Here is a 71,488-nt window from a genome sequence, read left to right as displayed (position 1 = left end):
CAGAGCCGCACTCCACATAGAGAATAATGGAGCCTCCAGCACCGACCTCCACCCGCAGAGCCGCACTCCACATAGAGAATAATGGAGCCTCCATCACCGACCTCCACCCGCACTCCACATAGAGAATAATGGAGCCTCCAGCACCGACCTCCACCCGCAGAGCCACACTTCACATAGAGAATAATGGAGCCCCCAGCACCTACCTCCACCCGCAGAGCCGCACTCCACATAGAGAATAATGGGGCCTCCAGCACTGACCTCCACCTGCAGAGCCGCACTCCACATAGAGAATAATGGGGCCTCCAGCACCGACCTCCACCCGCAGAGCCGCACTCCACATAGAGAATAATGGAGCCTCCAGCACCGACCTCCACCCGCAGAGCCGCACTCTACATAGAGAATAATGGAGCCTCCAGCACCGACCTCCACCCGCACTCCACATAGAGAATAATGGAGCCTCCAGCACCGACCTCCACCCGCAGAGCCACACTCCACATAGAGAATAATGGAGCCTCCAGCACCGACCTCCACCCGCACTCCACATAGAGAATAATGGAGCCTCCAGCACCGACCTCCACCCGCAGAGCCACACTCCACATAGAGAATAATGGAGCCTCCAGCACCTACCTCCACCCGCAGAGCCGCACTCCACATAGAGAATAATGGGGCCTCCAGCACTGACCTCCACCTGCAGAGCCGCACTCCACATAGAGAATAATGGAGCCTCCAGCACCGACCTCCACCCGCAGAGCCCCACTCCACATAGAGAATAATGGAGCCTCCAGCACCGACCTCCACCCGCAGAGCCGCACTCCACATAGAGAATAATGGGGCCTCCAGCACCGACCTCCACCCGCAGAGCCGCACTCTACATAGAGAATAATGGAGCCTCCAGCACCTACCTCCACCCGCAGAGCCGCACTCCACATAGAGAATAATGGAGCCTCCAGCACCGACCTCCACCCGCAGAGCCCCACTCCACATAGAGAATAATGGAGCCTCCAGCACCGACCTCCACCCGCAGAGCCGCACTCCACATAGAGAATAATGGAGCCTCCAGCACCGACCTCCACCCGCAGAGCCACACTCCACATAGAGAATGGAGCCTCCAGCACCGACCTCCACCCGCAGAGCCACACTCCACATAGAGAATAATGGAGCCTCCAGCACCTACCTCCACCCGCAGAGCCGCACTCCACATAGAGAATAATGGGGCCTCCAGCACTGACCTCCACCCGCAGAGCCGCACTCTACATAGAGAATAATGGAGCCTCCAGCACCTACCTCCACCCGCAGAGCCGCACTCCACATAGAGAATAATGGAGCCTCCAGCACCGACCTCCACCCGCAGAGCCCCACTCCACATAGAGAATAATGGAGCCTCCAGCACCGACCTCCACCCGCAGAGCCGCACTCCACATAGAGAATAATGGAGCCTCCAGCACCGACCTCCACCCGCAGAGCCGCACTCCACATAGAGAATAATGGAGCCTCCAGCACCGACCTCCACCCGCAGAGCCACACTCCACATAGAGAATGGAGCCTCCAGCACCGACCTCCACCCGCAGAGCCACACTCCACATAGAGAATAATGGAGCCTCCAGCACCGACCTCCACCCGCAGAGCCCCACTCCACATAGAGAATAATGGAGCCTCCAGCACCGACCTCCACCCGCAGAGCCGCACTCCACATAGAGAATAATGGGGCCTCCAGCACCGACCTCCACCCGCAGAGCCGCACTCTACATAGAGAATAATGGAGCCTCCAGCACCTACCTCCACCCGCAGAGCCGCACTCCACATAGAGAATAATGGAGCCTCCAGCACCGACCTCCACCCGCAGAGCCCCACTCCACATAGAGAATAATGGAGCCTCCAGCACCGACCTCCACCCGCAGAGCCGCACTCCACATAGAGAATAATGGAGCCTCCAGCACCGACCTCCACCCGCAGAGCCGCACTCCACATAGAGAATAATGGAGCCTCCAGCACCGACCTCCACCCGCAGAGCCCCACTCCACATAGAGAATAATGGAGCCTCCAGCACCGACCTCCACCCGCAGAGCCGCACTCCACATAGAGAATAATGGGGCCTCCAGCACCGACCTCCACCCGCAGAGCCGCACTCTACATAGAGAATAATGGAGCCTCCAGCACCTACCTCCACCCGCAGAGCCGCACTCCACATAGAGAATAATGGAGCCTCCAGCACCGACCTCCACCCGCAGAGCCCCACTCCACATAGAGAATAATGGAGCCTCCAGCACCGACCTCCACCCGCAGAGCCGCACTCCACATAGAGAATAATGGAGCCTCCAGCACTGACCTCCACCCGCAGAGCCACACTCCACATAGAGAATGGAGCCTCCAGCACCGACCTCCACCCGCAGAGCCGCACTCCACATAGAGAATAATGGAGCCTCCAGCACTGACCACCACCCGCACTCCACATAGAGAATAATGGGGCCTCCAGCACCGACCTCCACCCGCAGAGCCGCACTCCACATAGAGAATAATGGAGCCTCCAGCACCGACCTCCACCCGCAGAGCCGCACTCCACATAGAGAATAATGGGGCCTCCAGCACCGACCTCCACCCGCAGAGCCGCACTCCACATAGAGAATAATGGAGCCTCCAGCACCGACCTCCACCCGCAGAGCCGCACTCCACATACATGGCTGCTCTCAGTGCTCTGTGCTGTGCGCACAGGACCTGTGATGAGGTCACAGGAGGGGAGGAGACAGGGGTCACATGATCGGGGGCCCTGACACCTTCCCTCCTGTGATCTCATCACAAGCCTTTGCACGCTACCAGCAGCATCAGCGTTCACGCTACTTGTAGATGCTGCTGGTAGCAGAGCACATAATGCCGCCCCCACGGTCACTCACTTTTAGGTGGGGAGAAGATGGAGTGCCATTGCAGCAGCCAGCAGGAATGTGGTGGGGGCCCCCTTAGAAGCTCTTGTGGTGGGGGCCCCGGGGCTGAAGCCCCACCTGCCCTGCCTATAATCCGGCCCTGCGCGGTGGCGGATTATAATGGGGCAATTTACTGGCCTGGGCTGTGGGCCCCTTAACCCCACTGGGCCCGGGGCAACTGCCCAAATTGACCTCATTATAATCCGCCACTGAGTCTTCTGCGGTCAGGACTCCATGAGCGGTCAGTCCAGTGGTGTAGCAACTGTTTGTGGCGCCCGGGGCGGTTGAAAAATTTGCCGCCCCTTTGGTCGTTGATAATTCGGAAGCATCCGAAGAGCCCACACTACACTCAAAGATCTAATTTTTAGTCTGCTACTAACTCTGCTATTATTTCTAAATTTCTAGACTTTCATCTTCTTGCAGTTCTCTATATGTATGTATTAGCTTGATGATGCTGGATGAAGACCTAATGGCTTTTTTTAATACTAATTTTTAATAATGTGACAGAAAAAAAAACAGAAAGTACAAATTATTTTGGCGGACAGGGGGCGGACACTGACAGCTTGGGGTCCCTGTGCAAGAAATGTGTCCGGGCCCCCTCCTTTTATGGCGTCAAAGCTACGTGTGTGTATATATACATATATATATATAGATTATTGATGTTATATAGCCACACACACATACAGGTATATATTACATAGTCTCCTTTATTATGTATATCCCAATCCCCCACACCCCTCATTGTCCTCCTCCCCTCGCATCCCATTATTGTCCTCTCCCCCACCTCCATCATTTTCTTCTCCAACACTATCTTTGCTTTCTCCCCCACCACTCCCATCATTGTCCATTCCACCACCTCCATCATTTCCTCCTCCTCCACCACCCCCATTTATTGCCCTTTCCACCACCACCATCATTGCATTCTCACCCACAACCCCATCATTGCCCTCTCGACCATCACCCCATCATTGTCTTCTCCCCATCACTGCCTTCTCCATCATCCATCACTGCCTTCTCCCCATCACTCCCATCATTGTCTGCTCCATCACCCCATCATTGCCTGCTCCATCACCCCCATCATTGCCTGCTCCATCACGCCATCACTCCCATCACTGCCTTCTCCATCACCCCATCACTGCCTTCTCCATCACCCCATCACTGCCTGCTCCATCACCCCCATCATTGCCTGCTCCATCACCCCATCACTCCCATCACTGCCTTCTCCATCACCCCATCACTGCCTTCTCCATCACCCCATCACTGCCTTCTCCATCACCCCATCACTGCCTGCTCCATCACCCCCATCATTGCCTGCTCCATCACCCCATCACTCCCATCACTGCCTTCTCCATCACCCCATCACTGCCTTCTCCATCACCCCATCACTGCCTTCTCCATCACCCCCATCACTGCCTGCTCCATCACCCCCATCATTGCCTGCTCCATCACCCCCATCACTCCCATCATTGTCTGCTCCATCACCCCATCACTGCCTGCTCCATCACCCCATCATTGTCTGCTCCATCACCCCATCACTGCCTGCTCCATCACCCCATCATTGTCTGCTCCATCACCCCATCACTGCCTGCTCCATCACCCCATCATTGTCTGCTCCATCACCCCCTCATTGCCTGCTCCATCACCCCATCATTGTCTGCTCCATCACCCCATCACTGCCTGCTCCATCACCCCATCACTGCCTGCTCCATCACCCCATCACTGCCTGCTCCATCACCCCCATCACTGCCTGCTCCATCACCCCCATCACTGCCTGCTCCATCACCCCATCACTGCCTTCTCCATCACCCCCATCATTGTCTGCTCCTTCACCCCATCACTGCCTTCTAGACCATCACTCCCATCACTGCCTTCTCCATCACCCCATCACTGCCTTCTCCATCACCCCATCACTGCCTTCTCCATCACCCCATCACTGCCTTCTCCATCACCCCATCACTGCCTGCTCCATCACTCCCATAATTGTCTGCTCCATCACTCCATCATTGCCTGCTCCATCACCCCCATCACTCCCCTCATTGCCTGCTCCATCACCCCATCACTGCCTGCTCCATCACCCCATCATTGTCTGCTCCATCACCCCATCACTGCCTGCTCCATCACCCCATCATTGTCTGCTCCATCACCCCCTCATTGCCTGCTCCATCACCCCATCATTGTCTGCTCCATCACCCCATCACTGCCTGCTCCATCACCCCATCACTGCCTGCTCCATCACCCCATCACTGCCTGCTCCATCACCCCCATCACTGCCTGCTCCATCACCCCATCACTGCCTGCTCCATCACCCCATCACTGCCTTCTCCATCACCCCCATCATTGTCTGCTCCTTCACCCCATCACTGCCTTCTAGACCATCACTCCCATCACTGCCTTCTCCATCACCCCATCACTGCCTTCTCCATCACCCCATCACTGCCTTCTCCATCACCCCATCACTGCCTGCTCCATCACCCCCATCATTGCCTGCTCCATCACCCCATCACTCCCATCATTGTCTGCTCCATCACCCCATCACTGCCTGCTCCATCACTCCCATAATTGTCTGCTCCATCACCCCATCATTGCCTGCTCCATCACCCCCATCATTGCCTGCTCCATCACCCCATCACTGCCTGCTCCATCACCCCATCATTGTCTGCTCCATCACCCCATCACTGCCTGCTCCATCACCCCATCATTGTCTGCTCCATCACCCCATCACTGCCTGCTCCATCACCCCATCATTGTCTGCTCCATCACCCCATCACTGCCTGCTCCATCACCCCATCACTGCCTGCTCCATCACCCCATCACTGCCTGCTCCATCACCCCCATCACTGCCTGCTCCATCACCCCCATCACTGCCTGCTCCATCACCCCATCACTGCCTTCTCCATCACCCCCATCATTGTCTGCTCCTTCACCCCATCACTGCCTTCTAGACCATCACTCCCATCACTGCCTGCTCCATCATACACACAGACATACACACAGACATACACACACACACAGAGACATACATACATACATACACACATACATACACACAAGACACCACCTCTCTCCTCTCACCTGTCCGCAGCATCGCCAGCGCTTCCTCCCTCACACAGCAGCGGCCGCTGAATGATGACGTCATTCAGCGGCGCTCCTCTGTGTGAAACAGGAAGCGCGGCCTCCGGGCAGGAAGCAGGACGGACCCTTGCCGCTCCGTTCCTGCTATTCACTCTTGCAGGCAGCGGAGCTGCCGTGATCGCATCGCTCCCTGCCCGCCGCTGCACTGCACTGCAGGGTGGAATTGCTGCTGCCGCGCCGCCCCCACACACATGCCGCCTGGGGCGGACCGCCCCCCCCGCCCCCCCACGCTACGCCAGTGGGTCAGTCCTTCTGATAACTGCAGGCAGAGGACTGGAGGGGTCGGTGTATGAGCTGCCGGCAGAGAGTAGAATCCTTTACAATAGAAATCACTAAAATAAACAGGAAATAACAGACGGACGAGCGTCACCGATATAAAGCAGAAGTGCCGGGAATCTCAGCAGAGTCGGGTCAGTGATGCTGCACAGCACCAAGAAGAAAGAAGGTGCAGCAGGAAGACTAGAAAACAGCGCAGAATGCCTCAGTAATGATGTCACAACCAGGGCTGTGGAGTCGGAGTCGTGGAGTCGGAGTCGGTGCTCATTTTGGTGGAGTCGGAGTCGGAGTTGGAGTCGGTATAAAATGGACCGACTCCGACTCTTAAAATATATAATAAATTGGGTACAGTAATTCAATGCAGAATGTGCTGAATATTTTTTCATAGGAGTTTGGGAAAGTTATGAAATGTCCTATAAATGGCTGTTATATTCCTGATCTAAGGCTACATTCACACACAGCGTTTTTCCTGTGTTTTTTGAGGATACGTTTTTCAGCTGCAAAAGCAGATCAGCTTTTTAAAAAACTGCATCACTTGAAAGGTTTTTGAGCTCATAGATAATGTTTTCAATAGCAAAAGCAGATTAGAAATCTGCTCTATATATCCATATCTGTCTATCCATATCGTATCTGTACCAAAAAGAATGAAAACCGGGTAGTACACCAATATATATTCTGTTCTATCTAAATATCTTGATTATTGGATCATAAAAATGATTAAATGTCTGAGGTTCACATTGTACTACAATAAATTTTTCACTTAAATATAAGCAATATGTGTGGGAGTCGGAGTCGGAGTTGGAGTCGGAGTCGGTGTAAGGGAAATTGAGGAGTCGGAGTCGCAGGTTTGGCTTACCGACTCCACAGCCCTGGTCACAACCTCCGGGAGCAAAACAAGTGACCGAATGGGAACAAGAGCGCTAATGAATTACAGAGCTGCTGGTGCCTGACATCAGCAACAGTGCGGGGAAAACAATGCTAGAGTGCAAAAAAAGTGCTGTCCTCAGGTAAACAGCAAGTGCAAAACCCACACAGGGTTAATAGACGTCCAATCAAGAGTGTAGGAAACAGGAAAAATAGACTTACTGGCTGAATGTGATAACTAAATATCCCTGCCACCCCGACGCACGTTTCGTTACAGAGTTCTTCAGGAGCAGTGGGTACTGTTGAGGTCGCCCCTTCCAAGGAGAGCTAATTTCGGCTGAGATATAAACTATCTCCAGATCTGCCATTATGGATTTACAATTAAAATGAGATAAAATAAATCCAATGCAAGAAAATACACACAGCCAGTGTCTGTACAATCATTGTCTGGTTCTCAGATCCCCGGTCACAAGTCTTTATTACACCTGCAGAGATAAGACAGTGGGAATGGCTTCTTACATTGCCTAAGACAGAAAGTATTTTACTTGTGAATAGCAAGGTCATCAATTATGGAAACTTGCTGAATTCCATGAAACTAGTTGTACCCAGCGTTCTATGCTTTCTGCAAAAAGGAAATCTCAACACTCAGACCCCTCAATATCAGAGACAGCGCCCGGTGTTATTGCTTTCATGAATAACACTTATAAAACGAATACTAAACACAGAATTATCAGAGATATATGAGATGTAACTGTCCAAAATAATAATCAAATTATAAATATTTACCGTAACAATATGCAGGTTCACTTCCCTGGCTCTGTTGATATTTTCTGCACTTTTCCATTATATTGGTAACACTTGTCCCTGTTTAACTGATCCGGACCCCAGTGAGCTCATCGCTCTCGTTACCCAGGTCCGGACCCCAGTGATCTCATCGCTGTTGTTACCCAGGTCCGGACCCCAGTGAGCTCATCGCTCTCGTTACCCAGGTCCGGACCCCAGTGAGCTCATCGCTCTCGTTACCCAGGTCCGGACCCCAGTGAGCTCATCGCTCTCGTTACCCAGGTGCGGCCCCCAGTGAGCTCATCAGTCTTGTTACCCAGGTCCGGACCCCAGTGAGCTCATCGCTCTCGTTACCCAGGTCCGGACCCCAGTGAGCTCATCGCTCTCGTTACCCAGGTGCGGCCCCCAGTGAGCTCATCGCTCTCGTTACCCAGGTCCGGACCCCAGTGATCTCATCGCTCTCGTTACCCAGGTCCGGACCCCAGTGAGCTCATCGCTCTCGTTACCCAGGTGCGGACCCCAGTGAGCTCATCACTCTCGTTACCCAGGTCCGGACCCCAGTGAGCTCATCACTCTCGATAGCCAGGTGCGGCCCCCAGTGAGCTCATCGCTCTCGTTACCCAGGTGCGGACCCCAGTGAGCTCATCACTCTCATTACCCAGGTCCGGACCCCAGTGAGCTCATCGCTCTCGTTACCCAGGTCCGGACCCCAGTGATCTCATCGCTCTCGTTACCCAGGTCCGGACCCCAGTGAGCTCATCGCTCTCGTTACCCAGGTCCGGACCCCACATCGCTCTCGTTACCCAGGTCCGGACCCCATTGATCTCATCGCTCTCATTACCCAGGTCCGGACCCCAGTGATCTCATCGCTCTCATTACCCAGGTCCGGACCCCAGTGATCTCATCGCTCTCGTTACCCAGGTCCAGACCCCAGTGAGCTCATCGCTCTCGTTACCCAGGTCCGAATCCCAGTGATCTCATCGCTCTCGTTGCCCAGGTCCGGACCCCAGTGAGCTCATCGCTCTCGTTACCCAGGTCCGAACCCCAGTGATCTCATCGCTGTAGTTACCCAGGTCCGGCCCCCAGTGAGCTCATCGCTCTCGTTACCCAGGTCCGGCCCCCAGTGAGTTCATCACTCTCGTTACCCAGGTCCGGCCCCCAGTGAGCTCATCGCTCTCGTTACCCAGGTGCAGACCCCAGTGAGCTCATCGCTCTCGTTACCCAGGTCCAGACCCCAGTGAGCTCATCGCTCTCGTTACCCAGGTGCGGACCCCAGTGAGCTCATCGCTCTCGTTACCCAGGTCCGGCCCCCAGTGAGCTCATCACTCTCGTTACCCAGGTCCAGACCCCAGTGAGCTCATCGCTCTCGTTACCCAGGTCCAGACCCCAGTGAGCTCATCGCTCTCGTTACCCAGGTCCGACCCCAGTGAGTTCATCGCTGTTGTTACCCAGGTCCGGCCCCCAGTGAGCTCATCGCTCTTGTTACCCAGGTCCGGCCCCCAGTGAGCTCATCACTCTCGTTACCCAGGTCCAGACCCCAGTGAGTTCATCGCTGTTGTTACCAAGGTCCGGCCCCCAGTGAGCTCATCGCTCTTGTTACCCAGGTCCGGCCCCCAGTGAGCTCATCACTCTCGTTACCCAGGTCCGGACCCCAGTGAGTTCATCGCTGTTATTACCCAGGTCCGGACCCCAGTGAGTTCATCGCTCTTGTTACCCAGGTCCGGCCCCCAGTGAGCTCATCGCTCTCGTTACCCAGGTCCGGACCCCAGTGAGTTCATCGCTGTTGTTACCAAGGTCTGGCCCCCAGTGAGCTCATCGCTCTTGTTACCCAGGTCCGGCCCCCAGTGAGCTCATCACTCTCGTTACCCAGGTCCGGCCCCCAGTGAGTTCATCGCTCTCGTTACCCAGGTCCAGACCCCAGTCAGCTCATCGTTCTCATTACCCAGGTCCAAGGGTGCTGAACTAGGAAGCATGTTCAAGAAAGAGTTAATTAGGACCTGTGCAGCTAGAAAGGGAAGAGGGGGAAGCAACCATCAAGGTAGAAATAGAGACTGCAGCAATGTAGAATGTTCGTCTTGTGGGAAAAAAAGATATTTTTCAGCCAAATAATCCACAAAGTCAGCAGCTACTGTCCTGAACCCCCAAAGGAAACTGGCCATCCAGATGTCTCCCTGTGAACGCTGTCATCCTCCAGGGACCCCACTCACTGTCTGCATTATGCTGGGGAGGAACAAGCTGTTACATTCATGATAGACACTGGAGCAGCCCCTGCAGTGTTAACCCCTTCACCCCGGGATCATTTTTTGTTTTTGCATTTCTGTTTTTCACTCCCCTTCATGTCAGAGCCATAGATTTTTTTATTTTCCCTATCACCCATGACAGCACCAACAAGAGAGGGGATCTGCCCTTCAATGACAGGAAACCTTCAAGGTAAAAAGGGCGGCTCCTCTCTCCGCATCAGTGTTTTCCTGTCCTTGACGGGAGAATCTTCAGTCGTCAGCAGCAGGAGCTGCTGGCACGGCGGCAGAAGAAAGCAAGTTCCCAGACCTGGGCAGGTCGGTTGCGAGAGGTACTGGAAGCGCCATGGTGAGGCCTGATGGGGTCTCGTCCATCGGTCATGCAGGAGCCTGCGGCACCATCACCGCATGGTCAGCCAACAGCACTGCATCCCGGCACGGTCATGGAGCACGGCCGGAAAACGGAAGTCGCACTCTGACGCTGCCGGGACCTATTGCCCAGAACACTTCCGGGGTGGGTACCAGAAGCTGCAGGAGACGCCAGCCGGCAGATCCCGTACAGGCACAGTGCTTAAGGGTGGATCGCTGGTCAGGCAGGGGCACTAGTGCAGCTATGGAGGCACAGCAGCCCTCTCCACAGCACCAGCAGCAGAATCTGAAGCCACAGCAGCAGCATTGGGAGCCAGAGCAGCTGCAGCGAACCCCAACCTCAGCCTCACCAGGACAGAAGCTACAGACGCTCCAAGCGCAGGTCCAAAAATTCTACATCATGTTCCAAATTATTATGCAAATGATATTTTTCTCTGATTGTCCTAAATGGTCGGTGCAAATGACAGTCAGTCTAATAAAAGTCATCACCCGTTACAGTACACATCGAATTTTATTGAAGAAACCTCCCAATGATAACAGTATAATCTCAAAATGGATAAAAACTCAAAATGCACTTGTTACACCCGGTCCCCGATCTCGCTCTGCACTCCATTCTGGTCACTCACCTCCTGATTTCCACGTTGTCCCTGTGCCTCAGCGAGCTCCCTGCCTGGGGTCTCATGCTCTGTCTGTCTCTCAGCGTCCTGCTCCTTCTCCCTCCCCCACCTCCTGGCGTGATGCCAGGGAAAGTCCTTAGAAGGCAAGCTCGTGTCTCCCTGGTCTCTTAAAGGGGCAGCGTGCATTTTTTGAATTTTGCAATTATCCAGTGGCAGCGCACTGATTACTATTTCTGGCCTCTCCTGCATAGGGAGAGCGCCGGAGCAACGAGTGTTCACCATTGCTACATCCGGTTCTGTCTCTGATCTATCTGCTCTGCATTAGCAGTCTGTGCACTTGCTCATACTCTTTGTCTCCACAGAGTATCAGTGTCCTGTATTCAGCGATCTCTGACATCAGCATTCATCTATGCAAGTGCCATCCCGTTCCGCCAACAGCCATCTGAACCCATGGACTGTGACAAGGTTACTGGAGCCAGCTTGCTACCATCTAGCTGGAACCGGACCTTCCTCACCAGTTCCTGCTTCTCTACGGTCTTTTCCATTATATCTGTTACCCCTTTGTCCTGCTGGGACAGCTGCCACGTGTCTGGGGTCTAACTGGAGGTAGCAACTGTGTCCTCCTGGTATTTCACTCTCGTCCTATTCGAGGGGCTTTACTACGGGTACCCATGGCTCACTAGTTACGTCCCCTTCGGAGCCCCCCAGACCGTGGTCCCGAGGTTCCACTTTAAAAATAAAAAACGAATGTGAGCTTCACCATCTGTGCCTCCGCTTCCAGATTGCTCCAGCCATGGAACCCGCTGGATCCCAGAGGCCTCCGACTGTGGAGCTGTGCCAAGAGGTGACCCGTTTAAAGGATCAACAGGACAAGATCATGACTTATCTTTGCAGCTTGTCCACCCGCATGGATTCCCTGCTGACCTCGGCTGCACCTGACTCATCTACCAGTGTCATGGATTTTTGATTGATATAGATATATATCTCTGTGTGTGCTGCGGCCTGTCCTTATTAGAGTCTTATTGAGCGCTCAAGGAAGGAAAGACGCCAAGTCTAGTTAGCAGCAATCCTTTCCAGCAGAACTCTGGAAGTTTATTCACATACATGGTTTTATCAGTTCATACAGAAAGGAGTGGTTACTCATCAACATAAAGGCTGAACTTATCTAATTGGTCAGTTTAAATACATGAACATATATGGGAGAGTTTACCAAAAAGCTGATTCTAGCAATATAATTTACGGCCCATTGTCCTGCAGTGTCAGCAATGTTCCAATATCGGCTGGAACATCTGGCCTAAACTTCCTCTTTTCTCATGTCTGCTAGATATTTCTCAAGACACGAGACAATGCTATCACGTTGGTTGTCCAGACGGGCTTCATGGGGTTAGGTCATCTTTAGCCACTGATTATAAAGTTCAAGAGAGCTGTGAAGGTATCTATCTGTGCATATGAATATATAGAGTATATATGAGTATATAAGTACTGTATATAGCATATAGCCATAGCAGGCAAGTGAGATCTAGATGAAATACATATTTATTTCTATAACAATCCCCCCTTAGATATCACTTGACCTAAAATCCTGCTCCTGGCCCAAAGCGCTGCAACCCTTTTATGCTGCCAGTGGACTGACGTATGCCTAGCGCATACACATCCTACCTCCGTACAGACTTTCGCAAATGGGCGGTCAGGAGATCTGTCCCTAACGGGGGTTTGGTGCAATGTAATCAAAGTCTCTTAGCAGTCTATGCAGTCAGTGCATGTGTATTCTCTGTCAGGTAGGTAATTTATTCAGTCAGGGAGGTCATCCACAGCATCATTCCAGCTCAGGTGTATCTTCTGGTATGAAGGCCTTTTCCTGCAATGCGGTGCGTGGATCCAGGTGGGGGGTTCTCATTCCAGGTTGGTGATGTCAGCACTTGGAGAAGGGCCATCAAATCTGGGATCGAGTGCTTCTCCCTACGGACTTTTTCCGCCAACACTCAGTCTCCTGACTTCAGGACGTGCATACCAGGCACCGAATCTGGAACTGGCAATGAAGGAGAAAAACTTGAGAATGGACATTAGCAAGATTCTTGATAAATTCAATTACACATGCAGACAAAGTATCATTTTGCATAGTCAACTGCTAAGTAAAGAATACCCCTAACCTGAGTTTGTGACCCAAATAAAGTTTCATATTGGTGACAGCTTTTTCCTGAGTCTATGGGAGTGTCTAATGCCAGGGTTTGTCTGTCTCTTGGGCAAATTTTTTAGCATGCTGCTCTTAAGTGTCTCACTTAGTAGGTCTCTTGTCTCAGGTTTGCTGTGTATGTGGGTCCCTGATCGCTTGCTATTGCTTCTGGAACCCCCATATCTGCACGCTATTTTTGAGAGTAGCTTCTTTGCAGTAGTCTTTGCCAACCGGTTCCTTACTGGGAAGTCTTCAGGCCGGATGATGTGGAGGAACTTTCCCACTTGTCCGATGTTGAATTTGTCGGAGGCCAGACAGCTGCTGGGAATTTGGCTGTTAAGGTGGGAGGCGAGTCCAATCAGGTCATTTATCCGTGTCTTCAATTCTGTGCGGGGGCCATGTACCCATTGAACCTCCGTAGGGTACATACTCTGAGGTAGACGGTTTGAGGTAGACAGGTTTCTTGGAGCCCAGTGCTTTTTCCCTTCAGCATCCAGCTTTCCTTCTCCTTCCGAGTCTGGTCCTGCTACTTCTTCTACAGGTTTCTGGAAGTCATTTTGTCTGGTTTTCTCGTCTTCAGTCGTCTTGTAGTAGCCGTCCGGCTCTACGACCTCTCCCATTTTCCATATTGTCTTAATCTTGGCTGCTTCTTTGGCTGCCACGTCTGCCATGTTGATGCCCCGTGTCTCTACTGTGTTCAGTTTTCCGTGTGCCTTGACCTTCAACACTGCCACCACTTTTAATAGTTGAAGAGCGTCCAGCAGGCCTCTGATGGCTCCATGATGCTTCACGGTTGATCCGCTTGCTGTGATGAAGTCTCCTGCAGCTCAGATGGGTCCGAAGTCGGGTGCCATGCGAGTACCTGGAAGTTTTGTTCTTCGCAGTCTGGCAGGCCTTTCGTCAGCTCTATCAGATCCGCTTCTTGGGCTGACGAACTTCTGGACCATAGGATGTCTTGATTGCTGGTCACTGCACATCCCCTGTGGAACCTTCCTTCATCATCTGCAAAACTGGAGCCATCTACGGTATCTTGCAGATTTTTCATCCGAGGGTCCACATCCGCATCCCCTCTTGGGAGTGGGAGTAGAGACAGGTAACGGCTAAGAGCACTGGAGAGTGGCGGAGAGCAGCCTTGTCAGGAGGGTGTGTGCTGCAGATAGTGTTTTCATGCAGCAGGGCCCCCCTTGCAACTGGATCCAGGCCGGCTGAGAGGTAGTCTAGAGGCCTCTGGTTTTCCTCGGCGGGTCTGTTTTAGGACTGGCCAATAGCATGACCTTCTCCATCTTTGTCTTTCCTTTTCTGTTTGGCAAAGACGGGATGGCTTCTCATAGTCAGGGAGGCCTAGAGCTGGCGCAGAGACTATGAAGTCTTTCAGTTTCTTGTACGAGATGAAGGCTGCATTAAGTTTGGAGCACCAGGGATCCAAGTTCTGCAGTACGAGACTAGACCAAGGAAGGCCTGCATCTTTGGAGTTGTTGAGGAAGCCATCTTCTCCTCCGCGGTCCTCCGGTCATCTGTCAAGTGTTTCGTCTAGTGGGCGATACGGTGTCTTCAGGAACATAACTTGCTTTTGACACCACTGGACTCTGTTTTTGCAGAACTTATTTTGCTGCTCCCCCAGGCAGAGTAGAGGAGACAAGGAAAGGGCTGTGCAGATAGCGATGTCGATGACTTCTGCATGCTCCGCAATCCAGTTGACGGGGATGGAGGAAAATGCTCTGGTGAGCTGTGAAAGGCTGTTCTGGGCCCTCTTGGGCATCACTGTCCATTTGCTCTGCACCCCCCTTATGCGTTTTCAGGAACTGGTCATCCAGGTGAGGGGGAACATTGTGGGGAGCTTCGGGCAGATCCATCACCGTGAGCACCGGTGCTGTGGCTGGCACATTTGTCAGCAGAGTGTGCAGATCTGGCACAACTGGGGTTTCAAACACGGTTGCTTCACTCACAGCCCTCACGTTATGCACCATTCAACCCAGTCTGGTTCTCCTTTCACAGTCTTCCTCTTGATCGAGAAAAGCTGGGACTGCATGATGATTCCTGTGGGTGAGGCGGCTCAATCTGGCCTTGCTCTTTACAGTGCCGTGAGCGACTCCCATTTTCTGGCACAGGGTCGGCAGGAAAACAATCTGTTTGCTGGGGTCCTCTTCATCAGAGATAACGTCCGGCTGAGCTTTCTTGCTCTCACAGGGGGTCTTTTTGCTGGGGCGTCTTCTTTACCAGCCAGCAGCAGTTCCTTTCACCCAGCTTGATCTCAGGTCAGCATCTTGTTAACCAATTTGAGGAGCTGAGTGGCTGTCTTCTGGTCCAGGGCCTGGATTAACTTCAGGGAGCACCTTCAGAATCTTGTCCAAGATGATCCTCTGTCGCTGGAGCCGGAAGCAGTGCAGCCATTTCACGAAGCGGATGTGGTCCTTCTGGGTTGAGAGTTTTCCTGGCCCATGCCAAAGTTCTTAGGCCGTTTCTTGAACAGCAGTTCCACTTAGACCTCCAGTTCGTCAGAGGCAGTTTAGCTCTTGGTGATGAGCAGCGGATGCTGGGCCTTCTGAGCGTCCGGGGTTCCAGACTTGAGTGACACCCGCACTGGCGCAACTTGAAGTCCCCCTTGGACCATAGGCTTCCGGGTGCTATGTCCAGCACTTCCTTGGGTAGGCTTGCACCGGTTGTTTGAGGGAAGCTCTTGTAGGGCCACCAGTATGATTGATTCTTCTTGGGTCTGGGGTGGAGAAGAGGACAAGGTCACATCTTCATGGGACACTTTGGTCACCTTCAGTTCCTGCAGTAGGTCTGCTCTCATCAGGTGTGGTGGGCAGGTCTCCACCATAAACTGGAACAGGATGGAGTGTCCTGGCTGTGTTCACATGCTCAGGGGCTTGCAAGCTGGGGAACGTCTGTCTTGACCTGCAGTCCTCATACAAGACACAAAGTGCTCTGATAGACTGGTGGGGTCGGGGATTTTCACTTCTGACTGCACCAGTGTCCACAAGGAAAGATATGACAGCCCCCAGTGATTTGAGGTATTGGGTCCGCTGGCGGGGTTTCACATGTCAGGGGCGTGACGTCTGGCGGACCTGGTTTGCCTCTGCCCTATGGACAGGGTTCTTCATTGTCTTCTGTGTTTCTTTCTTGGCCTATTCCTCTGCTGGATGACCTGGGTTGCCGGGGTGCTGTGCACTGGTTCCGGCAATGGCCAAGGTTGCCACAGTTGAAACACCTGACAGGTCTCCTGTCCCTGCAGGGTGGTTGCTCCTCCATGTCAGTGGCCACCACAGGAGGGACTGTCCTCCGCACTCCTGGGAGGGACTCAATTCTTCTGGCTACTGCGAGCAGGACATCTACTGCTATTGTCCTGTACTCAGGCCTGGCCACTATCAGCAGTTTCTTGGTTAGTTCTCTTAGTCCATGCACAAAGGCCTGTGCCAACATTTGTCCGTGTATTTGATCATGAACAGTGAAGCCTAAAACTTGGAATTCTTGCCTCACTCTGCCATGAAACTCGTCTACAGACTCTGCCTCGGCTTGGCTCATGTTATGCAGGCTGAGTGCTAGTCTGGCGTTGGCCCACTCTCTGAGCTGTTCAATTAGCTTAGATCCTGATTCCCAGGAATGCACATCTAATTCTGATGGAAGCTTGAAGTGTTCCTTCATGATTGGCCAGAGTGTTTCACCTGCTTTTATCTCCATTATGGACCAGAGATCACTCCAGGTTGCAGCATATGTCTGCTGGCTCTGCTGCATTCTTCCATAAAATGGCATGGGGTCCATATCTGGGTCTGACAGATTTCTTAGAATACTGAACACCTGACTAGGGGTGAAGGGCACATAGTGTAAGAGTTCTGGCTCTATCTGCCCCTGTCTACTTGGTGTCTGTGAGTTTCTCCTAGTACTAGGCAGCATGTATGTCCCTTGTTCATTTTCATCAGAGGAGGAACTGTGCCATTGTGTGATTGTCTTTCTGTGTGTGGGTACTCCCCCCCCCACGAGACTGTATCTCCGTTTGGCACATAGGATCTTCAGTCTCAGACTTAGCATGTGCAGTCTCTGATGGCCCACACCTCCCTTCTGCTAGCTGTTGTATCGGGAGGGCACCTGTGTTGTTGTGTGTAGGGAGTGATTCACTTTCCTCTCCAGGTGTCATAGCTGTCTCTTTAGAGAGGGTGCCCTGTGGAGATACGGACACCTCATTGTCTGGGTTTGGCACTGGGCCAGCTGGTGACAATGAACAGAGAGGTGGATGGGAGGGAGAGAGTGGAGCAGGGAAAGGTGGAGAGGTTGGGAATAGGAGGAGAAGTGAGAGATGGTGGAGGAGAGGAGGAAGGAGACAAAAGAGGGGGAGAGAGTGAAGACGAGGGGATGAGGGAGGATGAGAGATGGGTGTTGATGAGGAAGGTGGAGAGAGAGGAGAGATGGGAGAGATAGGCAGGGTGGAGAGGATAGAGAGGGAGATGGTGAGGGAGGATGAGGTATAGGAGGAAGAATAGATGAGGGAGGGGAGGTGGGAGTGAGAATAGCGGAGATAGAGGGAGGAGAGAGATGGGAGGAGGGAAGAGTGGGGAGAGAGGAGATGGAGGGGGGAGAGGACTCCTTCCCCTTTTCTGCCGTCACTGAAGGCATGCTTAGATTTGTGGTCCCTCTCAGACGGCACAGATTAGAATGCCGCTGAAAACACTTTTTATACACGTAAAAAATATTCCTTTTCCTGTTCACACTTTCAGCACCTTCTACGCTGTAAAATCAGCTGTCACTTTAAGAAATGCAGACAGCAATTGAGCTCAACTATCTACTTCCCCTTTTTTTTTTTCAATACATCATGCCATGCTACAGCATACAGAGCTGCCCGTAGAAAATGACATGCTTAACTTTCTGAATAACACCTACTGTGTCTGTTCCAAAAACTTCAAAAAGGGTGATTAAAAACTCCAAAAAACACTTTGCAACCCCTTTTCTAAATTTGCTTAAAAAAAGAAGGAAAAAAACAAAACCAAAATATTTAGTAAAAAACTTCAAAAGTAGAGGAAACAAAATGGAAAATCAAAAATTGACGAGGGAATAACCAAAAGCAGATAATCTCTTTTTAACAGAAAAGAAAAGGAAAAAGAATGAAGTGAAAACCAAAAAACTGATAAAATGTCACAAAAAGTGGAAGAAAACTAAAAGAGATAAAAAGGGAAAATGATTGTAAAAAGATTTTACAAGGATGAAAACCAAAAATTTGATAAAATCAAAAAGTATATAAACTTTAAAAAGAACCACTCAGAAAAATCAAAAACTAATAAATTCAGGGAAAATGGAGGGAAAAAAGAAAGGAAAACAAACAGTACAATCAAGAAGTTGGTAAACCTTGGAAAAACACTCCAAAAAGAAAATAAAAATCCAAAAATCAGTACAACCTCCAACAATAAAAAGTGTTAGTGCAGAATGCAGAACACGCACCCACTTCCTCTTTCTATGCCTGCGTCTCTCAGTAAAATCCTCTGAGAACAATGGAAACCAAAATGCAGACGGAGACTGCAGTGATATGCTCAAAAGACCCAGCTTTCCCGAAAATTCTCACACTGCAGTAACAAGAATAAAAATCTCCGCCAAAACATGCAAGATAAAACATAAAACTGAAAAGCAGAGTACGGAACAAATGTGACAAAATGAAATATATATATATCAGGGGCACACCCTGTAGGCAAAAAGAGGAAGTGTACAAGGAAAAAAGAAAAAACTTTTTCTGCTTCAGATCTTTGTGGAAAACAGCAGTGAAAAAAAACAGGTTGATGCACAAATAGACGTCCGGGGAGAAATCGAAGCCCTCTTTTGTAACACATATGTCAAACAGCTGCTGGTAACCGATAACTGCCAACCACACTGGGTGCACTGCGCTCGGTGACCCAGGAATGTTTACTATTGGGGCCTGGACCTGGGTAACGAGAGCGATGAGCTCACTGGGGTCCGGACCTGGGTAACGAGAGCGATGAGCTCACTGGGGGCCGCACCTGAGTAACGAGAACGATGAGCTCACTGGGGTCCGCACCTGAGTAACGAGAGCGATGAGCTCACTGGGGTCCGCACCTGAGTAACGAGAGCGATGAGCTCACTGGGGGCCGGATCTGGTAACGAGAGCGATGAGCTCACTGGGGGCCGGACCTGGGTAACGAGAGCGATGAGCTCACTGGGGGCCGCACCTGGGTAACGAGAGCGATGAGCTCACTGGGGGCCGGACCTGGGTAACGAGAGCGATGAGCTCACTGGGGTCCGCACCTGAGTAACGAGAACGATGAGCTCACTGGGGTCCGCACCTGAGTAACGAGAGCGATGAGCTCACTGGGGTCCGCACCTGAGTAATGAGAGCGATGAGCTCACTGGGGGCCGGATCTGGTAACGAGAGCGATGAGCTCACTGGGGGCCGGACCTGGGTAACGAGAGCGATGAGCTCACTGGGGACCGGATCTGGGTAACGAGAGCGATGAGCTCACTGGGGCCGCACCTGGGTAATTAGAGCGATGAGCTCACTGGGGCCCGGATCTGGGTAATTAGAGCGATGAGCTCACTGGGGCCCGGATCTGGGTAATAAGAGCGATGAGCTCACTTGGGGCCGCACCTGGGTAATTAGAGCGATGAGCTCACTGGGGCCCGGATCTGGGTAATTAGAGCGATGAGCTCACTGGGGCCCGGATCTGGGTAATAAGAGCGATGAGCTCACTTGGGGCCGGACCTGGGTAACGAGAGCGATGAGCTCACTGGGGTCCGGACCTGGGTAATGAGAGCGATGAGCTCACTGGGGTCCGCACCTGGGTAACGAGAGCGATGAGCTCACTGGGGTCCGCACCTGGGTAACGAGAGCGATGAGCTCACTGGGGGCCGCACCTGGGTAACGAGAGCGATGAGCTCACTGGGGTCCGCACCTGGGTAACGAGAGCGATGAGCTCACTGGGGTCCGCACCTGGGTAACGAGAGCGATGAGCTCACTGGGGGCCGCACCTGGGTAACGAGAGCGATGAGCTCACTGGGGGCCGCACCTGGGTAACGAGAGCGATGAGCTCACTGGGGTCGGGGCCAGTGTTATGCTGTCGGCTCTACCTGGGGCGGATCATGAAGCCGCAGGTGATTCTCTGTCAGAGGCGTATCTAGGCTTCCTGGCACCCGGGGCAAGAATTTGGTTCTGCGCCCCCACCCCCCCCAAGTACATATGCGACTTGCACACTTAGTCATGTACCCACGAGCTGCTCTCCCTAATGCTCTCAATGTTCAGTAAAAAACTAAGCAGAAAGAGAAGCTCGTTGTCACAGGACCATAAGTATGAAAATCGCACATGAGTGAAGTGTCCGTGTGATGACTACTGGAACCTGCTGAGCCGAATCCTGACATTGCAGCTTCTGAAATCTCACAACGAGTGCCCTGCACACATTTAGGATTCTCCCTTGCCGATGTACAGTCATGTCAGCACAAGTATGTGATTTATATACTTCTGGCCACATTCCGACTAGACGTGCCCGGCCTCGCTCCGTTCACTTTCATTGAGTGAGGCCACACATGTCTAGTCAGCATGTGACCGCATGTATGTAAATTACTGGCACGAGAGAATCCTGACAGCATTCAGTGAGCACTGTGAGAATTCAGAAGTCTGCAGTCACATAGAATGTCTGCAGACTCAGCACAAGCCTGGACAACCCCTGTAATGTTCCTAACAAATAAAAACATGAGAATTAGTCAGTATCACAAATAACATTTACTTCCAAGTACCTTATATATGTCGTCGTCTCTGCAGTCAGTCACCTTTTCTTCTAGACCCCATGATGAGTTTTCTCATCCACATCTCGTCTCTGCAGACTTCCATCTTCTCCGGTCTTCTGCAGCAAATCTCCACACGATGCCCTTAACCCCTTCCTGCCATCCGACGTACTATCGGGATAGTACGCCCACGTGGTGAGCGCCGCTGATCGCGGCCGGGTGTCAGCTGATTATCACAGCTGACACCCGGCACAATGTGTCAGGGGCCGTCACGGACCGCCCCCGACACGTTAACCCCTTGCACACCGCGATCAAACACGATCGCGGTGTACCGGGGGTTAAAGGGAAGCATCGGCAGGGAGGGGGCTCCCTCCGTGCTTCCCTGAGCCCCCCACGGCAGTGCAATGTGCAGCGCTGCTGCGGGGGACTCCCTTCCTCCAGGCCCCCGAATCCAAGATGGCGACGGGGGCCTTCGGAAGCTGGCTTCCTCAGTGCCTGCAAAGCGCAGGCATGAGGAAGTCTTCTGCAGTGCCTGTGTCAGATCGCTGATCTGTCACAGGACAGTGATGTCCCACCTGGGACTATTTAATAAAGTAAAAAAATAAATAAAAAAAAGTGTAAAAATAATTTAAAAAAAATCGGCAAATAAATTAGAAAAAAAAAAAAAATATTCCCCCAATAAATCCATTTTTTGGAAATAATAAAAAAAAACAAACAATAAAAGTACACATATTAGGTATCGCCGCGTCCGTAATGACCCGCCCTATAAAACTGTCCCATTAGTTAACCCCTTTAGCGAACCCCTTAAAAAATAAAAATAAAAAACGAAGCAAAAAATAATGATTTATTATCATACCGCCAAACAAAAAGTGTAATAACGCGCGATCAAAAAGACGCATATAAATATCCATGGTACCGCTGAAAACGTCATCTTGTCCCGCAAAAAACGAGCTGCCACACAGCATCATCAGCGAAAAAATAAAAAAGTTATAGGTCGCAGAATAAAGCGATGCAAAAATAATTATTTTTTATATAAAATAGTTTTCATTGCATAAAACCGACAAAAACATAAAAAACGACCTAAATGAGGTATCGCTGTAACCGTACTGACCCGAAGAATAAAACCGCTTTATCAATTTTACCGCACGCGGAACGGTGTAAACCCACCCCCCAAAAGAAATTCATGAAACTCTGGTTTTTGTTCATTCTGCGTCCCAAAAATCTGAATAAAAAGAGATCAAAAAATTTCACGTGCCCGAAAAAGGTACCACTAAAAACGTCAACTTGTCCCGCAAAAAATAAGACCTCACATGACTCGTTGGGTCAAAATACGGAAAAATTATAGCTCTCAATATGTGGTGATGCAAAAACTATTTTTACAATAAAAAGCGTCTTTTAGCGTATGACAGCTGCCAAACATAAAAACCGCCACAAATAGTAAATCAAACCCCCCGTTATCACCCCCTTAGTTAGGGAAAAATAATAAAATTAAAAAAATGTATTTATTTCCATTTTTCCATTAGGGTTAGGGCTAGGGGTGTGTTGGGGTAGGGTTAGGGTTAGGGTTAGGGTAGGGTTAGGGCTAGGGTTAGGGCTAGGGCTAGTGTTAGGGTTAGGGCTAGGGTTAGGGTTAGGGGCGTGTTGGGGTTCGGGTTGGAGTTAGAATTGGGGGTTTCCACTGTTTGGGCACATCAGGTGCTCTCCAAATGCAACATGGCGTCTGATCTCAATTCCAGCCAATTCTGAGTTGAAAAAGTCATATGGTGCTCCTTCCCTTCCAAGCTCTGCCATGCGCCCAAACAGTGTTTTACCCCCACATGTAGGGTATCAGCCTACTCAGGACAAATTGCAAAACAATTTTTGGGGTCCAATTTCTCCTGTTACCCTTAGGAAAATAAAAAATTGGGGGCAAAAATATCATTTTTGTGGAAAAAAATGATTTTTTTATTTTCACGTCTGAGTGTTATAAACTTCTGTGAAGCACTTGGGGGTTCAAAGTGCTCACCACACATCTAGATAAGTTCCTTAGGGGGTCTAGTTTACAAAATGGTGTCATTTGTGGGGGGTTTCCACTGTTTAGGTACATCAGGGGCTCTCCAAAGGCAACATGACACCCGCAGACCATTCCATCAAAGTCTGCATTCCAAAACGTCACTACTTCCCTTCCGAGCCCCGACGTGTGTCCATACAGTAGTTTTCTCCCACATATGGGGTGTCAGCGTACTCAGGACAAATTGGACAACAACTTTTGGGGTCCAATTTCTCCTGTTACCCTTGGGAAAATGAAAAAATTGGGGACTAATTGATCATGTTTGTGGAAAAAATACGATTTTTTTATTTTCATGCCCTGGCATTATAAACTTCTGTGAAGCCCTTGGGGGTTCAAAGTGCTCACCTCACATCTAGATAAGTTCCTTAGGGGGTCTAGTTTCCAAAATGGTGTCATTTGTGGGGGATTTCCACTGTTTTGGTACATCAGGAGTTTTCCAAACGCGACATGATGTCCGATCTCAATTCCAGCCCAAAACGTCAAATGGCGCTGCTTCCCTTCCGAGCTCTGCCATGCGCCCAAATAGTGGTTTACCCCCACATGTGGGGTATCAGCGTACTCAGGACAAATTGCACAATAACTTTTAGGGTCCTGTTACCCTTGGGAAAATAAAAATTGGGGTGAAAAGATCATTTTTGTGGAAAAAATATGATTTTTTAATTGTACCGCTGTACGTTATAAACTTCTGTAAAGCCCTTGTGGGTTCAAAGTTCTCACCACATATCTAGATAAGTTCCTTGGGGGGTCTAGTTTCCAAAATGGGGTCACTTGTAGGGGGTTTCCACTGTTTAGGTACATCAGGGACTCTCCAAACGTGACATGGCGTCCAATCTGAATTCCAGCCAATTTTGCATTGAAAAAGTCAAACGGCGCTCCTTCCATTCTGAGATCTGTCATGTGCTGAAACAGTCGTTCCCCCCCCCACAAATCAGGTATCTGCGTACTCAGGACAAATTGCACAATAACTTTTGCAGTCCAATTTCTCCTGTTACCATTGGTAAAATAAAGAAAATTGAACCTGAAGTATTTTTTTTATGAAAAAAGTTAGATGTTCATTTTTTTTTAAATATTCAAAAAAATTCCTGTGACGCACCTAAAGGGTTAATAAACTTCTTGAATGTGGTTTTGAGCACGTTAAGGGGTGCAGTTTTTAGAATGGTGTCACTTTTGGGTATTTTCTATCATATAGACCCCTCAAAGTGGCCTCAAATGTGATGTGGTCCTAAAAATAAAATGGTGTTGTAAAAATGAGAAATCGCTGGTCAACTTTTAACCCTTATAACTTCCTAACAAAAAAAAATGTTGGTTCCAAAATTGTGCTGATGTAAAGTAAACATGTGGGAAATGTTAGTTATCAAGTTTTTTGTGTGCCGTATCTCTGTGATTTAAGGGCATAAAAATTCAAAGTTGGAAAATCGCGAAATTTTCAAAATTTTCGCCAAATTTCCGTTTTTCTCACAAATAAACGCAAGTTATTTGAATGAAATTTTACCACTAACATGAAGTACAATATGTAACGAGAAAACAATGTCAGAATCACCGGGATCCATGGAAGCGTTCCAGAGTTATGACCTCATAAAGGTACAGTGGTCAGAATTGTAAAAATTGGCCCGGTCATGAACGTGCAAACCACCCTTGGGGGTGAAGGGGTTAAAGATAGAAGTGTCATTATAATGCTCCTAAATACAAATATCTGCAATATACTGTGGCCTCACACTATTCCCCTCCCTCCTCATACTGTCTCCTCTAACATCCCACCTGTTCACCATACTGTCTCCTCATATATTTACCCCCTCACTCTCTATACCATCTGCTCACACATATCCCCGACTCCCCATACTGTGTCCACTTACATTAACCCATTTGCTCCCCATACTGTCTGCACCAATCCCCCATACTGTTCCCTCATACATACTCTGTGTCCTCAAATCTGTCCACACACAATAAATACCCCACACATTAAATAACCCCCATCCCCACTCCAAACCCCCCACTCATTAACCCCCATCCCCACTCATTAATTCCATCCCCACTAATTAACCCCCCGTCCATACTCCCAAATCCCCCAACACATTATGTACACCCCACTCCAAATCTCCCACACATTAACCCACATCCCCACTCATTAACCCCCCCACACAGTAACCCCCATCCCCACATTAACCCCATCTCCACTCATTAACACCCCCCATCTTCGGTGGTTTCTTCAGCTCCACATTGGAGCACACTTACCACCAGCGCTGAGCGTTCACTCTGGGCGCCGGGGAGTGACGTCAGCAGCGTGATCACATGACCTGATCACGCTGGTGACGTCGCTCTGGCCCGGCGCCCAGAGCTGCAATTGACGCCAGTACAATTGTTCCCTGGGAGCCGGCACGCGCACCTTCTCTGCGCCAGCTGTCAGCTTGACAGCGAACCGCCGACTCTCAGGCCGGGGGGGGCGGCAGAATGCAGCCGCCGGGGAGGACACTGCGGACCGCTGCATTAGGCGGCCCGACTGCGTCCCCTGCCGGCTGCGCCCGGGGCAACTGCTCCGGCTGCCCCCCCCCCAGATACGCCCCTGTCCTCTGTCCCCGGAGGGAGGACGTGTACACGGCTCGTGCTCCTCATGGGGGCAGAGGCATCTTGGGAGTCCATGGCGCGGGGAGCACAGGACACAGTGATTAACCCCACGGTGGATGCTGCTCCACAATCTCTGCAGTCTCCTCCTATCATTCCTGCATGAGGCGGCGGTGTCAGAGAGGAGGGAAGTGTTACACCAAGTCCGGAGACTCCAGCGCTCTCTGCGGCCTCATCCTACCAGAGATCACAGCCACAGCTCGGGGTCTAGTTCCTCTGATTTACCCCTGACATCCTGGCCGGCTCCAGTCTGCTCTCATCTCTCCTCCAGTCATCCTTCCCAGTCACAGACACTTCTCCCAGTTCTTATATCCCCTGCAGGGACGAGGGCGGCTCCTCTGAGGTCACTGACCCCCTCCAGTCCTCTGCCTGCAGTTATCAGAAGGACTGACCGCTCATGGAGTCCTGACCGCAGAAGACTCCACTCGTCTCCAGCTACAATTATCTCACAAGAGACGGATTTCTACTAAGATCAACATCAGGGAACCGACACCGTGACCCCGAGCAACACCGACAACCGGACACTGCACTACCCACAGTCACCACAGGAGGTCACCAGCGCTGTGCTGAGCCCCGCCCCCGATCACATGGCGGTGACGTCACCACTGGTCCTTCACCACTTCTCTCCTGAGCCCCGCCCCCTGATCACATGACGGTGACGTCACCACAGGTTCTTCACCACTTCTCTCCTGAGCCCCGCCCCCTGGTCACATGACGGTGACGTCACCACAGGTCCTTCACCACTGCTCTCCTGAGCCCTGGTCACATGACGGTGACGTCACCACAGGTCCTCCCGCGCTCAGTGCCGCCGCTCCGTCCCGGGTGTGCGCAGCTCGTGTTCTCTGGGGTCAGCCAGCAGCAGATTTCCGGTTCCCGCCATTCCGGTGAGATGACAGGAGGGTTTGTGGTGAATCTGTGAGAGGAGAGTGTGGGGGGAGATCAGAGCTGTTCCTGTGGAGGCTCCTGCTCCATGTGACTGCGGCTCCTCAGTGTTGGGGACGGGCAGCATTGTATGGGGGATGTGCAGCGTCTCCTCCTCACCTCACGGCCCCCGCTGGAGGTGTAGTTACCATGGTGACCGTCCCCCGCTGGCGGTGTAGTTACCACGGTGACCGTCCTCCTCCTACGAGGCTGATAATGAGCGGTCAGATCGGCGGAGGAGGCCGCGGTGGAGTTTTGTGGCTTTTCCTCCAGATTCTTCCTGATAAATGTTGATATTTGGGCAGAATTTAGTGATTGTCGTTCTCTCGTCCCCTGTGATTTCCATCTTCTCCTTCATCATGAAGACGCCGGCAGGACGAGATCCCTCCAGCTGATCCAGTGCTCATCCCTCCTCCTCCTGAATGACCCCCGAGGATGGACGAGGACAGGAATGAGACCACCAGGAGATTATTCCACTGCGCCCTGGAGATCATCTCCCTGCTGAGCGGAGAGGTAACTCCTCTACATTTCTATCAGCTTTATTGTGTGATGTGACGAGTCCGACACCGGGAAGAGGAAATCCAGAATAGGAGAGAAGGATTCTCTACTGTAAGAGCAGGGATTCTGTGGAGCTCTCTGCCCGGAGGAGTTGTCATGGGGATTCCCTATAAGAGCTGTAGAGGGGCCGGGATGTCTGTCCGGAGTGTAATAATATTCCCGGTTATGGCCCCAGATTACTGGAGACTGTTATTGATCCCGGGATTTCTACTGATTGTCAGATCTGGAGTCGGGAAGGAATTCTTCTCCCTAAGTGTCTCTCTCCATACACAGAATTACACAATAGTGAGGAAGACACCGGGGGGCTGTGTGACTCCCATCATCCATCTCCAGGAGTCAGGAGGGCGGAGCCCGGGCCCCATCACAGAGCCTCCCCCGCACTCCCCAATACATGAGAGGAACAAGAAGATCCTGGAGCTCAGCAACAAGATGATCGAGCTGCTGAGCGGAGAGGTGACTGCTGGGACATTATACAGGACTGGAGGATTCTGGGAGATGAGCGGAGAGGTGACTGCTGGGACATTATACAGGACGGCACTGGGGGATTCTGGGTGATGAGCGGAGAGGTGACTGCTGGGACATTATACAGGACGGCACTGGAGGATTCTGGGTGATGAGCGGAGAGGAGACTGCTGGGACATTATACAGGACGGCACTGGAGGATTCTGGGTGATGAGCGGAGAGGTGACTGCTGGGACATTATACAGGACGGCACTGGGGGATTCTGGGTGATGAGCGGAGAGGTGACTGCTGGGACATTATACAGGACGGCACTGGAGGATTCTGGGTGATGAGTGGAGAGGTGACTGCTGGGACATTATACAGGACGGCACTGGAGGATTCTGGGTGATGAGCGGAGAGGTGACTGCTGGGACATTATACAGGACGGCACTGGGGGATTCTGGGTGATGAGCGGAGAGGTGACTGCTGGGACATTATACAGGACGGCACTGGGGGATTCTGGGTGATGAGCGGAGAGGTGACTGCTGGGACATTATACAGGACGGCACTGGAGGATTCTGGGTGATGAGTGGAGAGGTGACTGCTGGGACATTATACAGGACGGCACTGGAGGATTCTGGGTGATGAGCGGAGAGGTGACTGCTGGGACATTATACAGCACTGGAGGATTCTGGGTGATGAGCGGAGAGGTGACTGCTGGGACATTATACAGGACGGCACTGGAGGATTCTGGGTGATGAGTGGAGAGGTGACTGCTGGGACATTATACAGGACGGCACTGGAGGATTCTGGGTGATGAGCGGAGAGGTGACTGCTGGGACATTATACAGCACTGGAGGATTCTGGGTGATGAGTGCAGAGGTGACTGCTGGGACATTATATAGCACTGGAGGATTCTGGGTGGTGACGGTGTCGTTGTTGTCAGGTTCCTATAAGGTGTCAGGACGTCGCTGTCTATCTCTCCATGGAGGAGTGGGAGTATCTAGAAGGACACCAGGATCGGTACCAGGCCGTGATGATGGAGGAGCTCCGGCCTCTTACACCACGAGGTGAGCAGTGAGGCTCCTTGTAGGCTCCGGTGGATGTGATGACGTATCTCCGGCGTCCTCCTATAATAGATGAGTTTTCTCCAGACTTGCTCTGGTTTTCTCTACATTTTCTCCGTCTGACAACAGCTTTCATTTCCCTGATTATTTTCTTCTGATCTGTGAGTCGCGGTTTCTCCGCTGTCGTCTCGTCTTCATCAGTCTTGAGTCTTCGTTCTCTTCTTTCAGAATCTTTCTCCTTCCTTAGAGCATCGGTCACATTTTCTCTGCAGATGTCTCGTCCTTCTGTCCGTTCTCTCCTGTGAGGTCTTTCAGTCTCTAAGTCTGTTGTGGATTGTTACTCAGCAGAGTCGGGGTTAATGTATGGGTGATTTTCCCCCTAATCCGCTGTCGCTCGTCCGTCCCTCAGAATCGGTGCAGGCTCAATGTCGTCATCAGTCGTGGTCGGCGTCCGGCTCCTCCCTCTTGGCTGACACTTGTGTCACCTTCCTTGGACTCCTCCTTCATTCTCTCTTCTTTGTGACAAATCACTTTCTCCGTTCTGTGCACAAAGTCCTGGATAAATATCGGCCTCAGACCTCGGGACACGAGTCGCTGTCCTGACATAAAGATGGAGCGTGGTGGAGCCGATCACCCGTCAGTCTGACATGGAGGCTTTCCAGCAGTTCTCCGGCCTCCACTTTTTATTTTGATCTCTGTGATATACCCCTATAACAGTGATCAAAATAAAAAAATGTAAATCATCCCCCCCCTTTGTCACCCCCTTAGTTAGGTAAAAATAATAAAAAAGATTATAACAATGTTTCCATTCTTTGCAGTTCGGGTTGTGTTGGGTGTTTGGGCTGTGGTTAGGATTAGGCTATGTTCACACGGTGCATTTTTAATGTTTTTTTGCGCTTGGAAATAGGTCAAAAATGCTATGGAATCATTATGCCATCTTACTCAGTGACAATGCTGACGCGCTGTGCACATGATCAGTCATTTTTCTTGAGTATTTGCAGTCCTTTTTTTCTGCAGCATGTTAATTCTTTGTGCGGATTTTTAGCGTTTTTCACCCATTGACTTCAATTGAGTCATTCAAAACTGCAAAAACGCAGGTATAAAAATGTTTGCGGATTTGCTGTGGATTTCCTCAGTTTCTGATTGCATTTTTGCTGACTTCCTATGTTCTTTTCCATGCTGTCATCTGTGTGACATTGTGGGAAACACTGGCGCAGTGGTTCTTATCAGCAGTAATGCTACTGCTCGTATGACCATTGGTCAGAGCACTGCAGGGTCATGATGTCAGATGTCAGCGTTACCCCGCAGAGATTCTGTGACCCACAGCGGTGACCTGCGGTTAAACGCTTTCCGTAGGTCAGCAGGCGTGGGCTGATGACACTACTGCTTTCATTGGGCCACGTTTGCTGTCACTGATAACAGTGATGGCAGGAGCCGCTGATGGGAGACGTAGTCTCATCACCCGGTGTCTGTGCTCACACTTTCAAAAAACACAACACGTAAAATAATTGCATACATATTGAAATAAAAAAACATTTTACTCACCTAAGGCTAGTTTCACACTAGCGTTTATTCCATGCAGCGTACGTCGCCGATAAGCCACGCCCCCTGCCGGCTCCCTGCCCGCCCCATCCGGTCATCGCCGCCTACTATCGCACACGGCTGCATGCGATCTGCGCACCCTATCTATAGCATAGGGTGCGCAGATCGTGCACCGGCCGTGCCTTTTGAAGGTGCGCCGAGCGCGCCAAAATGCAACATGCGTTCAGCGCGCACCTTCAAAAGTGAGCAGCGCACGCTAAAATCCTACTAGCGCACGATCTGCGCACCCTATGTTAAAGATAGGGTGCGCAGATCGCATGCAGCCGTATGCGGCGATGACCGGATGGGGCGGGAAGGGAGCCGGCAGGGAGCGTGGCTTAGCGGCGCCGTGCGCTGCATGGAATAAACGCTAGTGTGAAACTAGCCTAACACCAATTCCCCGATGCCCTTGTCTCCTATAAAAAAATGTAAAATAATAAACTAGTCCACAAAATCTCAATTGACCCACGGCGATCTCACGTGTAGAACAGTCAGATCGGGAGTTGTGACTGCTCTACCCAGCTGCCTGACGATTAACTTACACGAGGTAATCGCTCTCCCAGTGTAAAGCACTGAGCTGCTGTGAGAGAGGTCACATGAGTTCATGATGAACTCCGATGCATTTTCTCACACAATGATGGTGCCGTAAGTGAGAGCACCGGAGCCGATTAGCTGATGAACTCCGGTGACCTCTCTCACGTCACCTCAGTGCTTTACACTGCAGAAGCGATTATCTTCTGTCAGTGTATTGACGTCTGTCTTTGAGAGCAGGAATGCCGTGGGACATTATGGATTATCTTCTCTACGTACAAGTGAGGAATATTGTGGTTTATTATTTTATTTTTGTTGCAGGAGACGTTGGCATCAATGGATTAGGCATTCGGCGAGTATGGTTTAATTTAGATACAATAAAAGAGTGTCAGAGACGGGATTTCTACTCCTTCTCAGGCTTTCTCTGTCCTATGTACCCAAGCTATGACGAAACAAACAGCGAGACACTCTTCGTTGTCTATCTGAATATTCTCTGTTTATTTTTGGTTATGGAGATCTTTTATAGTGCAAGATTAAAGGGAATTGACGCATTACACAATAATCTGGCAGAAATTTGAGTTATACAATTGGTTGTCAAACACATCCTGGGATACAAAATATATTACATGAGAGAATGCAGGGGAACTTTCCTTATGTCAGAGTGACCTGGTTCAAGAGTTGAAGCTCTCAAGAAAAGTTGGGCTGAATCCACAGAATTTTGGGTGGTCGTCCTATATCATCATAGAATTTGGAAACTAGAATGTGTCCTTGACAATTTATGGGAATTGTAAGAAAAACCATCAGACTCTAAAAAGTCTGGGGGAAGACAGATGATAACTGGAACATAGGCCATGCCTGCGTAAAACTATTTTCTTGTACTTTATTCAGTTTAAGGAAAAGAACAGAAATTAAATATAGGGTACGCTGATCGCATGCAGCGTCATGCGATCGGAGGAGGAGCTGACCGGAGGGGGCGCGACCGGGGGCGGAGCTTAGTCGCGGCTGTGCGCTGCGGTGGTGGTGTGGTGGGGCAACCGGTTCGACGATTGTGCAGCGGTGATGCGGCAGGGCTCTGCCGCATTTTGTGAAAGCCCGGAGGCCCCCGCAGATCCACAGTATTTGAAAGTATATTCTGATAGATGCACCCCCATTTTCCCCAAAAAATGTTTGGGGAAAAAAGTGTGTCTTATAGTCCGAAAAATATGGTATTTTTTTTTTCCTTTCACATTTCTTTAGGTCTCATGAAGCAAGTGAAGGGTTAATAAACTTGAATGTGGTTTTGACCACTTTCAGGGGTGCAGTTTTTAGAATGGTGTCACTTTTGGGGTATTTTCTGTCATATTGACCCTCAGTCACTTCAAATGTGAGGTGGTCCCTAAAAAAAAAAGAGAAATTACTGGTCAACTTTTAACCCTTATAGCTTCATAATCAAAAAATTATCTATTTCTATAATTGCCTCGTAATGTTTTCATTTCCTGTTCTGTCGAGATGTCACCGTATCCCAGAATTCCAAGCAGAGGAAGTTCACCAAGCGCCATATTGGGACACCCAAGTGATGGGTGTCTCAATATGGAAACTGCTGCTGGTACCAACCTATTGCGCGGTACCACCAGCGGAACACCGTCGCACCACACACACACACGCTATATGCCGTACGCACCACACACACTCACAGTCACACCTCACACTCAGACTCTCACATACACACTCAGACTCTCACACTCATACTCCCACACAATCACACTGACAGTCACACATTCTCACACACTCTCACATATCCTCTTGCGCAGCACCACCAGCGGAACGCCATTGCACTGCGCCTGCACGAATTCCGCGCAGGCGCAGTGAGTCATTCGGCTGATCTCGGCGGCAGATGCGTGACGTGTCTACAGGCAGAAGAAGCCGGTCACATTAAAGGGGTTTTCCCACGAACGGAAGTTCATTTTAAAAATTGTCTGTGTCTGACTGAGTACGGAGCATACCACATCTCCTGGGCAGGGGAGGAAGCAAGAGACAATACTGACATCACAGCAGGAGATCACAGAGGATTCATTCTGTGAGGTAAAATATTTCACAAATATTTTCCACAATTCTTTACCTCACAGAATGTATCTTCTGCGATCTCCTGCTGTAATATCGGTATTGTCTTTTGCTTCCTCCCCTGCCCAGGAGATGTGGTATGTTCTGTACACGATCAGACACAGGGGTGAGAGAGACAGAGCACAGGGGGGGAGACAGCTCAAACGGGACAGCACATGAGGGGAGAACACAGCACAGGAGGGAGAGAGACAGCAGACAAGGGGGACAGCACATGGGGTAGACAGGTCAAAGAAGAGAGCGCAGACGGGAGAAGTCAGCACATGGGGAAAGAGAGAGAGTGGATAGGTGGGTGAGCACATGGGGAAAGAGAGAGTGGATAGGTGGGTGAGCACATGGGGGGCGAGATTCTCAACGCTGCAAAGCCTGCCCCCATCGTGACATTGCTGCATCCATCTAGTGTTTCCATGATTGAGCTGATGTAAAGTAGACATGTGGGAAATGTTATTTATTAACTATTTTGTGTGATCTGACTCTGATTTAAGGGTACAAAAATTAAAAGTTTGAAAATTGCTAAATTTTAAAATTTTTTGCCAAATTTCCTTTTTTTCATAAATAAACGCAAGTTATATCGAATATATTTCAGCACTGACATGAAGCCCAATATGTCACGAGAAAACAATCTCAGAATCACCAGGATCCATGGAAGCTCCAGAGTTGTTACCTCATAAAGGGACAGTGGTCAGAATTGTAAACATTGTCTTGTCACTAAGGGGTTCTAATGTCAGGCCTTTCCCTGCCAGCCATCACTTCATCTTCTGTTACCTGCCTGTGTGACGGCTTCTCTTCTAGAACAGCGCGCTGACCTTTTATGGGACCATTTTGGGGCACCTGTGATCTTTTGATCGTTGTGTTTTTGTTACATTTTTATGTTCTTCATGTCTTTGATGTTTTTTTTCTTTTGTCGTTTACCGTGTGAGATAAAACCTGACGTGACAATGACAAATGTGTTTATACTTTTTTTTTTTCTCATTTTTGGAGCCAAATAAAACTAATGAGGATTACACCTGAGATCCTATTCATACCGGGCTTTATAGTGAAACCTTGGTGGCAGAGACAGGGGTGTTCTGGAAGCCAAAGGCGGTCATAGCCGGCTCTAATGCTGAGCTGGCTGTCAGTCAGTGCCGGGGCCGTGGTAACAGCCACTGCTCTCTGTACACTGATTGGTGACTGTAGCTGCTGCGGCCGAAAAGCCATGACCAGAAGTCGAATGCTGCCGAGTGTGACTAAAGTTCATTTCCTCCTGGCAGCGGGGCTCTCAGTGCTGACACCGGGCAGGTTCAGTATGTTATTAATCTGCAGGTTAACCCTATATCTGCAGTTAATAGTGTTGTTTTATATGACAGGTTCCCTTTTACCACTTCACTGCTGCTGACAGCCTGATAGTTCCATTTAAACAGCAGCAATCAAAGCTCTCGCCTCATATGCGCACCTGGCATCCTCCATGCATGAACACCAGATATCAGGAAGGGGTTAACAAGCCTTACCACATGACGTCAGAATGCACGGGACGGGGGTCCTAGCCTCAAGGGCTCAATGACAGCAAAATGTCAGGGGGTCCGCTCTTCCTCTACATGGGGTCTGATCAGTACGATATAGGTGGGATGGTGACGCAGGTGTTGGCCCTGCAGGGACATCGGGCCGCACAATGATGGTAATAATCAGTGTAAGTCTCCCGTAAAGGGATGTTTGTTCAGTAGAATATGTGTTATGGGGCTTTTCTGTGGAATCTGCCCAGACAATCTCTCCTTGGCTCCCCGTATACATCAGTCAGCGCCCATGACCCCGACTCCTGCTCTTTATATCTCCTTTCTACACATTGATAGGCACTAACCGCTGCACACCAGGTGCTCCCCAGAACACCGTCCTCCCGAACGCTGTGACTGCATCCATTATCTGTACGTGCACTCTCCTCCTTCAGAGACAAATTGAGAACTTTCCGCACACTTTCTGCTTATTTTTGTGTTTATATTGAGATTTATCTCTCTTTAAAGAGGAATAAAAACTCAGTAACTCACCTTTTAATAGGAGGACGGCAGGTTCTCTCCTCTTAGAGTGATCCCAGAGGATCCTGTCCAGGAAGGAGACCGTGTCCTCATGGTGACCTCATGATCTCTCAAAATACAATCCCTGGTAAATAGTAACTGTCCTTCCCCCAATCTCCATAACGGTGAATTAGGAGAGAAGAAACCGCTGGATAGAAATGTGGAGCTTTCTCCCGCTCTTCTGTGGTTCCATCCCTGGTGGAGGGAAACTTGGAGAAGTTGTGTTTCTTAGTGCGGCTCCTCCATCTGACTGACGAGGGTCTTCTCTGTCCCTCTCCTCAGGGTCCTCATCCTCCGAGGGCAGAGCAGAGAGCATTAGGCTTTGGCCTTACTGATTATCACTACATACTTGGGCGCACAAAATGCTGGGACCTCGTTACCGGTGGTGAGGACCACAACAATGTAATTTAGTCCCTGATACATAAACCTAGAATTACCGGTTCTGAGAGACGTGTCTCATATATAGACAGATACACGGCAGGTCATGTATTCAGTCTGTGTGTCTCCACAGATGGATCCAGGAGGAGAAATCCACCAAAGAGATGTCCCCGTCCTCTGTGTCCCCAGGACTGTCCAGAGGAGAATCACAACATCCCGGAGGATCATCAGGTAGATGACTCTGAAGCCCCCACAACATCTGACCATGAAGTGATGGGACCTGAGCTCATCTTACATTTTACTTTTTAGGGTGAAGATCTGATTGATATTAAGGTTGAGGTTATACATGGAGCAGAAGAGGCGATCGCAATATGGGCCAATCAGCAGGGTGAGGAGGGGAGACTCATGTCTGTTCTGTGGTCACCTACTACAGTCATGGCCAAAAGTTTTGAGACTGACACAAATATTAATTTTTACAAAGTCTACTGCTTCATTTTTTCTAATGGCAATTTGCATATACTCCAGAATGTTATAAAGAGTGATCAGCTTAACAGCAATTACTTGCAAAGTCAATATTTGCCTAGAAAATTAACTTTATCCACCAAAACACATTTCAACATCATTGGAGCCCTGCCTTAAAAGGACCAGCTAACATCGTTTCAGTGATTGCTCCATTAACACAGGTGTGGGTGTTGATGAGGACCGGGCTGGAGATCAATCTGTCATGATTAAGTAAGAATGACACCACTGGACACTTTAAAAGGAGGCTGGTGCTTGGCATCATTGTTTCTCTTCTGTTAACCATGGTTATCTCTAAAGAAACATGTGCAGTCATCATTGCACTGCACAAAAATGGCCTAACAGGGAAGAGTATCACAGCTAGAAAGATTGCACCTCAGTCAACAATCTATCGCATCATCAAGAACTTCAAGGAGAGAGGTTCCCTTGTTGCCAAAAAGGCTCCAGGGCGCCTAAGAAAGACCAGCAAGCGCCAGGACCGTTTCTTAAAAGTGTTTCAGCTGCAGGATCGGGCTACCAGCAGTGCAGAGCTTGCTCAGGAATGGCAGCAGGCAGGTGTGAGTGCATCTGCACACGCTGTGAGGCGGAGACTCTTGGAGCAAGGCCTGGTCTCAAGGAGGGCAGCAAAGAAGCCACTTCTCTCCAGGAAAAACATCATGGACAGACTGATATTCTGCAAGAGGTACAGGGAGTGGACTGCTGAGAACTGGGGTAAAGTCATTTTCTCTGATGAATCCCCTTTTCGATTGTTTGGGACATCTGGAAAACGGCTTATTCGGAGAAGACCAGGTGAGCGCTACCACCAGTCTTGTCTCATGCCAACTGTCAAGAATCCTGAAACCATTCATGTGTGGGGTGGCTTCTCAGCCAAGGGAATGGGCTCTCTCTCAGTCTTGCCTAAAAACACAGCCATGAATAAAGAATGGTACCAGAATGTCCTCCAAGAGCAACTTCTCCCAACCGTCCAAGAGCAGTTTGGCGATCAACAATGCCTTTTTCAACATGATGGAGCACCTTGCCATAAAGCAAAGGTGATAACTAAATGGCTCAGGGAACAAAACATAGAGATTTTGGGACCATGGCCTGGAAACTCCCCAGATCTTAATCCCATTGAGAACTTGTGGTCAATCATCAAGAGACGGGTGGACAAACAAAAACCTTCAAATTCAGACAAAATAAAAGCATTGATTTTGCAAGAATGGACTGCTATCAGTCAGGATTTGATCCAGAAGTTGATTGAGAGCATGCCAGGGAGAATTGCAGAGGTCCTGAAGAAGAAGGGTCAACACTGAAAATATTGACTTGCTGCATTAACTCATTCTAACTGTCAATATAACCTTTTGTTACTCATAATATGATTGCAGTTATATTTCTGTATGTGATAAAAACATCTGACAAACACACATAAAAACCAGAGGCCAGCAGATCATGTGAAAATATAATATTTGTGTCATTCTCAAAACTTTTGGCCATGACTGTACTACTCCCATCATCTCATCATCACATGACACAATCTGCTCCATCACTGTGTGTTTCCACAGATGGATTCAATAAGAGAAATCCACCAGAGAGATGTCCCCGTCCTCTGTGTCCCCAGGACTGTCCAGAGGAGAATCACAACATCCTGGAGGATCATCAGGTAGACGGGGCTGAGTCCTGTACCGGATCTGTATATGGGGGGACATTTCTGATCGAGGTCATAGGTGTCACAGATTTTGGTGGTTTCTTGTATTGTGCTGATTGTTACATCTGATATATCAGGAGGAAGATCCGACTAAGAATAAAGTGAAGGAAGAGACAGAAGAAGAAGTGATGACGAGGGGGGATCAGCCGTGTGTGAGTGATGGGAAGGAGGAGATTCCGGGAGATGTTTCCACAGGTGTGTGATAATAACTGGTGTGTGACGATGATGATGACCAGTGTGTGATGATGGTGACCGGGTGTGATATCTTGTGTATTCTCCGGTGCAGTGAAGCTTTATCCACTGTCCACATCACAGCAGTAGCGTCCGGTGATGGCGCGGCTGCTCCTGTACAGAGTCCGGCGGTGCACCGATGAATAACAGGGCCGCCTTCACACCTCTTCTTAATGATTTAGGAAGTACAGATTTAGTTTTCCTTTACCTTTGTGAATATTCCTTCCATCCTTTCCGTCCATATTTTTCTTCCACAATTCCCGTGCTGCCATATAAATGACTGAGCTTGTGTTGCAGGTTATGAATCTCCCTGTCCTATCCCTCCTGGTGATGTAGTAGCCTCTGCCTGGTGCTGACGAGTGATGACACATGTCACGTGTAGAGTCGTCCTACCTGTCCCCTCTGTTTGTCTCTTACTGTCTCACTGTCTCCTACACAGAGGCCGGTGTTCTGGTCCCTCTTCATCCAGGTTGGCTACCTGGTGGCATGAAGAGCCCTGTGGTAAGTCAGTAAGTGCCATGCTATGGAGGTGTGGGTCATAAATACGGCTGTTGTCCCTCTGTCGATATAGAGGCCATCTTGGATGTAGGAGAACCAGAAGACAGGTATCAGTTGGAGGACACCAGGTAGATGATGGTACATGACAAGTGTTCCGTTACTCCTCTGTGCCGGGGTGGAGAATTGCTTTATCATAAGGGATTACGAGCTTGTATGTACAAACGGCTGCGATCACCACATTTAGAGTTGCCGTTATCTGACATCCATGTTGGTTTTTGAGACCTGGTACAATCAACGTATAAACATGGAGGCAAGATCCTGTGTAACACAGGTACTCTGATGCAGTGACACAGACTCACAGAGCAGGGATGAACTATTATTCACTTTATCAAAACGGGTATCATCTCCTCGCAGGGAGAAAACAAGGGAAATATATTTAAAGGGATGCAAGATAAACAGGGTAACGGTAATTCAGCTTATCAGTCTGTTTTGTCAGTTTCACTTATCATGACTTAGTTGTCTGTTTCTCTCTCAGAGTCCGATAGATGATTGGCTGCCAGCTGAGGCCGATGTTGAGGTTTTCAAGCTTCCCCGTTATCATTCTCACTTATTTCTGGTGTGAACTCACTCGCTTCCCGCACAAAACCCCTTATCCTCCTCTCTCACCACACCCCCTCTCTGCAGGTCATGGGTCTCCTCCATCCTCAATTTCCATGACCCCTGCAACAATTGGCGCGGCCCCAGCAGTTCCGGACCCGGTGCCCTGCCCGCACCCACAGCCCGGTCTTCTTCCCTACACCTGCCCGGAGCGGGCGCCCTTTACCATGCATGGATTTTATCAACTGTCAGCATGTCATTTATGGCCAATATTGTAATATGGATAGATTCACTATAGAGAGAAGAGTATTGGGCCGCCCGCATCAGTCACTGCATTCTGGATTCTCCTTCAGACGCCATTGCCCCCCGGTGTATAACATCCAGCCCTGTTGCACCTCCTGGTGTATAACATCCAGCCCTGTTGCACCCCCGATGTATAACATCCAGCCCTGTTGCACCCCCGATGTATAACATCCAGCCCTGTTGCACCCCCGGTGTATAACATCCAGCCCTGTTGCAACCCCCGGTGTATAACATCCAGCCCTGTTGCACCCCCCGGTGTATAACATCCAGCCCTGTTGCACCCCCCGGGGTATAACATCCAGCCCTGTTGCACCCCCCGGTGTATAACATCCAGCCCTGTTGCACCCCCGGTGTATAACATCCAGCCCTGTTGCACCCCCGATGTATAACATCCAGCCCTGTTGCCCCCCAGTGTATAACATCCAGCCCTGTTGCACCCCCGGTATATAACATCCGTCCCTGTTGCACCCCCGGTATATAACATCCAGCCCTGTTGCACCCCCGGTATATAACATCCAGCCCTGTTGCACCCCCGGTATATAACATCCAGCCCTGTTGCTCCCCCAGTGTATAACATCCAGCCCTGTTGCACCCCCGGTATATAACATCCGGCCCTGTTGCACCCCCGGTGTATAACATCCAGCCCTGTTGCACCCCCGGTATATAACATCCAGCCCTGTTGCACCCCCGGTATATAACATCCAGCCCTGTTGCACCCCCGGTATATAACATCCAGCCCTGTTGCACCCCCGATATATAACCTCCGGCCCTGTTGCACCCCCGATGTATAACATCCGGCCCTGTTGCACCCCCGGTGTATAACATCCTGCCCAGTTGCACCCCCGGTGTATAACATCCGGCCCTGTTGCACCCCCGATGTATAACATCCGGCCCTGTTGCCCCCCAGTGTATAACATCCAGCCCTGTTGCACCCCCAGTGTATAACATCCGGCCCTGTTGCCCCCCAGTGTATAACATCCAGCCCTGTTGCACCCCCGGTATATAACATCCGTCCCTGTTGCACCCCCGGTATATAACATCCAGCCCTGTTGCACCCCCGGTATATAACATCCAGCCCTGTTGCACCCCCGGTATATAACATCCAGCCCTGTTGCTCCCCCAGTGTATAACATCCAGCCCTGTTGCACCCCCGGTATATAACATCCAGCCCTGTTGCACCCCCGGTATATAACATCCGGCCCTGTTGCACCCCCGGTGTATAACATCCAGCCCTGTTGCACCCCCGGTATATAACATCCAGCCCTGTTGCACCCCCGGTATATAACATCCAGCCCTGTTGCACCCCCGGTATATAACCTCCGGCCCTGTTGCCCCCCGATGTATAACATCCGGCCCTGTTGCACCCCCGGTGTATAACATCCTGCCCAGTTGCACCCCCGGTGTATAACATCCGGCCCTGTTGCACCCCCGATGTATAACATCCGGCCCTGTTGCCCCCCAGTGTATAACATCCGGCCCTGTTGCACCCCCGGTGTATAACATCCGGCCCTGTTGCACCCCCGGTGTATAACATCAGGCCCTGTTGCACCCCCGGTGTATAACATCCAGCCCTGTTGCCCCCCGGTATATAACATTTGGCTCGTCACTTTTTTTTACCTATAAATAGGATGAAATTATTTTCCGGCAAGAATTGTGTTACCTGAGAAATAACCTCCTGCCCAGATTCCCGGTGGTTCCTCCTAGATTTGTGAATAACGTGATAACGGGGTGTTACCATTCTCCATGCATGCGTCCCCACACTTTGACACTCAGCACTGATTGGACAATGTAGGGGAACGCCCTTTTGACAAAGGGAATAGTAACACCCAGGTGTTTTCCTACATTTATAGGTTGAATAGCAGAAGAACTGCACAGATAAGTGAGAAATAACATTATTACTCCTGAAATGTGAGGATGAAAAACTAAGAGAAAAATGGCTAAAAATCAATAATAAACATGGATCTGTAAGGCCTATAATGGGGGAAATGTTTTTCATAAGAATCAGCTCTAGTTGTAGATGAGAGAAGTCACACCGGAGAGAAGCCGTACTCCTGTTCACAATGTGGGAAAAGCTCTACAGGTAATGTACTGTTTTATCAACAAATTGCATCATATTAATCTCTTAAAGGGGTGATACAAAAAACTGACCAGCGCCTCCAGTCACTGTGAACTTGATAAAGAATAATAAACTTCATGAATTGTATGAATAGAAAATAGGAAACTCTGTAACTTGTCACTGCAGAATCTGCGCATTTCTTCTTCCGTCTCAGAATTCTCAGTTCCGGGGTAAAATCTCTATTCAGTTAGGAAACATTGTTACATGACTGAGATCAGAGGTGACGGCGGCTACTGATGAGATTCCGTGTAGGGGAGGGGCTACAGGCAGAGCTCCTCCCATCTACATAGAGGCTGATCAGTAGTGACGGTCATCTCCGATCAGTAATGGGTAGGTCTCCTAGCGCCTCCGTGCTCCAGCTCTGCCCCAGGGAACTGACGCACAATCACCTGCTGTCCACGTGATGGAAATGACAATGTGACTCATTAGAGGAGGCCATCTTATACTGCTCCATGGTCCGGTTCTCATACTCTCTTGCCCATTACAAGCACTTTTATGGTGGACATGTGGATCACGGTGCACACTGGGTAAACCAGTTTACTTTTCACACACACTGACCTAGCTACCGTTACATACGTTTCATAATGTTTCCTACTTCCAACATAAACTTTTTTTTTTTTTTTTTAAATCAAATATTTTTTATTCAACAAATAAATCAAATACAACTTATGCCAGTAAGCATACAATTAGGCATTCAGAAAGTTTTTGGTATCTATATCACCCCAACGACCCACTTTCCCCCTCATTAGACCTCAATAACACTGTCCAACTCCCTCCAGGAACCCCCAAAAAATTAAATTGCAGTATAAACACCACCTCTGTACTATATAGCTGGATCAGGGCACATAGCCAAAAACCCATTATACACCTCCAGGCCTTCAAAACCGTCCACACACTTACGCCATCTGCAACCATGATGCCCAAATTTGTACAAACTTGTCCTATGGTCCCTTCCGTCTCTACGATTCTATGATTCTATGATCTATGCATTCTTCTCCAATATATACCCTCTTCCAAAGACACTATATAATCCACGTGGCGAATATATTCCGTTCCGCCTCACCCAACATCTGGCAATTAATTTCCTGCCCGAGAACAGCAGCCTGGCCGTCGCCACCTTCTTTGAAATATTATTTACAATTTTGTCAACATATCCTAACACGCAAACCAACGGAGTCCTAGGCACTACACATCCATACCTTCCCTCAATCAAACTAATCGCCACAATCCAAAAAGCCTGCAACCGCGGACATTCTCACAACGTATGCAAAATACCCGCATCCTCATTCAGGCATCTCGGAAATTCAGAAGTGCTTCTCACACCAATCCTATGTAAAAACTCAGGAGATCTGAAAGTTCTATGTACAGTAAATAATTGTGACATATGACCCGGCTCGCTAAGTGACAATTTTGGAATAAATTCTAAAATAGACTCCCAAACTTCACCTTCCAATACTCCCAATTCTTGCTCCCATCTATCCCTTGCCCGAATAGGGTGCCACATTAAAAAGGAGTGCAGCAGGTCTTCATGGATCGTGGAGATCACCCTTTTCGTGGTACCTTCCATGTAAACATAGTGTTAGGGCCTGTGGAACGCACCAAATAATATAAAAGGAGATATAAGCTGCGTTTGCAGCCCGGGGTCCACCGTGCAGAGATGGAACCTGCTGCTGAGTAATGGCGGAACTAGATGGTGCGTGAATGCTTGCTCACACGTGGGTTAACTTCACCCAGTGTGAATAGAGGCGAACTCTGTTGCTCCACAGAGCCACTAAAACAAACACCGGAGCCTGTTGAACTCACAGAGCTCGGCTGAGTGAGCGCTAATTAGTGGTCAGAGTTCTGTCCAAGAGGCACAGGACTAGAGCTCCTCTAGACCAGCGCTCGGGCCACAGCTGTGGTGCCAGCAAAAGGGGAGAATTTATATAATCGCGCCAAGTGCGCACGGTACCGCTTCGGTGGACGCCACTAACCTCCCGAGGTGGGGAGGAAAGCGCTAGAGGTGGGCACGGCGTCGCACTGGCGGTTACTGCTACCTGATGCAGTACGACAGTGCCCTGAGCAGGGAGGCACAGTCGGATGCTAGATAGTGCAGAGGACTGGGATACACTGTGGCGTATAGCTTAGCCACTGACAGGCGCTGACTCTAACCACTAAGCCCTAACAACAGTCACAACCAAGGGTAGGGGTTTCATAATGAGTCATTCGCCGACACAAACATCCGTCATCATACACACCATGAGCCACAAGAGTCTACACTAGCGCATGGCCGACCCGCCATGCGACTCTTTTATAGCGGCGTCCTTCCGGGACCTTCCCAGTAATGGACCAGTCCGAGCAGGAACGCGACCTGCACATGTGACCCCTGACCTCCAATGAGAGGTCGTCCCACGGGCATGCTCAGTAAGCAAAAGTCAGGACTTAGTCCCAGAAGCGTCTTCTTGCTGCTGACTCAAGCATGGTGTTATAGGAGAGCCAGAGGGAGCAACCAGACGCCTAGCATCAGCCTGGGCAAGACGCCTGGACCGACGTCTCTGCTGAGCAGGAATCTCTGCGGCTGCAGAGGAATGGGAGACCGCAGACGATGTGGCTTGAGATTCCCCCTGTCCAGTGGGGGAAACTTGACACCTAACACATAGTCTCATAAAATATCTTTCTGAACCATCAGACCACTAACCTTCTTCTGCTGCCTACAAGCATGTTGAACCCTTAAATAAACAGTCTGTATCTGGCACCTGGAGTTCTTCTTGTAAGGATTCAAATGACCTCAAATTCAAATGAACTCCTGATTCACCAATAATTGCGATATATAATATATCCCTTTCCGCGACCAAGATTTTTGCTGCCCCAACTTTTGAAATTCACCCAAATATTCATTCAACCAAACAGGATGATATTTAGTTAATTCAGAAATCCCTCTAATCTTTTTAATCCTACACCTCGTTTTTTGCACAAGACCCAGAGTGCGGAACCTCTTGCCCAACCACCCAAAACTCCCATTTTCCAACCCCTGCACCAAAGGGACCCTCCAAACCACATATTTAAGGACAGCCTGCACTGAACTTCCCCTGTCAACTGAACCCCCAAACTCTAATGTGCTGGCCTTGGGATGCCAGGAGGTATAGCCAAGAATCCTGGGTTGACGTCCACCCCAAACCAAATCTCTAAATATGGAGTTAAGTCTTTGGAATAAACCCCACGGGAGCCAGACCGGTGAATTATGGAGCACATAAAGGATTTTCGGCATAAGTATCATTTCAGACAAGTTCGTCCTACCCATCACCGAGAGACGCAGCTCGCCCCAAGCCTGGGCCTTATCTTTAAATTTCCCCAGAAGCGGAAGCACATTTAGCCTAAAAGATTCCTTGACCGGTAAAGCAATCTGAATTCCCAGATATTTAAACTGATCATCAACTCTTAGTTTAGAACAGCCAAACTCTACCAACTCACCCAGTCTATCCCTGTGATGGTTCATAAGATTAGATTTATCCCAATTTATCCTCAGTCCAGACATCGCTCCAAACCGCTTAACAATAGCTACCGCTGGATTCAGCGACTCGAGGGGATCCTCCAAAAACAGAAGAATGTCATCGGCATATAATGCAATCTTTTCCTCCATCGGGCCATTTTTAAAGCCTTTAACACCAGTAGCTCTCTGAGTAGGAGCAGCCAGTGGCTCTATCACGATGGTGAACAGTAATGGAGAGGGGGGGCATCCCTGCCGCGTCCCTCTAGAAAGATCAATTTTTTCCAATCTGTCTCCGTTCACCCTTATTCTAGCCATCGGGAAGGAATAGAGCAGCTTAACCCAGGAAATGAAAATCGGCCAAAATCCGATCTGCCCAAGTATCAACCACAAAAACTCCCACTATACTCAATCAAACACCTTATGCACATCTAAAGAAACCACCGCTCTGCAACCGGCATTATCCGCTGGCAGTTGGATATTTAGGAATAACCTCCTCAGATTAATGGCTGTTGATTTATTAGGCATAAACTCAGACTGTTCAAATAAGTGTCCAAGATGTCTAAATACCACCTCAAAAGTTATTCATAAACCATAGCTACCATTAGTAAATGGCAGAAAAAGAGGCAAAAAGCATGATCATAAAATTTCTTCAAAATGTATTATTTACTCAATACATAAAACAAACAAGGGAATATGCACCAAATGCCATGATAATCCACAGACCAGAAACCATATCAGAAAATAGGACAGGAAAACACCATAAAACTCATGTAATCACAAACTTATTGTCTGATAGCAACAATTATAATAAAATGCTTGATGTAATAGACAGATTATGTGCAAAATTCACAATGAAAAAAGCGCTACATGCAAGGAGGCGCCAATAATTGTCTGCTGCATATAAAATGCTAGCCGCCGTACTGATGCCATTTACTAATGGTAGCTATGGTTTATGAATAAACCCAGACTGGTCCGGGTGAATCACATCAGCAACCACCCTCGCCAGCCTGCCTCCCAAGACTTTAGCCAACAATTTGACATCTACTGACAAAAGAGAGATTGGCCGGTACAAATCCGGTCTCTGGGCTTTCTTTTCCTTAGGCAAAACCACAGTCGTTGCCTCCCTCATAGACTCCGGTAGCCGGCCCTCCCCAAAGGCCCTCTTAAATACCTCACATAGTCTAGGTAGCAAAACATCCTTGAGCTGCTTGTATAATTCAACTGGCAGACCGTCTGCCCCAGGGGTTTTATGATTCGCCATGGAAGCCAATGCTCCTTCCAGCTCATCTACTGTTCAGGGTTTTTCCAGACTTTCCCTCTCCTCGCTAAGTTGCATCAACCCCGCATCCTCCAAAAAACTGAGAATCTCTTCCCTAGATGCCGAAAGTTTAGAATTGTACAGCTCACCATAAAACCTCCAAAATACATCTAAAATATCCCTTGTTTCCACCACCTCCCCATCGCCTTCATCATGTAGACTATACACATAGGACGAACCCCTCTGAGCAGAAGCAATCAAGGACAGTAGGTGGCCCACTTTTTCGCCATCTTAATAAAACGCAACCCTCTGAAACTCCTGCCTCCTTTTTGCAATTTTAAAATGGATTTTGTTCAAAGCCTCTTGGGCCCCCTTTAGGCACCCCTGCGTCTCCGGGGTGGGCCGGCTCTCCGCATCACTTTCTGCAGTCCTCAAATCCTCCAATGCCCGATTCTCCTCCTGTCTAGATTCAGTTTTACATCTGGAAATATCCCTTATGCACAGACCTCTAACAAAGGCCTTCATGGCGTCCCATACAATTCCCTCAGGCGCACTCCTTTCGTTATCCTGGAAGAACAGCTCCACCTCCCCCTTAATTCCCTCTAAATCAATAGATCTTAGCCAGGCTGGGTGAACTCTCCATCCCCCACTATGTGCCATACTACCCAACACAATCTGAATTGCCACCTCTAAGGGTCCCGTTTCACTTAGCGACGCACCAGTGATCCCAACAACGATACGACCTGGTAAGGATCGCTGGTGCGTCGCTAAATGGTCGCTAGTAAGATGCCAAGCAGGCAGATCTCTTCAGCAACGCAGCAATCATCCAGCGATCCTCGGTGGTCATTGGGACCTTGTCACACAGCAGCTTTTCTGAACAATTCCAGCCTGTGTCCCTGAGTTCTGCGTCGAAAACGAGGTCACTCGTCGGGTCAAACACAGCGAAGCGCGCTGGCCAGCGGGACGCCGACAATGAAAAAATGGCCCAGGACATTCAAGCACGATCAGCGATATCCAGCGGGGGAGGGTCGCCGCTGCGTGTCACATGTAGCGAGATCGCTGGCGAGGTCGCTGTTGCGTCACAAAATTCGGTGACACTTCAGCGATCTCGCTATGTGAGACGGGGGCTTAACTGTTTATGGTCTGAGGCCACTCTAGGTAAATAATCCACCTTCCTAACCCACACATCCAAAAGTCTATTTCAAAGTGCCAAATCAATTTGGGACATACTGTTATGAGAGGCCGAGAAGCACCTCACATTTAAATTCCTGACTCTCCACCAATCCAACTTCTCTTATATGTTTTGCAAAGGAAGTTTCACCGTCTCTTCCCGTGTCCCTCACGCCACCCCCTGTCTATCTAACTCCCAATGCAGAATATTGTTCATGTCCCCACCTATCAACAACGGTATCCCCACTCTGCGCCTCGTGAGTTCCAGGATCTCTTGTAGTTTCGAGCCTGTATATTGTGGCGGAAAGTACACTAGAGCCAAACACAACAGGTACCCATCCACACAACATACCAAATACACTTACTGTCCATCCTTATCCAATCGCACTTCCACTTCCTCATACGGCACCGACATATGAACCAGGACCGAGACCCCCCTTGCGTAGTTAGATTATGTAGCAAGATATGAATGTCGAATCCACCTCCTAGCGAGAACCCCAATCGTCTCCCTGACCAGGTGTGTCTCCATTAGACAGATTATAGATGGTTTAAAAGAAAGGACATGCCGCAGAACAACCGCTCTTACTCCTATCAGCAAGGCCCCGAATATTCCAGCTAATTTTCCTTACTTGTCTAGCTGTCTTACAATAACAACAGTTTTATCAAGCATTAGTTCCCAAAAGAACTTCAACTCTCAAATCCTGTCCTCCCCCCACCCAATCTGCCAAACAGTCCCCCCAAACCAACCATAAACTACCAACACTTAGACACCCAAACCCTCCGAAGATTAGCGTCCCTCCATCTGAGTGGGTAAAAGCGCCTATATCCAGCCCCTCTGCTCGCCGCTGCAATTAAACAAACCCACAAATCGCTCACTTATAGAAACTGTAAAAAACAATCAATACGCGCCTCCTCCCCCTCCCGCCTTTAGTGAACAATTCAAATAATAACAGCACTCATTGTAAGCTAGAATAACTCGCCGCACTGTCCCAGCTTAACAGGTGACGGTCCAGAAAAAAACATTTTCTCCTGAAGTGCTCCGAACCATGAAAGAACAATAAAAAGAAAAAAAAAAGCATTCTGAACTGGCTTCTCTCAGCCACTTGTCATTGCGTTCGGTCCACTCCATGACTTCCTCCAGGGACTGAAAAAATGGACCTTTTCAAACGCCACTAGTCTGAGCTTTGCGGGATACAGCATAGAATAGGAGATGCCAAAACCTCTCAGTCTCTTTTTCACTTCGCCAAACCTCATCCTTAGTTTCTGTACCACTGCAGAACAATCAGAATATATGGAGACGTTCTGACCATCAATCATCATGTCTTTAGCATTCCTAGCTTTCCTCAGAATACAGTCTCTATCCCGATAATTCAAGATCTTCGCCACAATAGTTCTGGGAGCTGCGCCAGGGGGCAGGGGTCTTAGCGGTACTCTGTGGGCTCTCTCTACCACAAACACCGTGGAGAGTACATCAGCGCCGATTTTTTGTAATAGCCATTTTTCGATAAATTCAGTGGGATCTGAGCCTTCAGCTTTTTCTGGAACTCCCAGTATCCGAATATTGTTCCACCGCGAGCGGGTCTCCAAATCGTCATTTTTAGCAGTCACTTCAGCCAGGTGTTTACCACATTGTTTATGCGCCTTTTGCAATTTAACTATTTGATCCTCTGCAGTACCAACTCTTTCTTCCACTTCTCCAGTCCTGGCATCTGCTTTTTGCATAGCAGCCCTCATGTTCACCATCTGAATGCCTGAATACCATGAACCTGCTGAGTTAGTGCGGTAAGTGTCTCCTTACAAGAGTTTACAACAGCAAAAACATCTTTTAAAGGGGGTTCAGTAATAACAGTGGCATCCAAATCACTCGAGCCACCAACTCCTCCACTCACACTTGAGCTTCCAGACCTGCTTCCATCCCCCCACTATGGGCTCTTCCCTGCCCTGCTGCTGATCTTCCTCTTCAACCCCTGCCTCCAGCTACCCCCTCTCCTTGACTGACCACTCCTCCACCTCCACTCTTGCAAACCTTGCCAGACTTGCAGCCGCTGATACCCTCCTGGCATAAGCAGCGTTCTCCATCGTCGCATCATCCAGCTCCTCGGCGCCATCTCGGATCGGATCCTGCAGCCCTCGGCAATGCCGGCATCTTTCTGCCATCTGCGGGTCATGCTGACGTCCCGCTCGGCTCCAGGAAAATAAAACAATTGGGGACTAAAAGATCATGTTTGTGGAAAAAATATGATTTTGTTCTTTTCACGCCCAGGCGTTATAAACTTCTGTGAAGCCCTTGGTGGTTCCTCGTGCTCACCACACATCTAGATAAGTTCCTTAGGGGGTCTAGTTTCCAAAATGCGGTCACTTGTGGGGGCTTTCCACAGTTTAGGTACATCAGGGGCTCTCCAAAGGCAACATGACACCCGCAGACCATTCCATCAAAGTCTGCATTCCAAAACGTCACTACTTCCTTTCCGAGCCCCAACATGTGCCCATACAGTAGTTTTCTCCCACATATGAGGTATCAGCGTACTCAGGACAAATTGTACAACAACTTTTGGGGTCCAATTTCTCCTGTTACCCTTGGGAAAATAAAAAAATTGGGGACTAAAAGATCATGTTTGTGGAAAAAATGATTTTTTTATTTTCACGTCTGGGCGTTATAAACTTCTGTGAAGCACTTGGCGGTTCAAAGTGCTCACCACACATCTAGATAAGTTCCTTAGGGGGTCTAGTTTCCAAAATGGTGTCATTTGTGGGGGGTTTCCACTGTTTTGGTACATCAGGGGCTTTCCAAACGCGACATGGCGTCTAATCTCAATTCCAGCCAAAAAAAGTCAATTGGCACTGCTTCCCTTCCGAGCTCTGCCAAGCGCCCAAATAGTCGTTTACCCCCACATATGGGGTATCAGCGTACTCAGGACAAATTGCACAATAACTTTTGGGGTCCTGTTACCCTTAGGAAAATAAAAATTGGGGGTGAAAAGATCATTTTTGTGGAAAAAATATGATTTTTTAATTGTACGGCTTTATGTTATAAACTTCTGTGAAGCCCTTGGGGGTTCAAATTTCTCACCACATATCTAGGTAAGTTCCTTGGGGGGTCTAGTTTCCAAAATGGTGACACTTGTGGGGGGTTTCCACTGTTTAGGCACATCAGGGGCTCTCCAAACGTGACATGGCGTCCGATCTGAAATCCAGCCAATTTTGCATTGAAAAAGTCAAACGTCCCTCCTTCCCTTCTGAGCTCTGCCATGCGCCCAAACAGTGGTTCCCCCCCACATATCAGGTATCAGCGTACTCAGGACAAATTGCACAATAACTTTTGCAGTCGAATGTTATGAATGAGTCACTGTAGGAGGCAAAAACAAAAATACTAGCTAAGTCCAGAAAACCAGAGAAGTTGACAGCTATCGGATTGCAGACCCCTGAACCTAACAACAACAACTAGCAGTAGCCGTGGGGGGTTCCTACAGTGCCCTAGACCCCTCGATCACAGCCGGAGAACTACATAGCCTAAAGACAGAAAGGGAAATCTAAACTGCCCCAGAGCAGACCCCAAAGCAATAGGCAGCCCCCAACATATAATGACGGTGAAGCAAGATGAAAAAACACAGATAGAAAGATAGGCTGAGCAAATGATGGGGCCCAAACTAACTAAATAGGACAGAATAGAAAAGCTGCTGTCTGCAATCCGCCAAAACCCTCTCAAAAACAAGAGCCAACAGACTGATAAGGAAAAAAGCCCTGAAGACGCTAGGCTTCAAAAAGACTATATCAGTACTCAGGTATTATCTGAAGACAGAGCAAAAAGGAATTCAGCTCACCCAGCAGGGAAAGGCAGAAATCCAGAAAAACAAGGCAAAAGAAAACCAAAACACAAATGCAAAAAGTAGAGCAGAAAACTTAGCATTTGAGGAGCAGGAATCAGACTGGTCTCCAAGAATCCCTCAAGAGTAATCACCCGCAAGGCAGAAGGGCGTTGGCTGCCTTATATCCAGTCAGCAGTCCCAGTCACCCAGTCATCATCATTCTGCTCAGGTGCTTTGTAATCAGCCTCACTACCTTCCTTCACCAGAAGAGGGAGTTCATCAGACCTCAATGGTGAAGGGGAAAATGAACTCACAACAGTCGAATTTATCCTGTTACCCTTCGTAAAATAAAAAAAAAATTGGACCTGAATTAATTTTGTTGTGAAAACCAGTTAAATGTTAATTTAGATGAAGGAATTGAGGGTAAACTGATTAAATTTGCTGATGACACAAAGCTAGGAGGGATAGCTAATACTAGAGAAAAGAGAGGATTCAAAAAGATATAAATAAACTGGAGAAGTGGGCAGCAACTAACAGAATGGTTTTTTAACGGAAAAATGCAAAGTACTACATCTGGGCAATAAAAATGAAAAAGGCATATACAGAATGGGAGGAATAGGCCTAAGCCACAGCACATGTGAAAAAGACTTGGGTATACTAATAGATCACAGACTGAATATGAGTCAACAGTGTGATGCAGCAGCAAAAAAGGCAAATGCAATTCTAGGATGTATTAACAGAAGCATACAGTCTAGATCACGTGAAGTCATTATTTCCCTCTACTCTTTGGTCAGACCTCATCTGGAATATTGTGTCCAGTTTTGGGCACCACATTTTAAAAAAGACATCAACAAACTGTAGCAAGTTCAGAAAAGAGCGACCAGAATGGTGACCGGTCTGCAAACCCTGTCTTATGAGGAAAGGTTGCAGGATTTGGGAATGTTTAGTTTGCAAAAGACAAGACTGAGAGGAGACTTAATAGCTGTCTACAAATATCTAAAGGGCTGTCACATTGTAGAAGGATCAACTTTATTCTCATTTGCACAAGGAAATACTAGAAGCAATGGGATGAAACTGAATGGGAGGAGACACAGATTAGATATTAGAAAAAACTTTTTGACAGAGTGATCAATGAGTGGGACAAGCTGCCACGAGAAGTGGTGAGTTCTCCTTCAATGGATGTCTTCAAACAGGCTGGACAGACATCTGACTGGGATGATTTAGCGAATCCTGCTTTGAGCAGGGGGTTGGACCAGATGGCCCAGGAGGTCCCTTCCAACTCTGCGATTCTACGATTCTTTTTAAACATTAAAAAAATTCCTGTGATGCACTTAAAGGGTTAATAAACTTCTTGAATGTGGTTTTGAGCACCTTGAGGGGTGCAGTTTTTAGAATGGTGTCACTTTTGGGTATTTTCTATCATATAGAACCCTCAAAGTGGCTTCAAATGTGATGTGGTCCCTAAAAATAAAATGAGAAATTGCTGGTCAACTTTTAACCCTTATAACTTCCTAACAAAAAAAAATTTGGTTCCCAAATTATGCTGATGTAAAGTAAACTTGTGGGAAATGTTATTAAGTTTTTTGTGTGCCGTCTCTCTATGATTTAAGGGCATAAAAATTCAACGTTGGAAAATTGCTAAATTTTCGCCAAATTTCTATTTTTTTCACACATAAACGCAAGTTATATGAATGAAATTTTACCACTAACATGAAGTACAATTTGTCACAAGAAAACAATGTCAGAATCACCGGGATCCATGGAAGCTCTAGAGTTATTACCTCATAAAGGGACAGTGGTCAAAATTGTAAAAATTGGCCCGGGCATTAACGTGCAAACCACCCTTGGGGGTTAAGGGGTTAAAGAGAACCTGTCACTTGCCCCAAACATTGAGTAAAATACCTTGTACATAGCCTTGAGCTCTCGTGATTCTTCCGCTGTTTTCCATTTTCCACTGCATCACTCTATTGCAGAGATATTCAGATTTGTTTATGAGGAAGTGCATCATGTGAAATCTCTACTCTGAAGTCCAGCTGGTCTTTCTTCAGAGTCTTTTCTGGGGACATTCGCTTTCACCGTTCCCAGATCCTGCAAATCACGGCTCGGCATCTGATCTAGCAGTCTGAGGCTGACAAGTTGTGATTATCAGCTTCTTGGCAGGCTGTAGAAAGCGCATGTCACCAGAGACAACTGAAGAATGCAGAGATTTCACATACTGCACTCCAGGAGCGATAAATGTGAATATGTCTACAATGGACTGGCACAGCGTGAAGCAGAAAAGAGCAGAATAATCATCAGAGCTCAAGGAATTTTACTAGTTATTTATTTCAATTTTTTGTTTTCTAGTAGGTGACAGGTCCTCTTTAAAGTGCGCCTGTAATTTAGGATTTACCCCGTTAATGTGCCTTCAGAGCTATTGCAGTCTTCTAAGGTTTCCTAAGATGCCCTTAAGCATAATGAAGACATGATTACGGTGGCTGGAGCTCGACTACTCGCGGATATAGGGCCACCTTTGTGACTAATCAGTCTTATTTACATACAGTAATGAAATAGTAAAACTCCATTTTTAATTGTCTGGCCATTTTTCTACGCTAAGGGCATGAAAGGAAACTTGAGAGACAGAAATGGCACTGGTGGTATATTAAGGGGGTAATTTCTGATGGCAGGTTCCCTTTAAGAAGTGTCTAATCTCTGCCACCCCTGACTTGTGCCAATATCACCAGTATATAAGTGTTATTCACTTTACTCGTCATTGTGTTAATGTTACGGCATCTAGTTGTCTTTTTTATTATCGGTCCTTTCACTGACTATGATCTTCATTGTGCGCTCCATAAAATAAATGTAGAAATCCCCTTTTTGTTGTTAAACAAAAAAAAAATGACATTCAATCTATCTTTCATCTTCATAGGAAATTCTTGTGGCAATAACGGTTTATCACTAATTTGTAAAAAAGAAGATATCGGGAAGCAGTCTAATGGAGAAATCTTCATTACCCTTCATGGACCTCCTGGACTTCACAGCACTTCACTTTCTTATAATCCTCCTAATCATGAGGAACCCTCTCCTGAGCAATCTCACATTGTTACCACAATTCCAGGTGACAAAGTGGATACAAGATTTCAGTGTGACAAGCAAATTACTACAAGCTCAGATTTTCTAACACAAAGAAAGCACAAAGGAGAGAAGCCATACTCCTGTTCAGAATGTGGGAAATGCTTTACATATAAATCAAAATTTGTTACACATCAGAGAATTCACACAAGAGAAAAGCCATTTTCATGTTTGGAATGTGGGAAGTCCTTCACAGATAAAAATAATCTTATTAGACATCAGAGAATTCATACAGGAGAGAAGCCGTATTCATGTTCAGAATGTGGGAAATCTTTTATGTATAAATCAAGTCTTGCTACACATGAGAAAATTCACACAGGAGAGAATTTGTTTTCATGTTCCGAATGTGGGAAAAGCTTTAAACATAAAAAAACTCTTAATGCACATCAGAGAATTCATACAGGAGAGGAGCTATATTCATGTTCAAAATGTGGGAAATGCTTTACAGTTAAATCAACATGTGTTATACATGAGAGAAGTCACACAGGAGAGAAGCCATTTTCATGTTTGGAATGTGGGAAGGCCTTCGCATATAAAGGGAGTCTTATTAGACATCAGAGAATTCACACTGGAAGGAAGACCTATGCATGTTCAGATTGTGGGAAATGTTATACAGATAAATTCAAATTTGTTAGACATGAGAAAATTCATACAGGAGAAAAGCCATTTTCATGTTTGGAATGTGGGACGTCCTTCACAGATGAAGGGAGTCTTACTACACATCAGAGAATTCATACTGAAGAGAAGCCATATTCGTGTTCAGAATGTGGGAAATGTTTTAGAGGTAAATCTGATCTTGTTAAACATCAGAGAATTCACACAGGAGAGAAGCCGTATTCATGTTCAAACTGTGAGAAATGCTTTGCTAATAAATCAAATCTTCTGACACATGAGAGAAGTCACACAGGAGAGAAGCCGTATTCATGTCCACTGTGTGAGAGACGTTTTATACAAAAATATAATCTTGTTCTACATAAGAGAACTCATGAAAGAATGAAACTGTAGTTATGTTCACTGTGTTTTGTACATTTTCATAAACGGTGGAAGACCTGAGAGTGTCGTACATGAATTTTCAGGGCAGTTGAAGGCATTGGAACACTTACACTTTTTGAGGAATCAATTTGGTTTCAAATCGGCCTTTATTGGCAAATCCACAGCAAATTTTGAGGAAAAAAAAAAAATATTTGGATGTTTAAAGCAGCTTGCGCATATTAAACCGGTCACATCATTGCATAGTGGCTGCAGAGCTCAATTCCTTTTTTTTTCAGATGTTAATTCTTATCTCCTTTGTTGAGGTATTAGCTTGTAAAGTTTAGGTTAAACTTTATGTTAAGCCCAACTGAGTGTTATCAGAGATCTGTCTTTAGGGGTGTGTACTTCTTCCTCTGCATTATCTTGAGCAGTCCTAACCAGGTAGCAAAACACTGGAAAAAAGAACACGAGCCACAAAATGATGACCTGACGGTATGTTCTCACTGATCTTCAGGATTTATCCAAAAATATTTAATCCAGTATACACACTGCTCCAAAAAATAAAGGGAACACTTAAACAACACAATGTGACTCCAAGTCAATCACTTCGGTTTTATCAACCTGACCAGTTATGAAGCAACACTGATGGTGAATCAGTTTATCCTGCTGTTGTGCAAATGGAAAAGACAGCAGGTATAAATGATCAGCAGTTAGCAAGACACCCTATAAAGGAGTGGTTCTGCAGGGGGTGACCACAGACCGTTTCTCTTTTCTCATCCTTTTTGGCTGTTGTTTTGGTCACATTTGCATTTTGTCATTGCTCTCACTCCTAGAGGTACTGTACAGTAGCATGAGGCTGTGTCTACAACCCACAGAAGTTGCTCAGTGCAGCTCATCCAGGATGGCACATCAATGTTAGCTGTGGCAAGAAAGGTAGCTGTGTCTGTAAACACTGTCCAGAGCATGGAGCAGATACCAGGAGACATGGAGGGGGCCGTAGGAAGGCAACAATCCAGCAGCAGGACTGCTACCTCCTCCTTTATGCAAGGAGCAGTGCCAGAGCGCTGCAAAATGACCTCCAGCAGGTCACTAACATCCTTTTGTCTGCTCAAACTGTCAAAAACAGACTATGAGGGCCTGACACCCAACACCATGCAGTGCAATTGGCATTTGCCAGAGAAAACGAAGATTGGCAGATTCGACATTGGCGCCCTGTGCTCTTCACAGATGAGAGCAGGTTCACACTGCGCACATGTGACAAGAGTCGGGAGATGCCATGGAGAACATTCTGTTGTCTGCAACATCCTCCAGCGTAACCACTTTGGCAGTGTGTCAGTAATGGGGTGGGGAGACATTTCTTTGGAGGGCTGCACAGCCCTCCATGTGCTATCCAAATATAGCCTGACTGCCATTAAGTGCCTGGTTGAGATCCTCAGACCCATTGTGAGACCATATGCAGGTGCTCTGGGCCCTGGGTTCCTTCTGATGCATGACAATGCTAGGCCTCCTGTGGCTGAAGAGTTTCAGCAGTTCCTGCATGGTGAAGGCTTTGATGCTATGGACTGGCCTGCCCGTTCCCCAGACTGGAATCCAATCAAGCACAACTGGGACCTCATGTCTCGCTCCATCCACCAATGCCACATTACACCACAAACTGTCCAGGAGTTGAATGAGGCTTTAATCCAGATCTGGGTGGAGATCCCTCAGGAGGACATCAGATGCTTCATCAGGAGCATGCCCAGGCATTTTAGGGACGTCTTACAGGCACATGGAGGCCACACACACTACTGAGCATCATTTCCTTGTCTTGAGGCATTTCCACTGAAGATGGATCAGCCTGTTGATTTTTCACTCTGATTTTGAGTATCATTCCAAATTCAGACCTCCATGGGATATTAATTGTGATTTATATTGATCATTTTTATGTGTTATTGTTCTCAGCGCATCCCACTATGTAATGAATAAAGATTTGCAACTGAAATATTTCATTCAGTGATATCTAGGATGTGGGATTTTAGTGTTCCCTTTACGTTTTTGAGCAGTGTACATACAAGTAATAGAAATAACTTTGCAGTATATTCACCACTGTGAACAAATCATCACAACTATGGTATAGGCTTGAGCAAGCTTCCGACTTGCAAATAAATCCTTGGTGTGGGTGATCCCTGAGCAGACAGATCCTGGTTGTGGGTGATCTCTGAGCAGACTGATCCTAGGTGAGTGATCCCTGAGCAGACATCCTGGGTGTGTGTGATCCCTATGCAGACAGATCCTGGGTGTGTGTGATCCCTGTACAGAAAGATTCCAGGTATGGGTGATTCCTGAGCAGACTTGCATAAATACCATCATCAACAGTGGTTGATGAGATAACCTATCTAAAAAGCCCAATATAACTGTATATAAACGTGATCTGTAGGACCATGTATCCGCCGTGTATGCCTCATGTATCCGCCATGTATGCCTCATGTATCAGCATTGTAGCCGCACTGGTCCACATGCACATAATTGATTTGCTCCAAGCTGCTTAAATAGACAGTGGTCAGTCGGACGGGTTATACGAGTAGATTGCTCATGTATCCATCTGGTGTCGACAGAAATGGGCATAAATCAAAACAAATGAAACCATCCTATAACTAAATGTAAACCAGAGAGATAAAAAGCGCAATGATCTCACCTCATCAGTCCGTATTCTCATAGCGATGGTAGATGAGATTCATCATGTCTCATCCATTTTCATAGCATCAAATATCGGAGGAGTTCTCTGTATCTGGAATCAAACGGGGTTCATGAAACTGTCCCTGAGCCCCAATAACTCCCACCCTTACCAGGGCAGTCCACAGCAGACCCTCACAATCCGGGGCGTCACGGTGGCTCAGTGGTTAACACTGCAGCCTTGTGTGAAGGAGAGAATGATTAATTAAATCAATTATTAAACCTTATATAATCAGTTCAGATACAGTGGGGGAAAAAAAGTATTTAGTCAGTCAGCAATAGTGCAAGTTCCACCACTTAAAAAGATGAGAGGCGTCTGTAATTTACATCATAGGTAGACCTCAACTATGGGAGACAAACTGAGAAAAAAAAATCCAGAAAATCACATTGTCTGTTTTTTTTTTCATTTTATTTGCATATTATGGTGGAAAATAAGTATTTGGTCAGAAACAAGCAATCAAGATTTCTGGCTCTCACAGACCTGTAACTTCTTCTTTAAGAGTCTCCTCTTTCCTCCACTCATTACCTGTAGTAATGGCACCTGTTTAAACTTGTTATCAGTATAAAAAGACACCTGTGCACACCCTCAAACAGTCTGACTCCAAACTCCACTATGGTGAAGACCAAAGAGCTGTCAAAGGACACCAGAAACAAAATTGTAGCCCTGCACCAGGCTGGGAAGACTGAATCTGCAATAGCCAACCAGCTTGGAGTGAAGAAATCAACTGTGGGAGCAATAATTAGAAAATGGAAGACATACAAGACCACTGATAATCTCCCTCGATCTGGTGCTCCACGCAAAATCCCACCCCGTGGGGTCAGAATGATCACAAGAACGGTGAGCAAAAATCCCAGAACCACGCGGGGGGACCTAGTGAATGAACTGCAGAGAGCTGGGACCAATGTAACAAGGCCTACCATAAGTAACACACTACGCCACCATGGACTCAGATCCTGCAGTGCCAGATGTGTCCCACTGCTTAAGCCTGTACATGTCCGGGCCCGTCTGAAGTTTGCTAGAGAGCATTTGGATGATCCAGAGGAGTTTTGGGAGAATGTCCTATGGTCTGATGAAACCAAACTGGAACTGTTTGGTAGAAACACAACTTGTCGTGTTTGGAGGAAAAAGAATACTGAGTTGCATCCATCAAACACCATACCTACTGTAAAGCATGGTGGTGGAAACATCATGCTTTGGGGCTGTTTCTCTGCAAAGGGGCCAGGACGACTGATCCGGGTACATGAAAGAATGAATGGGGCCATGTATCGTGAGATTTTGAGTGCAAACCTCCTTCCATCAGCAAGGGCATTGAAGATGAAACGTGGCTGGGTCTTTCAACATGACAATGATCCAAAGCACACCGCCAGGGCAACGAAGGAGTGGCTTCGTAAGAAGCATTTCAAGGTCCTGGAGTGGCCTAGCCAGTCTCCAGATCTCAACCCTATAGAAAACCTTTGGAGGGAGTTGAAAGTCTGTGTTGCCAAGCGAAAAGCCAAAAGCATCACTGCTCTAGAGGAGATCTGCATGGAGGAATGGGCCAACATACCAACAACAGTGTGTGGCAACCTTGTGAAGACTTACAGAAAACGTATGACCTCTGTCATTGCCAACAAAGGATATATCACAAAGTATTGAGATGAAATTTTGTTTCTGACCAAATACTTATTTTCCACCATAATGTGCAAATAAAATGAAAAAAAAACAGACAATGTGATTTTCTGGATTTTTTTTTCACAGTTTGTCTGCCATAGTTGAGGTCTACCTATGATGTAAATTACAGACGCCTCTCATCTTTTTAAGTGGTGGAACTTGCACTATTGCTGACTGACTAAATACTTTTTTTCCCCACTGTATGTTGTGACAAAGATGGCGTCTGTGTCCTGAGACAACACGCTGGAAGGAATCTTTGGAATGTCAAAGAAGACACACTGGATACCATATATGGAGTTGACCTAACATGGACCTATCCTAGACTGACACTGGCTGCTTTGAAGTTGTGTGACGCCCTTTTCCTATCTGTTATACCGTTCTTTCTTCTGAGAATAAAGTGCAGTTGTGTGCAAGCCTTTGCCGAGAAAGGAGTGTACATCTAACTCTGTGTTCGATGTGTCTCTTTTAAGTTAGCACTTAGCTATTTATTAGGTCAGGAAGAGGCAATCAGTAAGATCTCACATTAAGAGATCACCCTCATATTCTTGGCGCCCAATGTGGGGCCACTAAGGGGGTATGTTCACCCGACATCGACAGCTTGGATTGAGGGGAACGTCCAGGGTGGCTCGTTTCGGAGACTGATCACCTCCATGAGAACACGGTAAGTCTGCTGATTCCCTTGTGAATCTGTAGTACTTGCCTGTGTTACTTGAAACATTCTGTGTAGTTCTGTACTCGTGTTTGCCGAGTGTTTGTGGTCCCCTGACACGGTAGGGTGTGGGATCCGTACCCCGGGTGGCCCTAAAAGAACCCACGGCTACTGGCTGTGAGGAACACTGCTGTGTTTAGTGTCTGAGTGTATCAGCACTGTTCTGGGCTATGTGAGTTCTCTGCCTGTGTAATAGCAAGCAGGGGGAGGTGATCTGTGGTAAGTTCAGCTCAAGGTTTTGTGTGCTCCTAGTCTCGAGTGCGGAGCATGGCGTGGTTTAACCACGGGGCACAAGAAATGAGCAGGCAACTCTTTGAACCCTAGCACTGCACACAAGGTTTGAGACAGAAATCCCAGTTACAGAGGACGCTCAGATTTATGTATGTATAATAGGTTCCATGGGAGATGCATGACCCTAATGCATCAGTTCACAGGCTGCGCCCCTGGGCAGAGGGGACACGATATTCTCCTTTTGTCCGCCCTCCCCCCACCTTTGTAATTCCCACAGTAAACATCAGCAGGCTCCGGCCACCTGCGGCTTTTGTAATGTATGTCTGGCCTGCCGCTTTTCTATTGGCCGGCCCTCTGTATCTGTGTGATATATTCTGTGTCCTGTGAGTAAAGTGTTGTCAGACTGGAAATACATGGAGAAGCAGTGATCTTTTATATGCGCCCATATAACCAAGGAATTCCAGCCAGCGTCATTCATTCAGACTCCAGCCAATGCAGAGCGGACCTCCGAAAACACGGGGTGGTACTGAAAGAGGTACCCCAGCTTGGTAGACCCCGTAACACTGGTGGCAGCAGCGGGATATGATACACCTTCTACAGGAGAAAAGGAATGAATAGAAAACAACTACCAGAAGTTAAAGAGGACTACATTAAAAGATCTGGTGGAAGCCTGAGGGTTGATCGCCAGCAACAAAACAAAAGCGGATTTGATAGCAGCCATCATGGAACAAGACAGTGCAGCGCCCCCCAATGTGAACGTGGAGGAGACCGAATTCCAGAGGGAGGTAAAGAACAGATTGGCATTCTATGGCCCAAACCCCTAAGGAGGACATCCTCCAGCTCTTGTTAGAACGATTCTTTAATGGACTAAACCCTGAGACACAGGAATGACTTCGGGACAGGCGGCCAACGACTTTTGAGGAAGCCGCTCGTCTGGCTGATGAACATCATGATGCCAGGAGGCCACAGTTGTCTGGATCAAAGATGGTCACTAGGGGCCCGCCCATGGACCTGGAGGGCCCCAAACCACCGAAGATTGTAGGTGGACCAGCTAGAAACCCGGCCTACCACAGTCCCCCTGGGGCGCGATGCCACACCTGCCATCAGCTGGGCCACCTGCAAAGACTGCCCCAACCGGACTCAGCATACCCAGTGGCCAAAGGCGGGAACAGCTATCTTCAGCCGGGCTGCTGTACACTGCTACCAAGGCGAAGCTGACCCGGCATTGCGGGCTACGACTAACCAAGGGGTGGAAGAGATGGAGGAAGTGCTGCATGAAGTAGACCCCGTGCAGGCAGCCCGGGCAGATAATCGACAACAGCATCGACAGGTCGTGTGGGTTAATGGGAAACGTATGCAGGGACTAAGAGATTCCAGAGCAACTTTGACCCTTGTGAAGCCTCATCTCGTCCGGGACCAAGAGAAGACGGACCGGACAGTGGCAGTCCGTGTAGCAGGGGGAACCATACATCGACTGCCCACTGCCAGGATTCACCTGAACTGGGGAGTCGGGGATGGCCTTGTTGAGGTCGGCTTGATGAAGGATTTGCCTGCAGACATCTTGCTGGGAAATGACTTGGGGCCTATGTTGTCTGCATTCTCGGTGGCCCCTCTGGCTGAGATATATCCTGTGACCACCCGGAGACAAGCTCGAGCTGCGGAGGCGGAATCACACTCCGAGGAGGCCCAGGTAAGACATCCCAGCCCTACACGTATTCCCATAGCCATACACATTTCTTGGGCCACCCCAGATGAATTTAAGAGGGAGTTACTTGAGGATCCTTCATTAGAGGGATATTGTGGGAAGGCACAGGAGGGGAGAGGGGTACTGGAAGGGGAACAGTTTGTATGGAAGCAGGGACTCCTCTACCGGATCACAGAGCAGCACCACACAGGGACGAGCCCCACTATAAAACAACAGCTGGTAGTTCCGAAGAAGTATAGGCAGGAGCTACTGCGAATCTCTCATGACATACCCTTAGCCGGGCACTTCGGTGTCAGTCGCACCAGGCATCGTCTGACACAAAACTTCTTTTGGCCGGGGGTAACCTATGATGTTCGTCAGTACTGCCAGACCTGTGACAGTTGCCAGCACATTGGCAAGAGGGGGGATCGATGCAAGGCCAAATTACGCCCCCTCCCCATTGTGGAGGAACCATTTAGCCGAGTAGCGGTCGATCTGATAGGGCCGTTAGCCAAACCCAGTCCGTCAGGGAAAAAGTATATATTGACAGTGGTAGATTATGCCACACGGTATCCAGAGGCGGTTGCGTTACCTAACATACTGGCAGAGACGGTGGCGGCCGCCCTGCTCCAGGTGTTCTCACGGGTTGGATTTCCCCAGGAGATTATCTCGGACCAGGGTACCCAGTTTACAGCAGAGGTGACCAACCAACTGTGGAAGCTATGCGGCGTAAAGTCCATTAGAAGCACCCCGTACCACCCGCAAACCAATGGGTTGTGTGAACGCTTTAACGGGACATTAAAACAGCTCATTGGGACTTTTACCAGGACATACAGGGACTGGGAGAAATTCTTGCCACACCTCCTGTTTGCCTATCGGGAGGTGCCCCAAGAATCCACAGGGTTCTCCCCATTCAAGCTGGTATAAGGGGACCCCTAGACTTAGTGCTGGAACACTGGGAAGGGGATGGCCTCATAGAAGGGGTACCTATTGTACCCTATGTGCTGGAATTCCGGGACCGCCTACAGGAGCTGACTCAGGCTGTACGTGAGAACATGCAGGCGACACAGCGGCGCCAGCTCATATGGTACGATCGGAGGGCCAGAGAGCGCACTTTGGAAATAGGACAGAAGGTCCTGGTGTTAGAGCCCACTAAGCAGAATAAGTTTCAAGCTGCATGGCAGGGGCCCTACCAGGTAGTGGGGAAAATAGCCGACACAACCTATAATGTCGCCGATTGTGATGACGCCAGGGTTATCCGCATGTTCCACGTGAATATGCTGAAGCCCTACCGGGAGCGCCCTGAAGAGGTAGTGGCCATCTGTGCACCTGAAGCAGAGGATTTAGCAGGACTTCCCTTGCTGGATGTCTTAGGGGAAAGGACTCAGTCTAAAACATGGGACCAGGTACACTTGGGTGAAGACCTAGGCCCCCGGGAGAGACAGCAGGCGGAGGAGTTGTTGAGGCAGCGACAGAGGATGTTTTCGGGGAGACCAGGGTACACTCGCCTGGCACAACACAAGGTTGAGACCCAGGATCAGACCCACCTGTGACAAAACCCCTTCCACGTCCCTGAGTCTGTACGAGAGGGGATGCGACAAGAGATACAAGAGATGCTACGTTTAGGGGTCATTGAAGAGTCAGATAGTCTCTGGGCATCCCCCGTAGTGTTAGTGCCCAAGAAGGATGGGACTACATGGTTTTGTGTAGACTATCGTAGGCTCAATAAGAAAACAGTGACGGATGCATACCCCATGCCGCGTGTGGATGAGTTGTTAGACCAGCTGGCGGGGGCAAAGTATTTGACCACCATCGATCTATGCAAAGGCTGCTTGCAGATTCCCCTTAGTCCTGACGCTGTTCCCAAGTCGGCATTTGTCACCCCGTTCGGCTTATTCCAGTTTCGAGTTATGCCATTCGGGATGAAGAATGCCCCGGCGACCTTCCAAAGGCTGGCTGACCGGCTTCTGGATGGTCTCCAGGACTATGCTTGTGCCTACCTGGATGACATTGCCATCTACAGTGCGACATGGGAAGAGCATCTAAATCACCTAGAGACAGTATTGGACAGGATCCACCAGGCCGGAATCACCCTGAACCCAAACAAGTGTCACGTGGGCAAAGCAGAGGTTCAGTATTTAGGGCATTGGGTGGGAAGTGGGAAACAGCGACCAGAACCAGCCAAGATTGAGCCCATAGCCAAATGGCCTATCCCACGCACTAAAACCCAGGTCATGGCGTTTCTAGGGACTGCGGGGTATTACAGGAAATTCGTTCCCAATTACAGCAGCGTAGCCAAGCCCCTCACTGATCTGACCCGTAAGAACCAACCCCGCCAGGTAACCTGGACCTCAGAGTGTGAGGAAGCCTTCTGCCACCTAAAGGACGCCATCACCAATACCCCTGTATTGGCCGCACCCGATCCAACTAAACGTTTCCTTGTTCACACAGACGCTTCTATGTTTGGATTGGGGGCAGTACTGGGCCAAGTCAGGCCGGACGGCCAAGAACACCCGGTAGCTTACCTGAGTCGGAAACTACTGCCCCGTGAAGTAAGCTATGCGGCCATCGAGAAGGAGTGCCTGGTGGTAGTATGGGCACTCAAGAAGTTGCAACCATATTTGTATGGACGACAGTTTTCCCTCCTAACGGACCATAATCCCCTAGTCTGGCTTTATCGGGTCTCAAGAGACAACGCCAGATTGCTGCGGTGGAGTTTAGCCCAACAACCTCTGAACTTCACCATCCACCACAGACCCGGCAAACAAAACGGTAACGATGGACTAAGTCGACAAACGGAACTTGTACCAACCCCATAAACTTCGGTCATCCCCAAACCGATCCGTTGAGGATCAGACTGTATGCCGATCGCGTTGCTGAAAAGGGGAGCCGTGTTACAGAACCACTCAGCACCCAGAATATGTTGTGCAGTTATTGTATGTATTATAGGTTCCATGGGAGATGCATGTCCCTAATGCATCAGTTCACAGGCTGCGCCCCTGGGCAGAGGGGACACGATATTCTCCTTTTGTCCACTCCCCAAACTTTTGTAATTCCCACAGTAAACATCGGCAGACTCCGGCCACCTGCGGCTTTTGTAATGTATGTCTGGCCTGCCGCTTTTCTATTGGCCGGCCCTCTATCTGTGTGATATATTCTGTGTCCTGTGAGTAAAGTGTTGACAGACTGGAAATACGTGGAGAAGCAGTGATCTTTTATATGCGCCCATGTAACCAAGGAATTCCAGCCAGCGTCATTCATTCAGACTCCAGCCAATGCAGAGCGGACCTCCGAAAACACGGGGTGGTACTGAAAGAGGTACCCCAGCTTGGTAGACCCCGTTACATGTAGGAACTAGAATTTAGTTTGGGTGGAGACCTGTCGTGTATGTGGTGCCCCCTGTTGGCACATAGGAACTATTAAACCTCCTAAGACAGGATTGATTCCTTTGTTATGCCCCCACAATTCATTTGCATAGTGTGCCCCCCTGGCCAGTGTCCCAAATGTTACACCCCCATAAGTCTTGGCCATACCCCCAGTGATCGCTATGCCTGCACTGGATGGCACTAACTCCCCTTCAGGACCTGCCCTCCAGCTCCTTCCCTGACACAACCCAGATGGATGCAGTAGTTATGCTTAGTCTTTTGCTGCCACCTCAGACTCACTAGGACAATTACCCAACCAGGGTGGGCAGCCCACGTCAACCCCTGCAGAGCTCACCCACATTACAGCCCAGGGGACCAGTTATTGTAGGAGGGTGTATGGCGTCCCTGGGATCCTCGTGAAATGCTGGCCATGAGGAATAGACCCTGAAATGTTTCTCATGTCATTTGTTACAAAGGTTAGTAAAATAAGTCATGATTTCTGCTGTTGCTGGTGACATTTAGAGGACCTGGTGTTAGTGGAGTTTAGTGTCTGTGATTCTAGAGCCACTACAGTAATGAGGTCTCACTCAGAGCATCAAAGTCATATTCCCAGCTCTGATAACGCAAAACCCTGGTCCAGAGCCCCTCTTGTGTAGACCAGGCAAGGGCAAAAAAATGTCATTTGTAAAATATGCCCCCAGGTGCTGCAGCGTGAGAGCCCCCTCATTCTCCCTGCTCCAGTCTCTTAGGTGTGGGGGGGGTCAGGGTCATAAATGCTGCTGCTGTAATTGTCTTAACTTTCTCAGTCAATGTTTGTGTTTCTCATGATGTTACGGGCCGTTCTCTCTAAGGCCTAATAACATCAGCATTCACATCGCACTACTGATTCCAGCCATCCTGCTGCCTCTGGTGGGGGGGGGTGGTAGTGATAACCTGCATAACCTGCTAGTTGAGCCACAACAGGAACATAACTGTGTACAGATAATGTCCCACGGGTTCAGAGGGGTTTCAGTCGAGTTACCAATGTCCCACCAGGTAACCCAGACCACGAGCTCTTTCTGGATGGATCGCAGTATGGCGTGGATGGCCAGTTCTACACTGAATATGTTGTTGTTTCCCTCCATGAAACCATAAAAGCAGAACTGCTGCCCCCACACGTTTGTCCAGGAAGCTGAATTCCGTGTCCTAGAAGAAGAATAATAATTTTATTTCTATAGCGCCGACATATTCCACAGCACTTTACATTATAGGGGAGACTTGTACAGACAATAGACATTACAGCATAACAATAATCACATAGATCATAACAGATACCAAGAGGAGTGAGGGCCCTGCTCGCAAGCTTACAGTCTATGAGGAAAGAGGTAGACACAAAAGGAGGGTGGTAACAGTTGCCCTGATTGTATGGAACAGCCATAGTGTAAGAATCGGGTGTTCCTGTTGCTGCATGAACCGGTTAACAGTCTAAATATGTAACAGTACAGACACAGAGGGCTATTAACTGCATAAAGCATGTGAGAACATGATGCGAGGAAGCTGGTTATGGTAAAAGATTTTGAAATGAGCCACACAGGGATATTTAGGTTAATGCATTGAGGCGATAGGCCAGTCTGAACAAATGAGGGCTCGCTTAAAACTGTGGGGATTAATCGTATTAGCCTGGGTAGTGCATTCCAAAGAATTGGCGCAGCACGTGTATAGTCTTGGAGACAGGAGTGGGAGATTCTGATTATTGAGGATGTTCACCTCAGGTCATTAGCTGAACAAAGGGCACGGGTAGGATGGTAGGCTGTGACAAGGGAGGAGATGTAGGGTGGTGCTGAGCCATGGAGGGCTTTGTGGGTGAGGGTAAGAAGTTGATACTGAATTCTGGAGTGGATGGGTAGCTAGTGTAAGGACTGGCACAAGGTAGAGGCATCGGTGTAACAATTGGTGAGGAATATGATCCTGGATGCTGTATTATACTGCCTTACCATTGTGGACTACTGCATACCGGTGATGAATGGTTCATGTATTACTGCCTTACCATTGTGGACTACTGTATACCGGAGATGAATGGTTCATGTATTACTGCCTTACCATTGTGGACTACTGCATACAGGTGATGAGTGGTTCATGTATTACTGCCTTACCATTGTGGTCTACTGTATACCGGTGATGAATGGGTCATGTATTACTGCCTTACCATTGTGGACTACTGCACAGAGAAGCAGGCACTGGTGAGGAAGGTCAGGTTCCAGGTAGATGGTAGCAAGTTGGCTCCAGTAACCTTGTCACAGTCCATGGGTTCAGATGGCTGTTGGCGGAACGGGATGGCACTTGCATAGATGAATGCTGATGTCAGAGATCGCTGATTCCGGGATACTGATACTCTGTGGAGACAAAGAGTATGAGCAAGTGCACAGACTGCTAATGCAGTGCAGATAGATCAGAGACAGAACCGGATGTAGCAATGGTGAATACTCGTTGCTCCGGCGCTCTCCCTATGGAGGAGAGGCCAGAAATAGTAATCAATGTGCTGCCATTGGATAATTGCAAAATTCAAAAAATGCACGCTGTCCCTTTAAGCGACCAGGGAGATGCGCGCTCACGTTAAAAGGACTTTCACTGAAGGTCTGCTGGCAGCACGCCAGGAGGTGGGGGAGGGAGAAGGAGCAGGACGCTGAGAGACAGACAGAGCATGAGACCCCAGGCAGGGAGCTCGCTGAGGCACAGGGACAACGTGGAAATCAGGAGGTGAGTGACCAGAATGGAGTGCAGAGCGAGATCGGGGACCGTGTGTAACAAGTGCATTTTGAGTTTTTATCCATTTTGAGATTATACTGTTATCATTGGGAGGTTTCTTCAATAAAATTCGATGTGTACTGTAACGGGTGTTGACTTTTATTAGACTGACTGTCATTTGCACCGACCATTTAGGACAATCAGAGAAAAATATCATTTGCATAATAATTTGGAACATGATGTAGAATTTTTGGACCTGCGCTTGGAGCGTCTGTAGTTTCTGTCCTGGTGAGGCTGAGGTTGGGGTTCGCTGCAGCTGCTCTGGCTCCCAATGCTGCTGCTGTGGCTTCAGATTCTGCTGCTGGTGCTGTGGAGAGGGCTGCTGTGCCTCCATAGCTGCACTAGTGCCCCTGCCTGACCAGCGATCCACCCTTAAGCACTGTGCCTGTAGGGGATCTGCCAGCTGGCGTCTCCTGCAGCTTCTGGTACCCACCCCGGAAGTGTTCTGGGCAATAGGTCCCGGCAGCTTCAGAGTGCGACTTCCGGTTTCCGGCCGTGCTCCATGACCGTGCCGGGATCCAGTGCTGTTGGCTGACCATGCGGTGATGGTGCCGCAGGCTCCTGCATGACCGATGGCCGAGACCCCATCGGGCCTTGCCATGGCGCTTCCAGTACCTCCAGTACCTCTCACAACCGACCTGCCCAGGTCTGGGAACTTGCTTCCTTTCTTCTGCCGCCGTGCCAGCAGCTCCTGCTGCTGACGACTGAAGATTCTCCCGTCAAGGACAGGAAAACACTGATGCGGAGAGAGGAGCCGCCCTTTTTACCTTGAAGGCTTCCTGTCCTTGAAGGGCAGATCCCCTATCTTGTTGGTGCTGTCATGGGTGATAGGGAAAATAAAAAAATCTATGGCTCTGGCATGAAGGGGAGTGAAAAACAGAAATGCAAAAACAGAAAATGATCCCGGGGTGAAGGGGTTAACACTGTACGGGCTGCTCCAGTGGGTCCCTGGGGGGTGACAGCAGGGCACAGGGAGACATCTGGAAACCCACCTCTTCAGGAAAGCCTACAGCCTGCAATGATCCCCGCTGCCTCCTCACCACTACTGGAGATGCTGCAACCCTGCAACCTACTGTCTCATTCCCCACCATCCTGTAGAATGTAAGCCCGAAAGGAATGATCCCCCCTATATCAGTCTGTGATTGTTAGTTTGTTTACTGTGATATCTGTATGTGATGGTGTGATATGTTATGTGGATATCATTTTGTGTATATTTCTATTTCACTGATCTTCATAGTGTTTTTCTTGTTACCTGGTATGTCTACAGCCTGACTGTATCTGACTCTTGATGACCCCCTGTAGTTCCTTAATCCCCAAGGCTCCTTTGTCTCCTTTGGGAGGCCTTCAAACCGCCCCAACCTGTCTGACTACCCCTGGACACAAGGAGGGGGGTGGGGAGGACAGGAGGTGGACAAGTCAGTTCCTGTGTGGAGAGCTTCGTGAAGACTGCACCCGAGAGAAGGACCCATTTTATCCTCTGATGCTAGAGTTTTGGAATCTCGTCTCCCTGGACATTTTATCCTGTTACTGGACTGCATTCTTGTTCTGGGCTATTGCATCCTCAGTGTGGTGGATTGTTTATGGACCTTCTAATTTTGCCTGTAATAAAGGTCTTGGGATTGTTCACACTTCCCTCGCTCTGTTGATTGTGTGGTATCGGAGAAGGTCCCCGTGACACTGTAATTTGTATGTAACCCTTTCTCATAGAATCATAGAATCGTAGAGTTGGAAGGGACCTCCTGGGCCATCTGGTCCAACCCCCTGCTCAAAGCAGGATTCGCTAAATCATCCCAGTCAGATGTCTGTCCAGCCTCTGTTTGAAGACTTCCATTGAAGGAGAACTCACCACTTCTCGTGGCAGCCTGTTCCACTCATTGATCACTCTAACTGTCAAAAAGTTTTTTCTAATATCTAATCTGTGTCTCTTCCCATTCAGTTTCATCCCATTGCTTCTAGTCTTTCCTTGTGCAAATGAGAATAAAGTTGATCCTTCTACAATGTGACAGCCCTTTAGATATTTGTAGACAGCTATTAAGTCTCCTCTCAGTCTTCTCTTTTGCAAACTAAACATTCCCAAATCCTGCAACCTTTCCTCATAAGACAGGGTTTGCAGACCGGTCACCATTCTGGTCGCTCTTTTCTGAACTTGCTCCAGTTTGTTGATGTCTTTTTTAAAATGTGGTGCCCAAAACTGGACACAATATTCCAGATGAGGTCTGACCAAAGAGGAGTAGAGGGAAATAATGACTTCACGTGATCTAGACTGTATGCTTCTGTTAATACATCCTAGAATTGCATTTGCCTTTTTTGCTGCTGCATCACACTGTTGACTCATATTCAGTCTGTGATCTATTAGTATACCCAAGTCTTTTTCACATGTGCTGTCACTTAGCCCTATTCCTCCCATTCTATATATGCTTTTTTCATTTTTATTGCCCAGATGTAGTACTTTGCATTTCTCCCTGTTAAAAACCATTCTGTTAGTTGCTGCCCACTTCTCCAGTTTATTTAAATCTTTTTGAATCCTCTCTCTCTCTTCTCTAGTATTAGCTATCCCTCCTAGCTTTGTGTCATCAGCAAATTTAATCAGTTTACCCTCAATTCCTTCATCTAAATCGTTGATAAAGATGTTGAACAATACAGGGCCCAGGACAGAGCCCTGTGGTACCCCACTTGAGACATTCTTCCAACTGGATGTACAGCCATTTACGACCACTCTTTGGGTCCGATCACTAAGCCAGTTATGAATCCACCTAACAGTTGCCTTGTCCATTCCATACTTAGTCATTTTTTCAATAAGGATTGTATGAGAGACTTTGTCAAATGCTTTGCTGAAGTCAAGATATACTATATCTACAGCATTTCCTTGATCCACCCAATCAGTGATACCGTCATAGAAGGAAATTAAGTTAGTCTGACATGACTTATTAGTTAGAAACCCATGCTGACTCTGTTTAATCACTTCATTCTTATCCAGGTATTGACATACATGTTGTTTAATAATTTGTTCAAAGATCTTTCCTGGTATAGAAGTCAGACTCACCGGCCTATAGTTGCCTGGGTCCACCTTCTTCCCCTTTTTGAAGATAGGAACAACATTTGCTCTTCTCCAGTCTTCTGGCACTTCTCCTGTTCTCCAAGAATTTTCAAAGATTATGGAGAGGGGTTCAAAAATTTCTTCTGCTATCTCCTTCAGTACTCTGGGGTGTAATTCATCTGGACCTGGAGACTTGAATTCATTTAGGTTA

The 71,488-nt window shown here is 48.6% G+C and overlaps 1 protein-coding gene and 1 long non-coding RNA gene across 3 annotated transcripts; one reads left to right on the top strand and one right to left on the bottom strand.

Annotated features, from left to right (window-relative positions):
• Positions 1–12,245: 12,245 nt before the first annotated feature.
• LOC141074954 (uncharacterized) lies at positions 12,246–21,728 on the bottom strand. The gene is made up of 2 exons (XR_012227242.1): positions 21,095–21,728; positions 12,246–13,222 (listed from the first exon to the last, which is right to left on the bottom strand). It is a non-coding gene; the product is annotated as an uncharacterized lncRNA (long non-coding RNA).
• Positions 21,729–26,461: 4,733 nt separating this feature from the next.
• LOC141074929 (uncharacterized) lies at positions 26,462–55,182 on the top strand. 2 transcript variants are annotated; one of them, XM_073562248.1, is made up of 9 exons: positions 26,462–26,635; positions 27,038–27,185; positions 27,504–27,683; positions 28,618–28,741; positions 35,504–35,601; positions 35,680–35,758; positions 37,431–37,528; positions 37,651–37,768; positions 53,930–55,182. In XM_073562248.1, the coding sequence occupies exons 2-9, from the start codon at positions 27,108–27,110 to the stop codon at positions 55,135–55,137; spliced, it is 1,983 nt and encodes a 660-aa protein (XP_073418349.1). In that variant the 5' UTR covers positions 26,462–26,635; positions 27,038–27,107; the 3' UTR covers positions 55,138–55,182. The 2 variants fall into 2 exon arrangements, with proteins under 2 accessions (XP_073418349.1, XP_073418350.1); XM_073562249.1 differs by lacking the exons at positions 27,038–27,185; positions 27,504–27,683.
• The last annotated feature ends 16,306 nt before the right edge of the window (positions 55,183–71,488 follow it).

This window comes from Dendrobates tinctorius, unplaced genomic scaffold, assembly GCF_039654945.1.
Source record: "Dendrobates tinctorius isolate UK_male_01 unplaced genomic scaffold, ASM3965494v1 ptg000342l, whole genome shotgun sequence".
Taxonomy (NCBI): domain Eukaryota; kingdom Metazoa; phylum Chordata; class Amphibia; order Anura; family Dendrobatidae; genus Dendrobates; species Dendrobates tinctorius.
Note: the sequence above shows the minus strand (reverse complement) of the source record. Positions and strands in the feature narration are given on the sequence as shown.

What these genes read in the sequence shown, in the direction of transcription:
- LOC141074929 (XM_073562248.1), top strand. Translation starts at nt 27,108, where the DNA reads ATGGACGAGGACAGGAATGAGACCACCAGGAGATTATTCCACTGCGCC. An exon ending in TCGAGCTGCTGAGCGGAGAG is followed by an intron (nt 27,684 to 28,617) that starts GTGACTGCTGGG and finishes CGTTGTTGTCAG; the next exon opens with GTTCCTATAAGGTGTCAGGA. An exon ending in CCGGCCTCTTACACCACGAG is followed by an intron (nt 28,742 to 35,503) that starts GTGAGCAGTGAG and finishes GTGTCTCCACAG; the next exon opens with ATGGATCCAGGAGGAGAAAT.